Below are 72089 nucleotides of genomic sequence, written 5' to 3'. Positions count from 1 at the left end.
TTCTTTTTCCATCAGAAATGTAGAGATAAGTTTGTCATATTTCCCTTTTCAAGTACATCACTTGTCCAGACAAAGCTTGTGAGTCCATGTGCATGTATTTATTCTCCTTTATCCAATAACTCTACTACTACTAGCCACTGTCTTTTCTACCATATTCTAAAGGATTTTATGTATAATTTATTAGGATGTGTTTAGTAAACACATTGTATTATTTTACAACCAACCACTCTCACTCTACACATACGCACACACACACACACACACACACACACACACACACACCCCAACACACAGAGGCACACCCATGCATGTACCATTTGTTACCACTCTACCTGTACACACTTCTACAGTCCACTTCCATGCAGGTGTGTTTGTGGATCCATGCATACATGTTTGTTATCCACTTAGGTAAGAATGCAAATCAGACTCTGTGTTTAATGACATTTCAATTTTTCTTAAGGTTGTTGCCTGCCCTCTCCCTCCCTGTTTCAGTCACCAGTTGAGTATATCTGTAACATGGAGACTTAGATGCTGCTTAAATCTCCTGGAAACAGCCCTGCATCAGCATCATCTACGTCAGCATGTGTTAACACAGTCAACAACGGTCAACCACAGAATACTCTGTGGTGAGTAACTACCATCTACGATATATCCCCACTCCCTGCACTGTATTGTGTGTTCAGGTTGCCTCTAACACCTGACCACTACAAATAAAATTGAAATGAACATCCTTACACATGTGACTCTTTGGAGCTGTACGGTTGTTTGTCTGAGATACAAGCATAGGAGTGGAATTTCTGGGCTATAGCATATATATATGTACTTAATTTGACTAGGCATTGGCAGACTGCTCCCTGGAATGCTACATTTGCCCACAGTGCAGAGGGTTCCTGCTTCCCTAAATTCCTAACAACTCTTGGCATTATTCAATTTTCTGATTTTGTCCAGCTTTAAATATTTCTCTTTGTCTTTTCAGTTTGCCTTCATTTTGTCCTTAATTATTGTGAGTGGATATTCATAGCTTACTTTGGATTTCTCTCTCTGCAAATTGTCTGCAAAGTGTATAGTGCTTGTCATCTTTCTGTCGAGACTGCTGCCTTTTCCTTGTTAATTTTCAAACATTCATTACATGTTTAGGATTTGCCTGTAGAAATATGATGTGAGCCTTACACAGGTTAAAATGTTCTCCTAGGGTGAGGTGTTGAGTGTAGAGTGTTTCCCACAAGCTTGTGTGGTTGGATACTTTGTCCTCAGCTGGTGGCAGTTGGCAGGGAAAGTTGTGGAATCCTTTGAACATGTGCCTTGGTGGTGTACACAGGTCACTAAGGGCGAGCCTTGAAGGTTCCACCTGCCTGTGGTTCCACCTGAGCACTCTGGGTTTCTGTCTGTAATATGATCAAGCTCCTTCAGCCATCATGCCCTCCCTGACATGAAACTGAGCCCGCTCTCCATAAGTAGCTTTCTATCAATATTCTGTCATAGTGATGAGAAAAGCAACTGATATGAAAACATTAAAAGAAGGTTTTTCAGAACTAGTGGGAACTGATGAACCTTTAAACCAACAGCTGTGGAGCCTACATAGAACTGGACTAGGCCTTCTGCATAAGTGAGACAGTTGTGTAGCTTGGTCTGTTTAAGGGGCCACCTGGCAGTAGGATCAGGATCTATCTCTGGTGTATGAACAGGCTTTTTGGAGCCCACTACCTATGGTGGGACACTTTCCACAGCCTTGATGCAGTGGGGAGGGGCTTGGATCTGCCTCTACTGAATGTACCAGGCTCTGCTGACTCCCCATGGGAGGCCTTACCTTGTTGGAGGAGGGAATGGAGGATCGGTTGTGGGGTGGGGGGAAAGGCTGGAAGGGTGGGAGGAGGGAAGGGAGGGGGATCTGTGGTTGGTATGTAAAATGAATAAAAAATTCCTTAATTAAAAAATAAGTAAAATTATTTTCAGGAATATTCTTTCCCTTATTCTATTTTACTCAACCCACTGACCCCAAATATTATTACACTAACATGCAATCAATGAGCTTTTCACAAGTCCTTCTACAACTGTTGTGGATGCTATGCCTCTGGAATCCTGCAGTTTGGGTCAATTATGGCACAAATGCTCACTGGTGAAGCTCTCTTTATTATAAATTACCTTTTGGGTTCTGTGTCTTGCTAATATTTTCCCCATTCTATGGCACTGACTTCTTGATGGTCTTTGTAGATGTCCTTAATTATGATACTTAACATGCCAAGTAATTTTAATCTGTATATTCAGAAACATAATTTTTTTCATCTAAAATCTCTTTTCTGCTTTTATCTTTGTCAGAGGCTCAGATATGAAAATTTTCTGCCCCAAAGTTCTTTAGAATAATGACCGAAGTGCTTATGTCTCTTGCAGAAAAACTGTAATGGTTAGGACATCTATTTAGGTCCTTATTTACCCTTTCATCTGAAACAAGGTTTAAAATGAAAATAAAAGTGCCTATACTCATACATACACATCTGTGCACACATATATGTGAACCTATGGATATCTACACACACACTGCACACATGCACAGCTACATAAAGCCACAGCTTAACAAGTTGGTTTGATTTGTTTATCCATGTATGTGTGAGTACATGCTTACCATGGCATGCATGTGGAGGTCAGAGGCCTCTCCTTCTGCCATATGAGCCCACTGGGCACAGGTCAGCAGGCTTGGTGGTGGGTACCTTTGTCCCCTGAGCCATCTTTCTGGCCCCACAGGCTACAGTTTCTGAGAATAGACACCAGGCAACAAAGGACAATGGATTTCGAAAGTGGCAAACACGTGATTTGATCTTTATCCTGGAGAAGAGAGGAGAGGGGAGGGGAGAGGAGAGGGAGAGATGGGAGGGAGGAGGGGAGGAGAGGGAAAGAAAGGAGAGGCAGGAGGGTAGAGGAGCAGAAAAGAGGAGAGGAGAGAGCACAGGGAAAACTCTGAAGGTTCTTCGTGGGTCCCTCAAGAGCAGCTGCGTTTCCAACAACATACGTGAAGGAGGAGACAGCTGACACTGGAGAAAGACCGACCCTCACAGAGCAGAGTGAGCACAGTCAAAACCCAACAGGACCAGGCTTCATTGGTCTTGTTCGCGCCAGGAACAGTATAAAGCTCACTGAATATCGGGTGTAGAGTACTCAGGGAAGCTATGCTTCATTATCTGGGGGAAATTCCATTTATCAATAAAGTAGAAAATACATGTTTTAGAGTGTTTTTAAAAAACTTCAACTGGGTGTGGTGGCTCATATCTTTAATCCCAACACTGAGGAGGCAGAGACAGGTGGGTGGATCTCTGTGAGTTTGAGGCCAGCCTTGTATACATAGCCAGTTCTAGGACATCCAGAGCTACATAGTGAGATTCTGTCTCAAAAACGAAATGAAACAAACAAAAAACCTTACAAGTACATTTTTTACATTATCATACTGAGTTTGTTCTTTGAAAGCAACCTGTCATGGCTACATATCCTGTTAGAGGGCATAAGAAAAGTTACTGACTTGCCAAAGTTGGCCGGGGATGTTGGAAACACACATTTAAGAACTCAGGAGCACAATAAAGCAGAAGCATTTCCCAGCTCTTAGTCCTGGGGAATACCTCATGGTACCACCCTTTCTCTCCCATGGTGTTGGCAGGGAAGTTTAATACTTGGCTAACTTGTGAGGGAGAGAGAGGAGGCAACAGAGCTCCTCTATAGATATAATTTCTAGTCCCTTTGGCTTGGTTCCTCTCACCTGGATGGTAAGAACTATAGGTTCATGTGTAATACGAACCCTATGATGGGCCCTAAAGGGTAGAGTCCTTATAGAATGCACATAAGCAAAATTAGCCTAGAAAATTCCTTGGGATCATGCCATGTTGGAGGCCTCAATCATTCAAAAAGAGTTGGAAGATACTGGTTTTAGGGGTGTTACATTCAGTTTGGGCTTGATTGCTTCCTATTTCCTCAAACTACCAGAATTACATTTATTGTAGTAAGGCACTTGTGGCAGAAAATGTATAAGAATAGAGATCCTGCCACCCCTCACTCAGGAGGATGTTACTGTGAAGTATAAGAGTGGATAGATTCAATTTTAAATTGTTCTGTCTCTCTTAATTTTTGTAGAACCCGAGTGATTGCATTGGAGTGAATGAAAGGTACTTAGTATGTGATTCCATTGTGTGCAGCCTCAAGCTATCTCTCAACCATTCCATGCCTGCAGAGGATATCACACATAAACCCCAGCCCTCTTCCCCACAGGACTGGGAACTGACCACAAAATCTATCCAACTCAGTTTATCCCAGGCAGCAAACAGCCTGTGAAAGCTGGCGTGTGTTGTCGGTACTGAGGTAGTTAATTTTGATTGTCAGCTTGAGGGGATATGGAGCTGACTAGGAGATATACCTCTGCATAGGTCTGTGAAAGCATTTCCAGGAGGGATCGACGGAGGAAGAAGGCCCTCCCCTGGAGTGGGCAGCCCAGGTATAAAGAGCTGTTCGTGACATGTTAGAAAGTGTTGCCTGCCTGCTTGCCTTCACTTCTTGTCCATTTCCTCCTCCTCCTTCCTCCCCTTCCCCCTCCTCCCTCACCTCTTCCTCTCTTTTTTTCTACAATGCTTCACTCATGTCAGACTCCGGTTTTTCAGCCTCCCAACCCTGAATCTCAATCTCAGATTCAGATTAGGACAGAGGAGGTATCCAGCTTCATGAACTACAGTTAGCAGGCTCTCCGCATCTCTAGCTATTGTTGGACAATTTGGTTACCACTGTGTCAACTGTTGGAGCAAATCTTCTTGTACAATATACCACCAGTTCTATTTTCCTAGACACACACAGACACATACACAGACACAGACACACACAGACACAGACACACACACACACACACACACACACACACACAAAGAAAAAACACGAGATAAGTGGTAAAGGCAGATGAGAGTGGACTGTCACTCAAGGTTGACTCTTGGGGACAATTCTGCACCTGCTCCAAGGGCCGATAGCTGAATCTATGACTCAGCAACCAACCTTATCCTCCCCCACCCTCAGTCCTGCATCTTCAAAGGGACCTTCCTGCCTGGTGCTCCTCCACACCAATGCCTTCAAATAAATCAATAAGTGGACAGATGAGCTAACTCGAGTATTAGAATATTTGAAAAGGGTGGCCCTCAAGACAACAGACGCATGCAATAATCCATTTCGGCATGGGGTGAATTTGCTCTAACCAAAGGGCTATCATTGGTGTCAAAGGCAGTTAGCGTCACACTGTCTGTGTATCTATTTCTTGTTAGCTCTCCAACACGGAGCAGTAAACACATTTCACTGTTTTGCAAACTTCTCCTAAACAAATATTCTGACAGCAGTGTTAACCATTTTCTCCCTTCCCGCCACTCCTCCCAAAGCTTTGTCTTGGCTTTCATTCATTCTTTCTTTCCCAAACTTTTCAAGCTCAAGACCCAGGGAACCTGCTGAGCTGAGGGGCAGGAGGAGAGGAGGAAATAACATTTTCTCTTTTGATCTCTTTTCTCTTCGCCACAGCTAAAAATATACATCTCTCCACCCCATCCTGTCAATTCCCCTGTAATTAGAAAGGCCGACAGAGGCTCACCTGCCAAGTCTCTACCCTAGAGCAGAATTTAGGGAGCAGGTGAGGTAGGTGGGTGATGAGGGAAGATAAAACTGGGGATAGAAAGACTTCAGGATTTTTGACAAAAGTTGAGGCCAGTGACAGGAGGAGGCTTATGGGGGAAAGGTGGAATCCTTACGGGGGGATGAGGTTGAAAGGACCTTTCTATCCCTCAAGATGCCTATTGCACTTTTCTTAGATGATGAGCACATGAACCAAACCACAGCCTATAGGAACGTGCTGCCCTGAGTCAGAGATGGATTAATGATGGAAAGTCTGAGTTGGTGCTAAAACAGATTTCAGATACGGCATAGGATATTTTGAATAATACTTTGTAGTTTTTGTATGGTTTGCTTTTTTTTTAAATAACAAACATGTAAAAATTATAAAAAATAAGAAATTGAAATTGTTTGGGGGTTAGAGTGGGAGAGTGCTTGACAAGCACACACATGAGGCCTTAGTTTCAATCCCCAGTACTGGCATAAACAAACAAACAAACAAACAAACAAAAAACCCAAAAACTGTTACTTTAATAAAAATCAGACTATAAGAGAGTGAATTTTTTTATGAGTTCAGATTGTAACATTAGAAATGCCTTCCAGTTGGAGATAATTTCAGATTAACCAGAATAACCAGAGTATAATTAGCTGATTTAAAAATTGGGTCCTTTTCTAGAGTATGAGAACACAGAGAAAAGTATTGTTGGAATAGAGCGTGGGCTGGAGAGGGGTGTACAAATGGAATTGAGAGCCAGGTATGGGCCAGACTGTGAGAGTCTTGTATGCCAGTTGAAGGGACTGGCATTTCTTAGTCCCTTAGCCAGGGGGACGGATACCTGTGCCTACATGAGGTGGCATTTCAGAGCAAGCTCAAATCCACGAGGTATCAATATAGTATAATCTCCCTGGGGCACTTTTCAATGTTACTTGAAAATCCTGGAGGAAGAGGTTGAGCGACTCTGCAGTGGCTGAGAAACTACAGATAGGGGACTTAAAATACCATTGTTTTATTGAAACAAGCTCAGTGGATCATGGGGGGTGGGTTCCAGGTTGAAGGAGGCCTTCTGTGGTGACAGATAGTGAAGGGAGATGATTTGTTAGGAGAGTCACCTAATAATGTGCATTAGGTGAGGGAAGCGAGATTTGATGGAATTTTCCTGGAGATGCTGGGAAACAAATGATTTGAATGTTGGACTTGAATGCTTCTGGGGAGGGGTAGGACAGGTAGAAACTGATGTTCTATTTGGCACATCTGGATGGCATTGGGCATGAGGCCACTCAGGGAGCAAGGTCTCAGAACAACTGTGTATGACAGTGACTTTGGGGAGCTGGCTGCAGAAGACAAGGTCATGAGAATATACCTCACACTTTCTTCCTGCTATTCTGAACAAGCCACCGAACTCCCCAACCTCTACCTCCTCTGCCAGATCTGCACAGCTGCCGTTATCCCACTTAGAACAGCATTCTTTCCTAAGTGAGAACTACAACTCCTTCTTTGCTTCCTCTGGACCACCTAAACTTCCGGCGCCATATTTATAGCACTTTGTAGGATGTTCTAATTTCCGTGGGTACCTTCTTCCACCAGACTGTGTGCTCTGGTGTCCAACCTTTCCTGGAGAAGGTGCACAGTGAATGTGCTCTGGACGAGTGAGGGAAGTATCAAAAAGAAAAGCAAAACAGAGAAGGGGAAGGATGGGGAGAGGGAGCGGGAACCAGGGAAGCAAGGAGTGGGGCTAGAAAAAGAGAATTCTCAGTAAAGAACTCCAAACACACAAAAGAATAACATTAGATAAGGGCTGAGAAGTTTGATTTGTCAGTTGGAAGAGGTCCTTGGCAAGAACAAGCTTCCTGGCAGGCTGGGAGTAGAAATACTCCACCAAATTTACATGGAAGAATGGCTAGGAGATGAATAAGAATGAGGAGACTCGGAGTGAGGGCCTTTCTCTCTTTTCCCAAGAAGCTCAGAATAGGAGAAGAGGCTGAGTCACAAGTGATACAGATTTTAAGATGTGAGGAGAAGGATGGGGCAGAGAAGAGCTGAGAGTGCTGAATCATTGGTTGGAATGGGAGGTGATGATAGAGAACATGAGCTCAAGAGCCCCACCCCCCCCATGCCCCAAGATCGGCACATAACCTGCTCACTGCTTACTTTCCACTGTCTTTCTCGATTCGTCTCTACATCCATCCATTCTTGTCACCTCCATACACAATGATTGTTCTTCCCTGGAGAGGCGGCCTCTGTCATGTCATGTCCTGGGCACTTTGAACTCTTTTCAGTTATGAAGATCTGGTGTCAATGTAGCCCCTGTTCTTCATGAAGACTTGCGGCTCAATCAGTGCTTCTTTTCTCTGAGATAGACTCAATTCTGACATACAAAGGTGACCTGCTCTGCATGGCTATTTAACAGGTCCTTATGTGTTAGGACCTGTCACAACAGTGAAAAGCTCCTGGGCTGGGACAATTCTACTTTGTCCTGTATGGATGTTCCAGCAAATGCTAGCTCCATGAGATGCTTGGCTACCCAGGGCTCTAAAGGGAGTTGTGTTTGGACTTTTGCTGTGACGTATACATGTTCTCACTGTGTGTATGTGTGTGTGTGTGGGGGGGTTACTCTGAAACTCCTTGACCCCATATTTTTCTTTACTTTTCCCCGCCCTCCCAAACCTCCCATGTACCTTTCCTTGCTCTCATTGCCTCTTTTAAAATTTATGTGTGTGAATATCTATCTATCTATCTATCTATCTATCTATCTATCTATCTATCTATCTATCTATCCACACATATACACATATACACACACAACCTGCTCAGTATATATGATACTTATATGTATATGTTTTCAAAGCTGACCATTTGGTATTGGATAACCAGTTGGTGTGCTCTTCCCTGGGGAAGACTATTTCTCCCACTCTCAGCATTCCTTTAGTTCCCTGTAGTTCTTTGTGTAGGGAAGAGACCTCCTGATTCCCCTATAGACATTAGTATGCCTACTGGCATCATCCTTGTTTAGCTTCTGTTTAGGGAGTTATGTGGTGAGACTTTATGGGTGCAGCTTATGCCATTCCTAAGAGACACAATCTCACAGCAAACTCCCTGATTCTCTGGCTCTTTGAATCTTTCTGTCTCCTCCTCCTCAATGATCCCTGAGTATTAGGTGCAGGATCTGTATTGTAGATGTATGGGTTAGGACTGGACTCCACAGCTCTGCAGTTTGGTTACTTGTGATTTTCTACAATGAGTTTTGTCTGTTGCAAAGAGAAGTTTCCTTGATGTGAGGTAAGAACTACACTTATCTGTGGGTATGAGAACAAATGTTTAGAATATAGTTAGGGACTGTAGTGGTTTAGTAAAGCTGTGCTTATGGTTCTTGTCCAAGATCTATGACTTCTTTAGGCCTGGGTGGTTGACTTGGTTTCTAGTACCAGGCATGATTTCTCTCCTGTTGAGCGAGTCTTAAATTCATTTAGAAAGCTGTTGTTACCACCAAGGTATGAGTGCCACTACTGCGTTGTTGTGGTTCATAGATCTCATAGCTGAGTAGGACTGTTGGTTGCTTTCCTTCTTTGAAAGCTTGCATGGTACCTCTGGCACCATGAACGGTAGTTCTCAGGGAGGAGAGTCTCATCCTGGACTGTATCTTAAAAACTTAGTTCTGTGATGCTTCATCTTGATCATCAACTTGGTAAGATTTGTAATCACATAGGAGCAAATCTCAAAGAGGTTTAACCGATAGGAAAATATCCACCCTGAATGTGGGTTTACCATCCCATGGGTGGGTTTCTGGACTGAATAAAAAAAAGAAGAAAGTGAGTAGAGCCTTAACATCTTTCTCTGCTTCCTGTGAGAACACAATGTGGCTGGATGTCTCAGGCTTTTGCTGCTGTGTCTTCTCTGCCTTGATGGACTGGATTCTTAGACTGCAAGCCATAAGATAGCTTTCTTCTCTAAGTTGTTGCTGTCAGGGATCTTGTCACAGTACCAAACAACATGACTAATACAAGTTTGTTGTTGTTCAGATGACTATGTACTTGATGTCTGGATTTTGTTTGTTGAGGGTCACGTGGGGCTCCAGAACAAGATAGCCTTCCTTCATACAAGACTTTATAACAGATCGTTTTATGCCACTCTTCCTCAGAGCCAAGAGCCTTCTGATCCCATCAGAAGCAATTGCTCTTATAGGCTCGCCACAAAGATGCCATGTAGGACTCCTGTTTTACACTTCCTGCTCCTAGGATTTACCCAAGTGTTCTCCCCTCTGCAATCCTGCATCCCGAATTTTTCTGTTTTTGTAATTTTCTTCATCTTATCTTCTGCCACACAGCCAATAGCATCCCAGGAATCCAAATATGCCTTATAGGCTTAAAAATAGCTTTATTCTGTCCTCACACTGGAATTACAGTTCAGTTGGGAATTTAATTCCGAGTGGAAAATAAATTCCTTCCAGAATCTTGTCTTCTAATGTCACATGTGGTTATTGAGCATTCAATTGTTTTTCTAATTTTATGTCTTTTGATGTGACTTTTTCCCCCCTTTCTGGAAGCATTTAAGAGATTATCTTTAGCCCTGTGGTTTTAAGATTTCACAAGAAGCCTGGATGGGAGGTCTTTATTCATTTATTTTTGTTGTGCAATGTGAGCCATTTCAATCAAGGAACTCATATGTTTCAATTTCAATTCATAGAAAATGCTTTTATAGCATGTATTGGGTGACTACTATCTGCTCTGCATCCTCTCCCCGCCTGCAGTGGAGACTAGATAGTGCTTGGACCTCTTGACTTGTCCTGTAAATTCACTTCCTCCTTTTCATCTTTGTCTCCATTTGGGGAGATCGCTGTATTTGGTCTTTCAGTGATGCTGTTAAAGCCTTAATTTCAGTTCCCGTCCTTTTCTAAGAGTGTCCCACCCTTTTCTATAATTGCATCCTACTTTGCTTTCCCTGTATACCATGTTTCCTCATCGTAAAGGATTTGAAAGGGTCTTTTGTTGTTGAAGGTTTGTTCTACTCTGGACGTTTTCTTCCAGCTTATTTCTCTCATGTTCAGTTCTGTTCTACACATTGCAAGGCTGTCATCCAAATTTGAGAGTGAGAGAAGGAAGAACAGGCAGAAGAAGAGGGGGCCAGAGAGGTTAGTAAGAGAGGGAATCTAATCAAAATATGTGATAAGCATGTGTAAAAATGTCACATGAACCCCTTTATTTTGGATAATTAATATACATGAACTAAAAAAGTAGAAAAAGAGCAAGGTTTTTAAAAGGTTCAGAAGTTTTGTGTGTGTGTGTGTGTGTGTGTGTGTGTGTGTAAGTAGGTGTATTTGGGGGAGGAGAATTTATTACCTGGCTTCAATGAGTGATCAAACACCAAGAAGAATGTAAATCATTTTTTTTTCTATTGTGGGTGAGGATTCATGGGAATTCAATTTATTTCAGAAGAAAAACCTCTTTTTCTTCTTCTTATTGCTCCTTTTATATCCAACTCTTCTGATTTTTGGAGCTGGTGGGAAGTGGAAGCTAAGGTAGTTGTTCTTCTCTGTGTCTCTTGCTCAAGACACAATGTTACTGGTTTCTGTTTTTAACCTAAGACTCAACTATGCATCAGCTTTGTGGGAGACCATGCACCTACGTTTTGGTATTTCTAGTCCAGTATAGCTAGAGTCCCCGCCTCTGCTCTAGCACCTGAGTGTGGCATTGTGACCCTCCAGGGTGGGACAGGGCCTATTCTCCAGTTGTTCTGCATGTTGACTCAACTTCGGCTTTTGTCAGGGCTCCATATCTACTGCTTCTGACTCACCTGGCACCTACTTCAGATGCACTCTGGGGCTTTGTAAGTGAGTCAACTCACACCTGGGACTCCTCTGTAGGACCTTTGAGTGGTGTGGCTTTCCCACTCTGTTTACTTACTCACACTTTTTTGAAAATAAGCATTGAAATTGCCTCTCTTCAGTGACCCCTGTCTTTTCCTGTCTCCTACTGACATTTGTCATGTATATACTCACAATAAAGGGATTCACAAATATCTAATTTAGCATTTTAATCAGAAAGTCTAATATATTTTTATATGAAAAAGTTTGGCTACTGTGCAAACTGTTATAGTCCTCAGTGCCTGGCACAGCAGGTATCCCATGAAAATCTCATTCTGCCTTAGTGATTTGGCCTGTAAGTCCATATCTACCGCTCTGTGCTAGTGAGTATGTAGGCTGAGCCTGATGGGGCATCAAAGGCAGATAATACCTCATCACACGAAGAGAGGAAGCCTGAAAGTAGGCTCCTATCAATAGGTATTCTGGTTTAGATATGAAGTATGCCCCTAAAATGTTCATGTGTTGAAAGCTTGGTAACCAGCTGGTGGCATTATAGAAGAAATTGGATTCTGAATGGTCTGCCAGAAGGTGGGGTCTAGTTAGAGTAAAAGGCCATTGAGGGAAACAGTTCTGTACCATTGTACATGCTTCACCATGATGCTCTGGTTCAAAGACATTGGGTCAGTTGACCACAGACTGAACTCTGAAACTGTGAGCTCCAACCTGACCTCCTTTAAGCTGCTCTACTTGAATGCTTTGTCACAGAGCTGAAAGTGTATCTGTCCTGTTACAGTCAGTACACACTGCTCCTCTGTTAGTACTTCTTAGATCTCAGTTGTTGAGGGGTGACTAACTGGTATACCTTTTATTTTTTTTTTATCTCTTTACTCAGTTTCTGACATTAGTGGGCTACCCAGTGGGGGGAAAAGTGCAGGAAGGAACAGTTTCTAAAATTCTTAGTTACTGATCCTTGCTTTAGGCCCTAACATTTTCAACCACTGTGGATTGGCTCATTAAATCCTTTCGAAGCCTGAAGGCCTTACTGAAAAAAGCATTGTGATATTGTTAATCATCAACTTGACAGCATCTGGATCACCTAGGAGACAGGCTTGGGGTAAGCATGTTGGGGGTTTATCTTACTTTCATTGAGGTGGGAAGACTGCCCCATTCTGGGTGCCACCATTTCCTAGTTGGGATCTTGAACTGTATAAATGGAGGGAACTGAGCATCATTTCTCTCTGCTTCCCATTGTGTATAGACACAATGTGACCAGTTAACCTTCTGCTCCTGTTTAATGCTAGGCCTTCCCCACCACTATTGACTATATTCTTCCAGAATTACAAGCCAAAACAAACTCTTTCTTCCTTAAGTTACTTTTATCAGGGCATTTTATTGCAGCAATGAGAAATTGACTAAGACCAGCCTTTATACTGCAATGAGTGAAAAGCTTATAGTCAAGTACTAGGGTTGCGAAGAGCTCACAGAAAACCAACCAGACTTCCAGTTCTTCTTTCTCTTGGGACTTCACAGGGAGAAATGAGGTTCTGTGATGTGTCTTTGGCCACAGTCCCTTGTGGTCTCTGTGGAGAGCACGGGGGGTCAGATCTGCTTTCTTCACACACTGGGCATAGCACTAAGACCAGGGTTCTCAATCTGACCTCATGTTTGTCTCCTTTGGGCTCTGACAGTGCATTAGGTCCATTTTCTGCTGTAACAGAAATTGAGGTAGTGGTACAGAGCTGAGGAAGACATGAGGCCAGAGCCATTCTTGAGTTGAAAGTTCTGCCTGGAGTGGGTTTTTATTGGGCTTTTAGGCTCCCATGTAGGTCTGACCTAAATGGAAGACTCGCTGACATAGGCTTTGTCATGTTTCTTCAGACATCCCTCTCTTGGTCTCTCCTCATTTCTTCTCTGTTTCACTGCTTCCTCTTGCATTTCTGCCCTTTCCATTCATTTTTCCCTTCTCTTGCTGCCTCTACTGTTTCCTAAACCTTTCACTTGCACCTGCTTCTGTTTCTCAGTCTCTTCTCCCTTTTGTGACAGAGGTTTATTTTATTTTTTTTGTCCATCAGGCAGTGCTATCTATGTATTTTAAATCCCAGAGGCTTATCTGCTAATTGTACTTTGAGGGAAATAATTATATAAGTTAAAATGATTAGATATTGAGAGGGTTTTCTGGGGCTGGCCTCCTTACGAAATGCTGTTGGAGATGGGATGAAGGCTGGGGCTGTTCCCACCATGGCTGCAGGATGGTAGAGCCCTTACCAGGCCACTTTGCCGACATTTGGATGTAATCAGAGCCTTCCTAAGCCCTGGGAGCTCATCCTGGGAACAGGATTAGGTAGTCTATGGCCTTTCAGGAAGACAAATATTAAAAAGCTCTATAATATGTCTCAGAGCTTAGTACCCAGCCCTGTATGGTGTTCCTAGATCCACATGGAGATATTGAAGGCTTTTGGAGTTTTGGAAGTATTGCTACACACACATATACAGAGGGAGAGAGAGAAGATAGAGGAGAGAGGGAGAGGGAGAGGGAGAGGGAGAGAGAGAGGGAGAGAGAGAGAGGGAGAGAGAGATTATGGTTTTTTTCAGGCAGAGGGTCTTGTGGACACTAAACTGCTTAAATGCATCAATTCTGGGCTTGTTTCATTGCCTCAAGCTTCCTGCTCACTCGTTCTTGTCTTATGAGTGCTCACAGGACACATGATTTCCTTTTGCATGTTCTGTTCTTGATCTAGCACTGGGCAAGGACAGAGGCCCTTAAGGCATGGGGTGTGTAGTACACAGAATAGGTCAGGATGTTGTACCTTTGTTGGGGAACTGAGGAGGTAGATGTCTAACTTTGAGGGGAATGAAAAGGAAAGAGAGACAGATTCTGATGTTTAAAAGTTGTTTTGAAAAGGAAAAACTTGATGTTCAGAGGGGTCAAAGCACATGTCTAATTCATATGGTCAGCTAGCTTCCATACTAATTAGCTGTGTGGTGTTTAGCAACTTTTTAAAATTTCTTTGTGCCTCAAATTTTCAACCTGGCATATGGAGGAAATGAAACCATCTCAAATGGTTTCTTAGGATTGAGTTGCTTGAGGTGTGTTCAGGATAGAGATTCAAATCTAGAGCTCCTGGTCCTTGATCTGGTCCACCCTGCTAAGTGATGGGACTGTAGCAGGGTGTCCCCTCACTGACTTAAAGAAACAGATCTTTAAAGGCCCATTGACTAACAAGTGTCCACAGAAATACGTGCTGTCATTTGGACTTCATGATCTAGTCCAGACTAGCTCAAAGAATGCAGAAAATGCCTCCCTTGGTTTAATGAGTCTCCCGCTGAGTTTTGAGTTCTTCTCATCACCCCTTCCCTATTTCCAGCTTGGTTTCAGCTGTTGCAAGAGCATCTCTGTCTCTGTCTCAGGCCAGCATCCTGCATCCCACAAGAAGCAGGGGACATGACTTTACAGGTGGAGGATGAGCAATAACAGTGTTACTAGAAGTCACAGAAGAAGGAAGGTGCTGTGCGAACCCCCTCTCCCCACGCTTCATTGTCTTTTCTTGTCCCCACAATTCTACTTATTTATTTAATCTTTTTTAATTGATTTTTTAAAAGTTTTCCTATATATTGTATGTTGGAGTATTTCCCCTTCTATCCTGTCCCCCCTTTCTTGAACCTCCCCTGTCTTGTCTCCTTTGTCCCCTAGAAGTTTGCTTCTAGTTTCCTGTCATTATATACACACCTTATTTTATATATCTCTGTAAAATCTGGGACTCACAAACGAGAGACGACAGATGATATTTGTCTTCCCGAGACAGACTGAAGTGTCCTCGTGCATGATGATCTCCAGTTGCATGTATTTTCCTGCAAATGACATAATTTTGTTTTTCATTATGCTTGAAAAGCTCACAGTAGCTAAATTATAGAACCGACCTAGGTGTCCAACAACAAAAGAATGGATGAGGAAAGTGTGGTATCAGTAGAATTTTTTTCTACCTCATTTTCTTCCATTACTTAGTGTTAGACATTCAGACTCAAGTGCAGAGCAACCCTCTTCCAGAAATGCTCCTAACTACACAGTTTTCCTTCATGGCTGCCTCTGAGGAGGGAAAACAAGAGACTGAATTCTTCGAAGTGATTCTCCCATTCTCACTGCTCACCCTCTACCCTCTGTAACAGGCTTCCTGGGGAGCTCAGTGCCCCTTATCCTATGCGCTTGCTACTCTGGCTGATTAAAAACACACAGTTCCCAGCTGCATGTGAATTTCAGACACAAAGCAAAAACCTTTGTTAGTACAAGTATGTCCCAGGTGGGGTTTAGAATGCTTGTTTTGTGAAAGTGTTTCCCAGAGTAGGAGCAGGGGAGTCTTCCAATAGCATGAAGGCACTGCAGTCCGCCTTCTTCCTTCTGGTCAGATCAGGGTTACAGGAAGTCCGGGATCTTTATGAGTTTCCCAGCACTCATTGGTTTAGTTTCCTTTTCAGGTGGGTGTCAACATCACTGCCATTTTGAAAATGCCCGAGTGACTGCCAAGACAAGTGTGCGTGTGTTTATTTATGTTTCATTTGTAGAGGCATGTGTGTTTGAGTGTGTGAGTGTGCATGTATGTAGAAGCCAGAGGTCAACACTGGGTACAGATCCTCAGACGTCTTCTACCTTCTTTTTCAGATACACTCTTCTACTGATGCTTGGAGCTCACCAAGGAGGTGAGACTGGCTTGGCAGTGAGCCCCAGGCAACCTCTGTCTACCTCCCAGCATGGGGATTACAAGTGTCCATCGTGACTGACTGTGTGAGTTCTGAGGCTCAGTTGTGGGTCCTCAGGCTTGTAAGTCCTTGATCTGGACTGTCCTTGAAGACACAGCTAATCTTCCGCATGTAGCTCAGGGGGTATTCTTAGACTTTTTGTGGAGCCCATGGTATCTGCTCCTGTTTTCTGGAGCACTCTTCTTTGGAAGACTTTCTTATGGGACCTTCCTCCATGTTAGAAGAGCCCAAAGTACATGGAAACCAAATGGAGCTTCAGAGCCCAGCTCAGAGGGCTCTGCTGTGTGAGGTTAATATTGGTCGTCATCTTGACAGGAATTAGAACCACTCAGCAAACAAACTTCTGGGCATGTCTATAAAGAAGCTACAGACCGAGTTAACTGGAATGGGAAGCCCAGCTCTTAAAGTGACAGTATCCTGCCATGGCCTGGGTTCCTGGACTGCACAGGGAGGGGAGGAAGGGGAACTGAGCCCCAGCATTCATTGCTCTCTTCTTCTCAACTGCTGGTGCCACGTGACCAGCTGCTTCACACTGCTGCCACCATGCCTTCCTTACCAGGGTGGGTTCTACCCTTGAGCCATGAGCCAAAAACCCCCTTCCTTCCTTTATTAAGCTGCCTTTGTCAGATATTTCATCACAAGAGTGAAAGAGTAATCAAAGCAAGGTTCAATCGCCAATTCCTATGAGTGGGCATTTTGGACATCTCACCCAGCTGAGCCTTTACCTTCTGTGACCGCAGCTGCTATCAACCTGGATGGATGTGAGACCCAGTGAGAGCCATGCAGCAGAGCCCAGACAGTCTAGAGTTGTGGAAGACCTTTGGTTTAGCCTTCTGTTGCTGTGACAAAGTGACCCAGACAAAGGACTGTAAGGAGGAGAGCCTTGTTCTGTCCCACAGTTTCAGAGGAGGAAAACCTTGTTCTGTCCCACGGTTTCAGAGGTTTCCGTCCATGGTTTGCTGGTTTCATCCCTTGTGGACCTATGTGACAAGGAAAGAATGTCATGGTGGAAGGATATAGGGAGGACAGTGGCTCAGCTCATGGCGGTAGGAAGCAGAGGAAATGGGTGAGGACAGGCCTGGGGATAAGATACACCATTGGAGAACACATTCCTAACTAGCCCTCACCTCCTGCCATTTCCACAACCTCCCAATAACTCTATCATTTGAGGACCAAGTCATAAACACTTAAGCTTTTGGGGAACATTTCAGATCCAAACTATAGGACTCATAAAATATACCACATTGTGAGCTGGCTAGCGATGTACTAATGCTTTACTGACAGCGTATTTAAAAATCTCCTCAAGATCCTGAATTTTAAACATGGACCAAAGGAGTTTCCGACTGATCTCTCATAATTGCTTTCAGAAGAAAAGGGAAGTTTGAAAGCTTCCCTGACGACTCCCATATGCTCACTTCTGTTCAGACAAGTTAATGGTCAGCCAGGTTTGAGCAACAGGCCACTTAATCTTGAAGGGAACTTCAGTCAATCTGTTTGCTGTATAGATGGGATCAGAGAGGTGAGGTGAATGGCCCAGGGCCTCCCAAGTACTGAATGACAGAGTCTGAATCAGATCTCAGGTTTCTTGACCCCTAGCTCAGTGGTCTACTTAGGTCATGCTGCTTGCTTCTCATGATGTTTAGGGACAGAAAACTCCCTCAAACACACATTGCCAGATGGGAATGAGGGAAGGATACGGTGTCCACAAGACACATTGGCTCTTCCATAGTTCTATTATGATTGTTGTGAAAGTTACCTGTGCAGTTTTAAAAGCATGTGAGGGAGGACACAGTGTAAACCTGTCTTAGATCTTGTCTAGGCATGAATTTGGAGGTGGTGTATCTTATTTAGTCAACTGCCCCATAACAAATTACCATGGCATATTAGTTACTTTCCCAATTGCTGGAAAAAATACATGTCCAAAACCACTTAAGGCAGGAAGGGTTGTTTTGGCTCCAGATTCAAGGGTAGAGTCCATTATGGTAAGAAAGAGCTGGTCCACATGGCATCTGTAGTCAGGAAACTGACTGTAACACGAATCTTAAAAACTTGGAGCCAGGTATTAGGGTGAACGCTGAAAGATCAGAGAAGCAGAACAAGCCACAGCTAACCTCATCTCTCCAACTTCCCAGCTGATCCTGATTCCTCAAACTGGAAGCCTCTGAGTTCTCATCTGAATGGATCTCAGCTGAACTGCTGCTAAAATCCTAAATGCTTAAAAAGCTTCTAGTTCCTGGACCTCATGCCTTATATACCTTTCTGCTTCCTGCCATCACTTCCTGGGATTAAAGGCATGTGTCTTTCCCAAGCAAGGCATGAGATCTCAAGTGCTGTGTGTCACCATGACTGGCTGTTTCCAGTGTGGCCTTGAACTCAAAGAGATCCAGATGGATCTCTGCCTCCGGGGTGCTAGGATTAAAGGCGTGTGCTACCACTGCCTAACCTCTATGTTTAATGTAGTGGCTCTTCTGTTCTCTGACCTCCAGGTAAGTTTATTGGGGTGCACAATATGTCAACCACAACTGACAGTGATGAGTACTGTTTGCTTAGCTCCTTTCTCCTATATTCACTCTAGGAATAGGGTGAATTGTGAAATGGTGCTGCCCACTTTTAGGGTGGACTTCCTACTTCACTTGACCCAATCTAGAGACTCCCATGCGTTTCTAGAAACAAGCCCAGGGATTTATCTCCTAGGTGATTTTTAGAACCTATCAAGTCACTAATCAATATTAACTGTCACACACAGGTGGCTGGCTTAGACAACAGACATTTCTCACTGTTCTACATGCTAGAAACCCAAAGTCAAAGCACCAGACTGATAAACCAGCCTGCCTTTATCTTAGGCTTGAAAGCCATCTTATAAAAACAAACTAGGTTCGTTCCCATTTATGGTTAAATCTGTTTCTCAAGGATTGGGCTGTGCTCCACATGTAACCTTAACTACAAATGGTTCTGTACTGCTTCTTCCAGGAAATGGGAACCATGCCTTTGTTTCAAAAGGTTATTATGATCACCTTGTTACGACCACTTTATTATGACCACCTTGAGACCATGTCTTTGTTTGAAAAGGTTGTTATAACTAACTTGTTATGCTTACGTTCTGCTTCTGTAACCCTGCCTATTTATCCAAAATCCCCTATTTGGAAACCCCCTTCTCCTGAGCTAAAGAAAAAAAAAACTTCTTATCTTCCCTATGTCTGATGCTGATCTCTTGAACCCTGCTTTTAGGGAGAGACAGCCCATGAAAATGAATAAAAATGCTTGCTTTAATTTATTTGGCCATGTTGATTTGGGTTAGTGATCTTCTTGTATCTGTGAGATTAGCAAAATGATGTGGTATCTGGTGAGGACCAACTCCCTTGTTTGAAGGGATTAATGAATGGCATTTTGCTAATAATCTTTCTATGGTTGAGAAAAGACAGAGAATGGAAGAAAGGAGAAAGAGTCTTCTCATGTTTCTTCTTTTATGGGCACTAATCCTATGACAGGTGTCCATTTCAGGCCTTAACCACCTTCCAAAGGCCCCAACTCTTAACCACACATGAGATTTCAATAGATGAGCTTTTAGAACATGGAAACAGTCTGTTTACAACCAGAGAATATATTGAATATATTGAAATATTGATTGTCAAGTTACAACAAGGGTCTCTATAGGGAATAGTGCTAATAGCCAAAGTGGTGGCTGCTCTAATGGTACCCTGCTGTCCTGGGATGGAGATGGTCTGGCTAGAGCAAGGCCTGTTCTCAGGGTGGTCCTTAAATGAACTCAAAGTTCAGTGGAGATGCTCTTGGGCCTCCTGCTAATCATGCCAACCCAGCACCTCCACTTCACAGAGCAGTGGGAGACTGTGAACATAGACAGCAGCTGTACCCGTCCTAGGAAAAGGATTTAGAAATGCAAGGATCTCTAAGATGCCCCAAACCAAGATGTTTGTTTTCTCAAACTCCTGTGATGATATTCTCACCCCTATTGCTTTAAAATGTGATCTTATTTGGAAGTAATATTACTGCAGATGTAACCAGCTGAGATGAGAGCATGACCCCAGTGTCACATGTATCCTTATGGAAAGTGGAGCTTTGGATACAGACGCAAAAATGGAGGGAGAGACTGCAGTGACGAGTTAGAAGGCAGAGAATGCAAAGGCTGCTGCCAGACTGTCAGAACTGAGAAGAGATGTCTGGGGGCAGATCTTCCCAGGCAGCTCTCAGCAAGGACCAACTCTGCCCACACCTGGATCACAGATTTCCAGATTCCAGGACAGTGAGAAATGAGTACTTTTATGTGGATGAAGCCACTCAGTTTGTGGTGCTTTGTGGAAATTCTGCAAAGTGAACCTGAAATTATATTGTAATAGCATATATCTAATATTATGAATAGAGTCTGAAGATTAAAAATAAAATGAAGGGGGTTAAGGGATAACTATTGGGAGGAGGGGAAAGGGTGGGATGATTTTTACTTATACAAGCTTCAGTGGGAGACTTGCCCCAGGGATTCCTGAGGCTCTGTGCCACCTGCAGTAGGACACATGTGCCTTTTGAAGAACAGCTCTGGGCATATTATTGGGTCCTGGAAGAGACAGAATACTTGGCCATGGGCAGCAAATGACAATGCATCTGGAAGCTCTGAATCATGAACTGGGCTCTGTCAGACCTGCCAGGTTATAAAGTCAGGCAGATCCTGTAGTTATGTAGAAAGAGTACATTTGGTGGTGAATTCACCAATAGGACCAGAAAGCTCAACTTCAAGTACAGGTGACATTTCAGTGTGTGTGTGTGTGTGTGTGTGTGTGTGTGTGTGTGTGTGTGTGTGTGTATGTACCATATTATATCAAGGGAAAGCATTGAGATAGAAATGAGCATTTGTGATATGGTCTGTCCAAGAGGCCACATCTCTTCTCTGAAGTGTTCTTCTTTAATGGATAAGAGTAGCCAGCGTTCCTTATTTCTCCGCCTTCATAAATTGTAGACTATGGGGAAGCTCTGCCCCTACCTATTTATTACCTTTTTCGTATGCATCTTTTTATGTGTATCCAGGGGCACATGGTCAACAAGAGCTGAGCCAAGGGCCAAGGCTAGATGAGAGTCTGTGGAAAGTCTACTGGAAAGAGCAATAGGGTAGCCTGGAAGAGCGGGTGGCTTGTGCTTCTGGTCTGGAGCTAAGGAGCCTGAAGAAAATGAAACCAAAATGTCCCATCTTTTTCTAGGAACCAAAGATGACCCGTAGCTTTCTTCAGAAGAAAAGAGTAAATGGAGGTTGCCTTAACTAGAGGCATAAAAAGCAGACATGCAGAATGCTAGAGAAATGTAGCGCATAAACAATTCAATGATGTCTGAGACAATCTTGGTACTATGCTGGGGAAACCCAGTTCTGTTTATTCTTTTATTCCTCCTGGCTACATTTACTGGACAACTGCCATCAGCAGAAACTGCTCAAGGGATCGGGGATGTACTACTAGACAAGACAGATGAAAATCCTTGTCTCTGGGGCTGTTGCTAAGTGATAGAGTGACTGCTTACAATAATTACTTGGCATGAAAAAGGCTCCAGAACCTTAAACAAAGAAGATCCCTATCTTCATGGAGCTTATATGTTGGTGTGTGTGTGTGGTGAGGGAGAGACAAGTAACAGATAAAGCAATAAAACAAATGACCTGTCATGTCAGCAGTGGTAAACGATAAGGTATGAAGCTAAGCAGGGAGAGGACAAAACTGTGCATGGGTCAGGGTAGGGTAGACAGTGAACGCCTTGTAGACAATACAATATAGTGTAGAGATTTCAAGACTGTGAATGATACCTTGAGTAATCCATGCATAAAAAATAAAATTCTCAAAGGCCTGAAGGCTGGGACATGCCTGGTGCTCTCATGACCATCCTGGGTTTGCCAACCGGAACAGAGGGAAACTACTGTTTACAGTGTCTTCAAGTCCTAGTGGTTTACACTTCTAATTTATGTTTATGTTACCTAACAGTCTAACAGAAGTTTTTTTTTCACAATGGCTTGCAGTCTATGCAGAAACAGATAAACTCCCTCACATGTGTCTTCATCCAGAGACTTCGAACCTTAAAAAAGAAGAGGTATCCTGGCTTTCAGATAACGATAATAGCAGCACCCACAACACAGACCAGGGAGGAAGTCAAATAAGACACGATTTAATTATTTCTGCATGGTTGTCTTTTATAGAGGAGATACTGGCCCATTTGTCCATTTCTTAATATTTAAGTTATTATGCATACATAATAAATCATGTCAAGAATGCATGGCTTAAACAAAAATCTTTATTTGATCTTAATTCTAAAAAATGGGCTGGGCTTAGCTGGGTGGTTCTTTTTGCTGGGGGTCATTTTTGTAGCTGTGATGTAGCTATTTATCTCATGCACATGACCCAAGATGGCTCCATGCACATGTCAACATTTGCATTCAAACATTCTCAGCTAAGACTTTGGCTGGGTGTCTAGTTTCCTATCACACAGGTTCTTCTTTCTTATAGTAAGATAATCAGCCACTTTATAAGATAGCTCTTAGGGTTTTGGTAGCCCCTGCTCAGAAGTCATACAATGTGTCTCCTGCCCCATTTGATTGGTCAAAGCAAGTCATGAAGTCATCTAAGATGTAAGGGCTGGGATGGGCTTCATCTTTTAGTGGGAGGAGTCATAAAGTTATGCCTTCTAAGAGTGTTCAATATGGAAGGAAGTAAGAAGCTATGTTTAGAAGCAGTATACCAAGTCTACCTGTTAGCCTTAGGGAGGGAGTAAATCACTCCTTCATCCTTCCCGAGACCCTCAACAGTTTTTACGACTATAGCATCAAACTTGAAGTCTATGTGTCTACCTCAAGTTGAGATGTAGGCAAGGCCTCTCGATGTGGCTTCTTAGCCACTGCTCCTCCTGACCCACAGGCTTTGTACTTAAAAGGCAAGTGTGTTTCTTCCCACCACCTTAAAGCATAGTGGTGAAAAAGGCATTTCATATAGCTGATAGACACTTCCATTTAAAATGGAGAGGACAGAATTCACGAATTTGTACGGCCATGTGGGTCAGAAAACGTCCTTGATTTGGGCCTGGTTTTTCTACATGAAGGGGTTACTTAGTCCATTGTCTGTTTCTCATGGATCTTAGACCCTTCATTTAAGCTTTTGGTTTGACTTTCTGAGATGTATTTTCTTTCCCATAGGAAATTGCTCATGTCTGTAGCTAAGTAGCCTTATTAGCCTGATTCTTGCTTATAGAAAGTGGTGATCTAGAGGACTCTATTCACTTTTAATTGTGTCTTTGCTTTTAGTACAATATTGTATAGGTATTACAGACAAAACTCTCTAGAAACTTATGGGCTGTCTTTGAATCTCAGAGGAATTCACTCTGTGTCCCCAAATCCTCACAGACTGCTTGCTTCTTTTGAGACAGACCAGCTTCTTTGGGAGCTGCTGTTAATATGATCTGAAAGATCCCCCCAAAGACTTAGTGCCCAGATGTGCACTATTGGGAGATGATGGAGCCCTTTGGAGGTCGGGTCTGTCGGACCTCTTTTAGCACCTGGGGTGGCCTTTGAAGTTGAGAGAATGGGGTTCTGCCATTCTTTCCCCATTTTTATTCCTAATCATGAGCTAATAAGCTTCCTCTGCCACAACGGGATGCCTTGTCACAGCTTTACTGCCTGTGGACTCTGAATCTGAGCCCAAAAGAAACCTTTCTTCTTTTTAAGTTGGTTATCACAGTTACTTGTTGCAGTAATGGAAACCTCACTGACACAGGTAGACTGATCTCCCAGGGACCAGTCCCCTGAAGATTTTAAGACATCTCTGTAACTCTCTGAAAGGATCTAGTCCCTGCTGCTTAGAAGTGTGACAGTGGGCTTTCACAAACATACCCTTCTTGTTTGATCTTTATGTCGAGACTCTTTCTTATTTGAGAAACACTGACAAGAAAAACTAGATGTGAGGAACAGTTGAATTTCTCGAAACCAGCACATCTGGGGCCCTCTGTATTTCTTCTAAAATCTGATTGAAAGCTGAACAGCTTCCTGCTCAGTTCTGGCAGTTTCTTATCACACACAGCTGGAGGCATCCAATGGGTGCTTTCAACACCAGGTTGGAAGAGTCTCTCAACTTAATCGACAAGCTCATTAAGTGCCGTCTCTCTTTCAGGCTTCTGTGGGCAGCATTTATTTTCAATTATTTCACCACTCCATAACATGGGGCTGCCCTTTTTCTCGCATGCACGAAGAGATGCACTAAGAGATTATACACCACCTTCCCCAGCCTCCCTACCAGCCCATTCGCTAGTTTCCCAGCTCGCATCCTCTGCCATATCCCAAAGCCAATGCCACACGTTTTGTAGTTTTGTTACAATGTTAACTCCTCTTTCAGATCTGAATTGCTTTAGCAGCTATCTACTTCTGGCAACAAATCACTCCAAATTTTTGTGGTTTCAGACAAGAACCGTTTATTTCCTCCCTCTTCTGTGCGTCAGTCATTTGGGCCAGCTTAGCTTGGATGGCTTATCTCTGTTCCACACCATGTTGGCTGGGTTCAGTCACACACTGGCGGTCAGTCTGTCAGTTCATCTGCAAGCTGGCTGATCAAGATGGCCTCACTCCTTCCAGCTGGCTAGGGATCCTAGCCGAGGTGCCTCGCTTCTCGTCCATGTGGCCTCTTTACCAGGAAGTCTGGGCTTTCTGTGTGGTGGTGGTGACATTCCAAGAACCCCAGTGTGCAAGCACGTCTAAATCCAGCTTGGATCACATTTGCTGACGTTCCCTTGACCAAAAAAGAAAGTGACATGTGTGAACTCAAAGTTTATGTAGCAAGGAAATGGATTCGGGGTAGAGGGAGACAGGATCCATCGGGGGCCACTCATGAAACAATCTCACAGGCTTAATATCCTCTTTGATCTGATCCTGCTGCCTTCCAGACTCTGCTTTAGGAAATTTTGGTGTTGACTCCTATTTTAACTTATCCCTCCCTTTTTCCAAGTAAATGGAAATATCACAGTTATTTCCTTGTCCCCTTTTAGAATGGGGTCATAGGCCAGAGTAGTGACAGCCAGTGTGTCGTAGAGGAAGAGCTTGCATTAGTTCCAGATGAAATATAATTGCAAGTGTAAATGCTTCTAGTTTGTTGTTTCTTCTTGTGTGCAAACCTGTACGTTGATGGAGAGTGTTGTAGCATCCTTTGGCTGGCTAGTGAGCCATGTGATAGTGATGTGAAGCATCCGGGTGCCCCGCTTTCTACATTTTGCCCCTATGTAAAGAGGTAGCAATGAATCTGTACAGTTTTACAACATGGAGACTCTGGGTTTGTTGGTTACCACCACACAATCCAGCTTAGTTTTACAGACACAGGTCCTCTGTCTCTCCATGCATGGTATATTCTAGCTCCTTCCTGAGGAATTTTTGTTGTGATTTAGGAAGCAAAAAGGGGAGGGTATAAACCACTGAGTGTTGCTTGGAATTTATATAGCAATGAGAAGAGAATAATAACAAGCCAATGAGAAACCTGTTTTTCCTGGGGGTGGGAGGCATGGCCAAGCATTAAGCTTTCTGTATGCCAGGACTGTATGAATTGCCTGGGGTATGCAAAGATGCACAAGACACATTCTCTGAAGAAAGACAAGCCTCCAGGTGAAGCTGACACACTGACAATGAACCACATAGAGAGTGACAGGAGCCACTGTAGAGTGGGAATGATCTTATTTTCTTCTTGTAATTAGCTAATTGTCCCCGAGGTGATTTTCATAGGACAATTTCATCCCTAAGGGCTTTGGGAGGGTAGCTTCTTTGGAGTAAGCATGTATCCAGCAGAGCATGGTGACATCTTTGAAGGCCAGCACTCATCTGGATTCATAGGGTCTGTGGTTTGTTTAAAAGCTAGTCTCATTACTTTATAATCACATATCAAATTCAATCCTTGCAGATGACAAGTACAGGGACAAAAGAGGCTCTTCCGAGGCTAAAGTTTGCAATCTTGAGGCAGGGACAGTGGCTGACACAAAACAAAACAAAACAAAACAAAACAAAAAACTATGTTTGAACATTCAATGCCAGCCCAGAGCCTAGGGCCTTAGCTTTTGGCTGGTATTCATGACCAAACTTTGAGTCTGACAAGGTAAAGCCACATCTTAGGAAAGGATTAACCCAAGAAACACTAACACACACACACACACACACACACACACACACACACACACACACACACACACCGAGAGCTGGTTCCTGAATTGTGAAGGCAAATCTTCCTTGGACTGCCTGGGACCAGGCAGGCTGATGTTGTAAGGGATCCTTGGGAGGCCAACCTTCTTGAGGTCAGACCCAACAGAGTTATTGCTGATATGATTTAACATACAGTGTGAGCCAGGTATGGGCTGTGGGGAACAAATTTAACTGGTGTAGATTTCAACCTATAACATGAGCTAAAAGAGTTTACTTGCCTTTCGTAAATCTCATTTATTCTAAGCCCCCAGCCTGCCAGTACAATAAAAACTTTAGTGAGCCCAAATAGGGGTACTTACCCTAACAGAGTCCTAAAAATTGCACAACATTGGTGGGATATCTCTGGTGTTCAGTTCACAGAAACATGGCCCCCTTCAAAGCCCACATCTTCTTTTGAGGCTCACCCACTCTGAGCAAGTGCTGCCTGGGGCACTGGATATGAACGGAAGCACTTTTATAGACACCTAGTGTCATTCATCCCAGAACTGAGCCCCAGGCAGCTTTTACAGATCATGCAAAGGACCTTTGTGACTCCCAAGAACATCTCTGTCCCCACAGAGCCTTGTAAAGCATTCTGGTCTTCTCTAAAAGCTGGCTGCCATGTTGCTGTCCTCGTATCAAGCCCTAGTAACATTGTCTTTTCAGACAAGCCATTCTTTCTTTCCAATCCCCAAGATCACATACTTTAAAAAATAAAAACAAACACAAACACACACACAGGCGCACGCACGCGCTCATGTGTGCCAGAAGTGTTTATCCACAGGCATTGAGCATAGAGCTGTGGTAAAGGGAGGCATCAGGACAGCAAAAGCAGAAGACAATATGGTCAGAAATTACCCATAAGCTATAGAGTGCTTACAAGAGCATATGAACCCACTTGTATGACCATGAGACATCTTGGTACCTGGGGATCTTTGGCCAACCAGTGTAGACTTATAAAGGTCCAGGTGGAGCTCAGCCTGGGGGAGGGGTCAGGATCCAAGAGGGACATTTCTGGTATTGACAGGATTCATGAAGCATGCTCTTCTATTCCATGGTCTTTGGCAATGCTTACCCAGCGCCTGCCACGTGCTGGGCAGTATGAAAGGTATGCAGAAGGCCGTGAGTACAGCCAGGAGGAGCCACAATGTGGTGAAGGCTCAGGTGACAGGATGCCAAGGATATTATAATGTCTGGCCTGTAAGGTGACTCCAGAGCCAGCTTGTGCCAGTGATGATGTTTGTGTGTGTGGGGAAAATACTATCAGGAGATTCTTCAGGCAGATGACAATTTCTTGCTCCCATCAGAGTCTCAAAACATTCCTGGTTATGTTTCTCTAGAAGCACCTTTAAACATTACCATTGTTGTCTTTAACACAACTTTTATGGACCCACATCTCACTCTCTAACTTGCTGGCAAAATTGCCTTTCTCCTACTATTTGATAAGGCAAACATCATTGGTCACAGTGGCTCTGAGGAGACTGGAGCCCAAGTGGAGAGGCTGGGCAGAAACATCAGTGCTCACAGTACAGCCAGAGGACTCCTTCACAGCATGGCAGACTCACAGTTTCCCACAGATTACAGGGTAAGGACGTTGCTGGGTCCTCATTCTTGGAGCCTAGCTTCTTAGGTCAGAGGTGTGGGTTGAACCTCAGCCACAGGTCTTTTGTCTCCAGATAATTGGATCCGCTGGATGGTGAGGCTATTCTGGGTGCTATAGGTCTGGTGAACTCGGAGGAGCTGGCTCTGTCTGGTTTCCTTCTTGCCTCTTTGCTGGGGGTTGCTCTCCACTCTCATCCAGTCTGCGTTTGTATCAGTGCAGCGGACTGTAATTGGTTCTGATATGCTTTGTTCCTGGCAGTCTTCAGTGGTAGGGCCTGCACGTTAGACTGGGAAGCTCTCATAAGGATGAGACTCCTGTACTCAATTCCTATTCTTTGGGCTGAATACAGAGACGAACAGTGATAATGGCTAATGGAGAGGGAAGCAGATGTGTGGCCACTGTGACCCCTGGTTTGTCACTTACTTGTCCACAATATCCACAATACAATCCTCTGTGGCTGCTCTAAGCCCTGTAAGCCCCGCTGCCAAAAGCTGCCATGTGTGGCTTCTCTTATGCCCAGTAATTGATATCTTTTATTACCTATTGCACAGTAGATGCTGAGTAAATATTTGTGGCCCTGGAAATATCAATTTTATTACATAGCAAGAAACGACACTCTTGACCATTTTTTTGCTACCACTGGCTTTGTAGGTGGAGAAGTTTCTTCCTTGGGAATTGTGTTACTCTGGCCGTTTGTCACTATGACAAATACCTGAAGTAAATAGTTTATAGAAAAAAAAAACCATGTATTTTGGCTCATGGTTTGAAATGTTCTAGTTCATAGCGTGCTAGCTCTCTGCTTACTGAGCCATGGTGAGGCAGACTATCATGGCAGAAGAGGTGGTAGAAGAAAGCTGATAGGACAGCCAGGAAGCAAATGGGAAGAGGACAGGAAGGGGCGGGGCAAGATGCACCCTCTACTTTCAGTCCTCCAGCAACCTACTTCCTCCAGCTGGGCAGCGCCTCCTAAAATTTCCCAAACCTCCTTTAATAGCGCCACCAGCCAGGGACCAAATCTTCACATACATCTCGAGACACTTCAGAGCAGAACTCCAGCTCAAAACAGAGATTATCTTCCAGATAAACACAAACAAGTGGACAAACAACCAAGCTGCCTCAAAAGCAAGGAGGCTTTGGATTATTACCTTGGTTTATATTTTTCTGGTAGACAAAGAGGAGGTTCCTTCTTCCTCCGCCCCCCCAACAACGGCAATGTAGATTAAAAAACAAACCAACAAAGAAACAAAAACTAAAAACAAATGAAACAAAAAAGAAAAACAAAACAAAACAACCCAACAAACAAAAGAGTTCAGCCTTTGACCAGACCCATCCCATAGATCTGAGCATCTTGTGCTGAAATAAAACAAAACCATGACTTGAGATTTCTTTTTCAGATCAGTCCCCTCTCTCTGTGGGTTATTTTGCTCTCCTTTATTCTGGCTTTTGCTTTTCGAGGTCACATTAATGCAGATACCTGATTAGGGCAGTTCTCTGCAGCTCAGATCTTGGGAGCTGAGCCCCTCAGGAAATGAGGTTCTCCCTGTGGGCAGCCCTGACAGGAGCTAAGGTGGAAGAGGCAGGCAGAGACTCTTGACACAAATGAGGGGATTAATTATGAGTCTTGTCCAATGGGTCTCTCCCTGTCTAGCACTGTCACCAATAATTAAGAGCTGACAATATAGCTGTTTTCAACGAGAATTTTCACCTGGGAAATTCAAAGTTCTTTAAAAACATCACCTGAAGATCCTTCCTAACACCCTGGAAGCGGAGTGTGATGAATCCACTGGCTGTTTGAATGTAAAAGCACTTGAGGGGATAGTCAAGAGGACGGATGTGTTACAGTGGAAGGGATGTAGGGCTTAGAGGCAGATGAAGTCTAATTTTGAGACTCATCCCTCACACTGTAGACATGTCAAAGGGAGTAAGTGACTCCAACTTTTGGATCCTTCATTTTCTTAGCTGTGGAAATGAAAGTATAAAAATAACGTGTTTAGTAAGCACCCATTATTAATAAATACAATAGCTGTAACTTAATGACCCTCTCCTGTAACACGTTACATGTCATTAGCCACATCTCATTTTAATCTATCAAAGATTTTAATCAATCTCTCGTCTCTTAAACATACATACATACATGCATATATGTGCATATATTCATGTACATGATAGTCTGAAAAACTAAGATGTCAGCATTCAATTAGGGAAACACTGATGAGGGAGGCCAGATTGGCATTCGGAGATGTGGGAAGCATTTAGAAGCATTAATAGATGTTTCTTATCCCACTAGTGCTTCTGTGATTTCCTTAGTTTGTAATCAATGTCTGATCACATCTAGCATTAAAATAATGAAACTTTGAACTATATAAGCGAGACTATCACTTGAAAGAAAAAAAATGGGGGGGTGGGGCTCAAAGTCAGGGTGCTGCAGGATGCAGAACATAGTTTCCAGAAGGTGAAATGGGGAGCCCAAATGTTCAGGCTAATTAGATTGAGCTTTCATAGGCTTGTGTACAGGAAGTGGCCTTGAAGTTTACACACTTGTGATTCCCAGGAGAGGCCACCGTCATAGATGGTAGAAGTAGGTATCATGGTCTTGATGACTTACACTTGTTATGCCAGCACTTGGGATGCCGACACAGAAGGGATGTGAGTTCAAGGCCAGCCTAAGCTATATAGCCAGACACTATCTGAAACAGTATCAAATCAAATATAAAAGCCCAGTGTCCTGAAATGACCGGGAAGTGTGAATGATGCTGGGATAGCCAGGAGGATGAGGATAAAGTAAGGATACCACCTGGACACAGGTGACCCAGGCTAGATGCCTCCCATGCTTATGTTTCAGTCCATCCTGGCTGCTATAATAAAATATCCTAAATCCTGGAAAACTTACGGATAATAGAAATTTGTTGGAGACTTGAATGTAAACAATGGTGGCACGAATTTATTGGTACCCTGTGAGTTTATTTAACACTTTAGAATTGGCATGCTCCTGCTGTGTCTGAAGGAGAAAGGACAAAGATGGCCAGACAGCTCCCTTAGTGTTTTTACAAATACACTAATCCTATTCATGAGGGTGAAGTCCTCACGGGTGGATCATCCCTAGAGGATTCACCTTCTCCCTTCCTTCCTTTCTTTTTTGTAAAGTAACACATTTATGAATTGAATTCTTATTTTTCTATTTTTCACTTCAGATATTTATATTTTTGTTCTACTCTTCCATTCTAAAATTAGATTATAAAATAATTGGTTTCATTGAGACCTCACTGAGAGCCACATGGAGGCCCAAGGCAAAGCTTTATTCAGGGAAGGAACTGCCAGGCTATCTTTAAGAGAGGGAAGAGCAGCCCCACCAACCGGGGTGTTTGGGTTTTATAGGGTGGTTTAAACTGGGAAGGGGGAGCAGGCAAAAGGGAGTGCAGTAAGCAGTCGGGTGCTCTGGCCATTAGGCTAGCAGGAGGCTGAGGTCAGGTTGTTCCTCTGAGACCAGGGGTCAGCAGACTTGAGAGAAGTACAAAACATTTGGTTTCCATTTCCCCCAAAGGGCCTGGACCCTACAAGGGTCATCCATCTTGGTACCTTAAGTGACTCCATCTCGGGCCAAAGATCTGGGGCAACCCAACATTTTCCACACATGCTTATGTACACATCCACCACTCTCTCTTATTCTTCCTCTCTCTCTCTCCTCAACAACCTTGACTACCCCCTTCTATTTTTAACACACACACACACACACACACACACACACACACACACACACACACACATTTGTCTTTCTGAGTCTTTCTTAGTTTTGTTTAGTGGTGTGATGTTCAGTTCCATCATTCTGCCTGTAATTGAGATATTTTCACTCTTTACAGTTGAATAAAACTACTTCGTGTATATGTAATCACATTTTCTTTATACCTTCACCTGTTAATGGACGTATCTTGGCCACTGTGAATAGTGCGGTAAAAAACATGGTGTACAGGTGCCCCTTCAATGTGTTTAGATCCTTTAGAGTAGCATAACTGGATTATATGATAGCTCTGTTTTCACTTTTCTAAGGAGCTGCTACACTGATTTAGAGAATCCATTTCTTTTTTTTAAGGACAACATTTTATTGCTACCAGAGGCTTTAAAAATGTGGAATGCTTCACGAATTTGCATGTCATCCTTGTGCAGGGGCCGTGCTAATCTCTGTATTGTTCCAATTTTAGTATATGTGCTGCCGAAGTGAGCACGAGAATCCACTTCTTAATAATTACAATACTACTGATCAAGTTTCAATGTGAAATTCTGAGAGACACATACAAACCACATACAAATCATAGTAGATAGAACACACCTAACTAGGGCTGAAAAATGTCTCATCTGGACATAAATTTGTAGTATAGGCAGAACAGAACATGGATGGAAAATGAGTTGAGTTGTAGAAACTTAGGGGTATTCTCCTTTCTCACAACTACTTTGGTGGTCTAAAAAAGGAATCCTTGTTCTTCAGATGTTTCCACTTGGTTTCTGACATCAACCTGTGAGGGCACTGACTATTGCACCCCTTTGTCGGCTCTGCCTTGTCTGCCTGGGTCTCTACAGTTGAGGGTAGGTGACGATGACATCTGAGACCGTCTTCATCAGTGTGGATTCAGGGATCTTGGAGGACTTAACACAGACAGCTTCCCACTTAGCTGCACCCAAATCTCTGCTTTTTTTTTTTTTTTTGAACCTACAAGCCCTTTGGCTTAGGCTGGTGTTAGGACAGGCAGAATAGGAGTCAGGACTCTGAGTTCTAGAAAGCTACCAGCATGCTTTTCTCTCTGCCCCTCCCAAGACATTCCTATCTGCCTGTGGTCAGAATAGAGTAGTTTAAAGTTATTGTCTATAGAACAAAATTTACTCCATGATCTCTTTATGGTTGTGCATTTGACAGTGTCAGACCAGGATTTGGTTTGAGAGCTAAAATGTATTTTTTCACCTATCCACTTTTCTATGAGTCTCAGCAGGCTAAACTGAAGCTTAGGCCTCTTTCTGTTCTCTCTTTCTCTCTCTCTCAGCATGTGCGTGCGTGCGTGCGTGCGTGCGTGCGTGTGTATGTGTGTGTGTGTGTGTGTGTGTGTGTGTGTGTGTGTGCGCGCGCGTTTTATGTTAAACAAACCTAAGTTTGGCTTGAGAAAGCCTCCATACACATCCTTGTTTAGGCAACTGTAACCTAACTCAGTATGAAAACAACCAGGGCATCTAGCTTAGGATCTTGGCTTTGATGTGGTCACCCCACAGGCTTGATCAGATCAGAGTCAAATAAGCTGTTGGGCTGCTTGTGTGCCTCCTGCCATTTTCTATCTATGGGTGTTATCCCACCACATGGCAGCCCTGGATCTCCTGTGAGACGTGATCTGTTCCAGCATATGCACACAGAGGTGATGGATGTCCAAATTCTGGTCATGGGGCATCACCACAGCAATTTTGGCTAGGAAAGATGTCAAGGCAGGTGTTAACAGCTGTGCATTGAGGCCATAAAAACCCAATGAGAGACAGCAGTATTTTTCCAAATCATATTCTATAATACATATGTTTGAGAAGATGTTCAGTATAAAAATGTTTTTGTAGTATAACAAGTTTATCTATCATCTATCTATCTACCTATTTATTTATTGTGTGTGTGTGTGTTTGTGTGTTTGTGTATGTGGTGTGTGTACATGTTCCTACCATAGAGCATCCATGGAGGTTAGAGACCAACTTGTGAGAGTTGGTTCTCTCATTCCATCATGTTTAATCCTGGAGACTGAACTCAGGTCATTGGGCTTGATGGCAGGTACCTTTACCTGCTGAGTATGTCAAGTACGTTTTGAGGAGTTCTACATCCTAAACATTTCATCTTGGTTGTTCATGGCAGCTTGAAGTGCAGAGAAATGAATGTGTAAGAAAACCATGCTCAATTTTGTTCAACTTAGTTGTTTACTATTCGCTCTGGGCATCTTACTCTTGTAGCAAACCCTTAAGGAACATTTAACATGAAATCTAAGAGACAGTTGGGTAGATAAGGGCACTGTGAAAGACTGTTGACCTGAGTTTGATCCTTGAAACCCACTGGTGCTGAATAGTTTTATGCAAACTTGATGCAAACTGGAGTCATTTAGGAAGATGTAACCTCACCTGAGAAAATGTCCCTGCCCTACCATATTATTCTATGGGCATACCTATGGTGCATTAAAAAAAAACAAAAACAAAAACAAAAACAACTTTTTACTTATCCTTTGTGGCTTTCACATCATGCATCTAAATCCCATGCATCTTCCTGTCCCTTCCTATCTGCCCTCTGCCTTTGCAATATCCCCCCCAATAAAATAAAATAAAATAAAATAAAATTTAAGAGAGAAGAAAAAAAGGAGAAAAAAAGAAAGACAAATCTTGTCGTGGGAGCTGTAGTGTGACACAGTGAGTTGCATGGTGTACCCTTTAGTCCATATATCTTCACTTACAAGTGTTCATTGCAAAGAGTCATTGGTCTGATTCGAGGCCTCTGGTTTCTGCTATACTATCGATACTGAGTTGTCACTGGGACTCCTCTTGGATATCCTGTTGTTACCCTGTGTCGTGGAAATCCTGCAACTTTGGGTCTGCAGGACTGGCCCCTTCACATGCTCGAGCAGATCATAGATGGGGTGGCTGTGGGGGTGAGCCAACTCATAACCCTTCTTCTGGGCCTGGCTGGTTGTAGGTAGTCAGCTCTTCCCATTCCTCATTACCAGGGTGAGCTCTTCAGTATTGCCCCACCTAGCTCACCCTGTGCAGCAAGGAGCAAGGGGCGGGGCCTGTTCTCCTGCTTTCACACCCTCCAGGCCCTCCAACCTACATCTACACCATCAGGGCCAGCTCTACTGTGTTGCCCAGGCAAGGTGCAAGGGCCACTCTCCCAAGTGCTCCAGCTGGTAAGGAGGAGGGTCAGCTCCCTCCCCTGCTGCAGGTGGTGAGGGACAAGGAGAGGGCATCTTTCCCTTGCCCTCACCACAACATGGCAGATGAGGGGCCAGGGTCAGCTCTCCCTTTCTCACACCCTCAGGGCTGGCTTAACCTGCCTTCCTGCCAACAGGGTCAGCTTTCCTGGTGCTGCTCAGGTGAGGTGCAGAGCCTAGTCTCCCAATCTCCAGGTGAGGAGCAGGGACAGCTCTTCTGCTCTCCTGACCTCAGGGCCAGCTTTTCCACCTGCCGCAGGTGCTGAGGGGCAGCGGAAAGTAGGGAGGCATCTCTCCCTTGCACACCCCACCATATGGTAAATGAGGGCTCGGACAAGGTCTCCCATGCTCACGTTCTCAGGGCCAGCTCACCCGTGGCCCTGTTGACAGGGTCAGCTCTACTGTGCTGCCCAGGTGAGGTGCAGGAACCATTCTCCTGAGTGCTGAAGCTGGTGAGGGGCCGGGTCAGTTCCCCACCCCATAGCTCCCCTACCCCCCACTTCCCACAGATGGCTAAGGGTGGGAGGAAGCGGTCATCTTTCCCTTACCCACACTACCACATGGTAGATGAGGGAGGCAGGACCAGCTCTCCCGCTCTCATACCCCCAGGGCCAGCTCGCCCATGCCTCTGCGAGCAGGGTCAGCTCTATTGTGCTGCCCAGGCAAGCTGTAGGCCCTGCTCTCCCCAGTGCCACAGCTGGTGGAGGGCAGGGCCATTCTCCTTTAGTGGTGTAGCCAGTGAGGGGGCAGGGCCTACTCTGTACAGTCCTAGCCTTAGCCTTTGGTGGTAACAGGAGCCATGGCATCAACACAGACCTCAGCTGCAGCAAGGCCATAGGCACAAACATGGGCCTTGGCAGCACCCCAGGTCTAGACATTACCATGACCCTAGGTGGAGAGGAAGCCATCCACCTCAGCCTGCTGCTCATCACCTTCACCTCTTCAGATCTGCCTCTCTCCACAGGGCATGAACCATTCTGTCTTTCTTTCTCTCCCATACCACACCATATATTTGCTTACCATAATAGTGCCCGACTGCCCAGCACCACAAAGGCAGTGTTTTCTCCTCACTGCCCGGGGCAGGCCACCCCAGGCAGCCATGTGGGTCTCCTTCTTCCACTCCCTTGTCCCTGTGGTGCATTTTTAGAACTGATGATTGATGTGGGAGAGCTAACCCTATGGGTAGTGCCATCCCTGGGCTGGTGATCCTGGGTGCTATAAGAAAGCCACGAGGAATAAGCCAGGAATAAGCATTCCTCCATGGCTTGTCTTGTCGTTCCTGCTTCCAGCTTCCTGCCCTGGACTCCCCAGTGATGGATGAAGGTGTGTGTTACAAATAAACTCTTCCTCCCTCATTGCTCTTGGTGCTGGGGTTTTGTCACAGCAAAGGAAACCTGAAGGAAGTCACCACATAGAGGTGGAAGGAGAGGACCGACTCCACAAAGTTGTCCTCTGTCCACCATAGGCATACGCACGCACACATCTACACACAGTAATAATAAATGAAAAATTTGAAACAGTAAATCACTTAACAGTTGTCTACCGCTGTGACCTCCATGGCTTTGGGATTGGCCTGACTGGAGTGACTGGGAATAAAAAAACTACAGACACATACACAGAAAAATTGAGATTGATGTACTGGAGAGCTCAGCCCTCAAGGGCTAGGCTCGCAACCAAAACGTCAAGAAGGGTTGAGATGGGTGTGTCGTGTGCACTGATGGAGATGCACCAGCAGCAACTTGGGAAATCAACACATTTACTATACACAACATGTACTAAAAAGCAGGTTAGTTGATCTCAGTAGGGGATTTCCTTGAGGGGCTGCAGCTATCCCAAGGAGTAAGTTGTGGTTGGTATTTTCTACCCACACTGCCAAGTTCTGTACTGGGACCGGGGGGAAAACCTTGCCCCTCCCATGGGTCTGAGGCATTGGGGTCATTGATGTGGCCGTGCACATGCTAATGATATACATATTCACTCAAAAGTCATCTGCTCTCCATAGGCTGCTTGCTGAGATCCTGCTTTAACTGTCTCTAATGAGCCACCTCATTTGTCTCCTTGGTCCTCAGGTTGAAGGACACTGGGGGACCAGTGTCCTTTTAAAGGATGACTTTCTCTTTGAGCTTGTGTTAGGTTTCTAGGGCTGCCATAACCAAATGACATAAACTGTGCGACTTCAAGCAGTAGAAGTCTATTCTCTCACAGGATGGAGGCCAGAGCCCCAGCATCAATAGGTGTCAGCAGGGCCAGTCTTTCTCAAAACATTACCCCAGACTCAGCCTTGGTTGCCACATGCATAGCTAATAGGTGCTAGAATTTCAATAAAACTTTCTTGGGGACATAAATTAACCCCTCAGAGACTTTGTTTTTCTTTATGCATGCTCTTTTTCTCTCTTTTGTGTATATACATGTATGTATGTGTGTGTGGTGTATGCCTGCATATGCATATAGATGTTTTTGCATGTGTGTATGTACACACGTATGTGGATTCTTAGACACTTTTGCACTCATGCATGTGAATGTCAGCATATGGAAGCTTTAGGTTGATGTCAAGAATCATCCTCTCTTTTTCACCCTATTTACATGAAGCAGCTTCTTTCAATCAAACCCAGGGCTCACTGATATGGCTAGTTTTGCTATCCAGCTTGCTCTGGGGATCCCCTGTCTCCACATTCTGAGGCTGAAATTACAGGTGAGCACCATGCCCACTTGGCATTGATTGGGTTCTGGAGATCCAAATTCTCCCCATTTGGCAGAGGAACTGTATAACCATGGAGCTATCTCCCCAGTCCCTAAGAGACATTCTTACTTTTTAATAGAATCCTTGGAACACATTTTGAGAATGTGCTGGCCACTAGAATTTGAAGTTTTGAGTTATATAGCTTCCTGGTAAAACCACCAAGATGAATTATTTAAACACTCTCTCCCTTGATAACAAGTCAAGCTGCGGTGTAGGATTGTTGGGGTAACAACATGAAGGATGTTTCCCTGAGCAGATGATTTTGGTTTGAGAGTGGCTGTTCTGAAGCTGTTCCTCCTGACTTGAATGGACTGCCAGACAGATTGTCTGTTGCAGCTCCACCTCCTTAGATAATGAACAGCTATTATCAGCAGAGAAGGACATGAGTCTGTCAACACTCCTCCTTACTCACCTGCCTGCTGCCAGTGCATCCAAGAACATCAGTGGTACATTCAAAAGGACAGGCCCAAGATGCATCTCTCTCTCTCTCATTATTAAAAATGTTTTTGAGAATTTCATATTTGAGCACTGTATTTACATAGTTTCACTCCTCCCCTCCAACTTTCCCCATCCTTCTCAAATTCATGACAATATATGTATATGTAACATATATTGACAATATATATGCATATACATACATATATATAGTGTGTGTATGTATATACACACATGTATATATATAAATACAGTCTGTTACATCTGTTTGGTGTTGCTTCTATGCATATGTGTTTAGAGATGAATGTTTGCTTGGATAAACTATCAGGGGGCTACTCTCTGGAGAAGACTGATTCCCATCTCAGTAGCCAATAATTGCCTGTAGCTCCTCACAGAGGGTGTAGCTAGAGTTTGCCTGCCCAGCCCACAGTCAGGACAAATCTCTCTCACTCGCCAGTCCCACAGCCGCTCAGACCCAACCAAGTAAACACAGAGGCTTATATTGGTTACAAACTGTATGGCTGTGGCAGGCTTCTTGCTAACTGTTCTTACAGCTTAAATTAACCCGTTTCTATTAATCTATACCTTGCCACGTGGCTCGTGGCTTACCGGCATCTTCACATGCTATTTGTCATGGCGGCTGGCAGTGTCTCTCTGCCTCAGCCTTCCACTTCCCCGCTTTATTCTCCTCCTTGTCCCGCCTACACTTCCTCCTGCCTGACTACTAGCCAATTAGTGTTTTATTTACCAACCAATCAGAGCAACACATTTGCCATACAGAAAATCCCACAGCAGTAGGGCCTTGTGAGATTTCCCTTATCTGCACTGCCGTGTCAACTGGTGCCATCAATGGGCACATTTTTTTAGGTTATCATATTGTTGAGATTTCATGGATGCAGTTTCTAGGTCATGGATAGAAAGTGCTAGATTACAGAAGACAACCTGTCCCTCAGATTCCTACAATATGTCCCCCTGATCATAGGTTTAGGGGGTGTCTTGTAGATGTAGCCATTGGATCTGAACACCTTATGGTCAGTTGCTTTCCGCATTTTGACCAATTGCAGATTTCTGTAATTGTCTCTTCCAAGCTGGATCTCTTTATTTCAGTCCATGAAACTGTCAGCTAAGTTTCTGCAGATAATATTAAATGTAGGTTTTCATAATCATTGTGACCTCCTAGGGAGTACTAGCATTAAAACCAAGGCTATTACTCTAAATACCTGTATATTCTTTCCATATTTCTACCATATTTCTCTGAAAACAAGGATGATGTCTGTATTTCAAGATTAAGTGAGATGGGGTGGGTCACAGTGTTCATAAATTATAAATCCAGGAAAGAATAGAATCCTTATAAGGGGTGGAAAGGACCAGCTTTAATGTTAGTACAGCTATTATTGTTAAGGAGCTTTATGCTGATAATAAGTGTTGGCTTTGGACAACATTACCAAGTCAAGTTTGTGGCTGTCTGCCTGCCCACTTCCCATTCTGCAACGTTTCTCTCCTTAGATCTTACCTGCCCTTGCTAAATGTGGCTCTGCGGTTGACCTGCTGATGTGAGTTGGTGTGGTTCTGGCTATAGAAAATGGAACTGCTGATTTTAACAGCCCTGTTATTAGGGGCAGAGTAGGCTCTGCTTAGAAAACAGAAGGAAGCAAGCCCTTCCTGTAATCAGAAGACAGGCCTTTGGCAGAGGCTGTGGAGAAGGAGGCGGGGGGTACAAGGCAGTGCCCGTTTTGCCCTTGAAGGGAATGTTTCCTTGGAGGGAGCTCCTTTGGAGCCTGGTCCCCAAGAATCCTTCTGGATTTTAGAGGTTGAGACTTACTGGAACTGGAGCCCCAAGATCCCATCAGGAACAATGAATGTTAGGGGAACCACAGCAGGAAAAACCTGGAGTTTACATGCTAGAGACCCACTGGATAGTGATAGAGAAATAGGAGTGGGTGAAAGGATTATCCAAAAATTTAAAAAAAATTGAAAACATCTAAAAGACAACTCATACCCCAACCACCTCCACTGGAATAACTCTCCATGCCTACTAGCCCTTTCTTTTTCATAGAGACTTGGTGTCAAGACTTCCCTACTGAAATGAAAACATCTCTGTTACTGTGTTACTATGGATAATATTTGGGGATAGAGTCACTGATTAGCTCGAAAAAAATGGAGGTATTGATGACTAACTTGTAAGTCTTGTGGTGGTTGGCCAGTGCAAATTCCTTATCAGGTTCTTGTAGATGGCTGTCGAATCCCAGGTGGATTGTCCTATGAGGGAGAGGATGGAGGAAGGAGTGCACCCGGATATGAGTGTTACTTGGAGGCTTTATAATTTGGGGGAAAGAGAGATTCAAGGAGCTACAAAGAGAAGACAATGTGGTATGAAGACAGAATGATCTGAATTCAGGTCTAATTCTGCCACCAAGCATCTGATGATATGCACAGAAATCCATAGGCTTCCTGACTTGGTCAGAGGTTTTTATATGATCCACACATGTTCCTTGTTTCATCTTTTTATCTCCAACACCTGGAGCTCATCTTGCCATGCATTTCCTGGTCTGCTTGGAAAAGAGGCCAACATTTTCTGGAGTTGCCACAGGAAGCTCTTTATATGAAAGTCCTAAGCACAAGATCACTCCTCACCCAAAATACTTACAATAAGAAATGCTTCATAGTTCATAGTTTTTCTTGTTTTGAAATATTTGCATGCACATAATGAGATATCTTGGGAATGAAACACAAGTTTCAACATGAAATTCATTCACATTTCACATATACCTTCTAAATGTGACCTAAAGGTCACTATACAGTATTTCTAATGATTTCATGCAGGAGGCAAAGTGTGTGTGCTTTGACCCATCATTCTTTCAGTTTGTGTCATCATATTGACACTCACCATGCTTCCGGATTTGGTATATTTTGCATTTCTGATTTTCAGAGGAGGCCTGGTCAGCCTGTGTTTTTCTTTCCCCTAAGCAGATGGAGGAAATCTTAGAGTCTTGAGCAAGGGTGACTTGGGGAGCCATGACTAATTCTGCTGATTTCACTCACTGCTTGTGCCCCTATTATACCTCTCTGGGTCCTCATCTGGCAAGAGAGAAGACTGGTTCTGGCAAGTGAGAGGCATCCCAGTTCTGGAAGTTACAGTACCTGCCTCCTGCTTACCTGGTGGTGAAGTAACCTGCCCACAGTAACTGGATAAATCACACTTCCTGAAAACCCAAATAGAGCCTTTAAAAACTGAACTTTATTTGTTTATTTAGTATGTGTGAGCATGCATGTGCACATTTCATGGTATGCACGTGAAGGTCAGAGGACAGCTTGAGGAGTCAGTTCTCTCCTTCCATTGTGAGAGTTTAAGGGAGCAGGACTCAAGTCTTTAGGCTTTTACCCCCAGGCTGACTCACCAGCCCCCAGATGGGGTTTTGTGGATAGAATGGGACATGCAATGGTTAATCTGATTTAAAATCAAGGAAAACAAACCATTGACCATGTCTGTGAGGAAGCTGTAAATCAGCTTAGTTGAAGTGGGGAAATCAATCCTGACTGTGGTTGCAGCATCCCATAGGCTGGGATCCTGAACATCTAAAAAGAAGGAGGCGAGGATCAGCGTTCATCTTTTTCTCTGCTTCCTGACTGTGCAGTCAAGTTGACATGTGACCAGCTGCTTCAAGTTCCTGCCACCATGACTTCCTCTGTTGCATGGACTATCACCTTAAACTGTGAGTTAAAGTAAAACCTCCCTCCCCTCGGTTGCTTTTGTCCATTATTTTGCTGCAGAGACAAGATAATTAACTAATACGAGGCTATAAAAACCAACCAACCAACCAACTGTGGAGTGGTTTGCTTGCAACCACCTGGATTCCCCGATGTTGCTTGGTCCTTCATCTGCAGTTGAAGGTTTTAGGAAGAGACCTCTCCAAAAAACCCTAGGCAGAGAGATAAAGGAGCTGGTACAAAGATGGGCAAATGCCAAGACTATGAACCTTTGGACCCAAGGATCAGAACACATCTAGTCATGTCAGTCTGACCCCTGGATGTGTACATTCTGGGGCTGGTGGCATCTTAAAAGAGAGTGAGTCATCCTCTCTGCTTTTTATTTTCCCAATGAAAAATTTCCTTAAAGAAACTCTAGTGGCGGAAATGATGGCATAATTGCAACCCTGCTCTGTTGTTGCAATGTTTTCCAGCTGTGCTGACTATTTATTTCCCCCTCAGGACCTGCTTGCTTCCCAAAAGGAGAGGGTGTTTAATAACAAGGTTGCTGGGAAAGGTCATTGCCAGGGAACAGAGTCATACAGTCCACATTGACATAGGCAATTGGGTGTTCCCATCCCTAAAGGAGGGATGGATAGGGGGCAACTCTACTCACCGGCTCACCCCCCAGTTCCAGGGTTTGGCTCCTGTCCTCTGTTCATCTCTTCTCCACAGCCTCCATTGTTAACTGTCACGGCCAAGTCAACGTCTCTGGGGAAAAAAGTCTGCTTCCTGGCATTCTTGGTTGGCTGTGTGACAAGTCAAGGTTACCTTGAAAAGAATGCAGAGGGGAGGGGCGAGCTATCCATCTAGCAAGATGTGAGTCACCAATAATGTGATGTCATCTGAATCACAACCTGATTCCATTAGTTTTGAGTGTGGAAGAACATTAAGCACTAGGAGAGAACAAAATGCATCCAGTTACGAGGCACGCATACTCTGCCAACAGTATGCACCAGATGTATACACTCAGACACCCAGACACACAGCCCCATATGCACATCCATTGTTCTCCTGTGCCTGGGAAGCAGGTAAAGTTCCCATTGGCCTTGGAAGGAGAGCTGCTTTTGGCAATGTTAATGAGGGTGACCTTCAGGTGGGGATATGCAGGCGGCATAGATCTTGGGAATGAGAAACCCTGGCCTTCCTCTCACTAGAAGGCATGGCAGGGCTTACACAATGAGGCCTAATTATGCCTTGATCTGTTTTCACTGGATGTATTTCAAGCAGGTGGAGTCTGGTTTCCTTGTACATGTAGTCCCCAGACTCTTTTCTTCAAATCACAACCCAGCTTACCTCTAGCCAGGCATGGAGGCCACTGTGATGGCTGAAGGTCTGACTCCTTTGTATCTGGTTTTTTCCTATGTGTAGAAGGCAAGTATTTACCTACTGCATAGCATGCCTTCAGGGACCCTTGGGTTTTGTTTCCTTGCTCTAAGGATGGGTTTGTCTGCAGAGACTATTGGAGCAGCTGGCTTTATAGAATCAGAATCTTAGGGCTTCTGTGGGCCTCAGTTTTTTCCTCTAAAAATAGATGTAAGAAAATCTACTCAACCTAGCAAGTTGTCACGTATGATTGCACAGACAGGGCGCTGAACTATGTGAGGACCCGAGGAAATGGAGCCCCTGGGACAGAGGGGATCATGAGACAGTGAACATGGCCACTGTTGCTTCTGCTGATTTTCCTGGGATGTATCCTCTGTTCAGCCAGGCTTAGGGTGTAAACCTATCGTCTCCATTTCTGGTCAAGTCCTTCATCTTTCTCGGTTGATAAATGTTGTCTCCCAGACCCCTGAAACCTGGAGTTCTAAAAAGAAAAGTAGACGCAGAGGGATCTTCAGAGCTTGCCTGTGGCTTTGCTGAGACTGTAGCTCCTGTCAAAGAAAAGCTCACATGTGGAAGGGTTGGGGGTCAGGCAGCTCACTGAGCAGGAAAGGTAACTTTACTCTGGGATGGAGAATATATTGGTCACTTCCCTGTTGCTGTGATTAAACACCAAAAGTGACTTGGAGACAGAAACATTTATTTTGGCTTATGGTCCTAGAAGGTTAAGAGTCCATCATGGAGGGTGGGGAGGCACAGCAGCCATCAGCAGGCATGGTGGTAGGAGCAGGACGCTGAGGTCACACTTCAACTACATGCAAGAAACAGACACAGCAAACTGGAAATGATGTGACGCTATAAACTCTCAAAGCCCACCTCTAATGACGCACTTCCTCCAGCAAGACTGCACCCGCTAAAAGGTCCATAACTCCCCAAACAGTTCTACCAGTTGGGGACCTAGTGTTCAAATCATGAGCCTAAGAGGGGGTGGTGGTGTCACTTTTTATTCAAGTTACCACAGAGACACCAGGAAGAATGAGCACATCTGTATGTCTGTCTACTCCATGGGTCAGGTGAAGGATGTACTCTTGTCACATAGCATTGTTTGTAGTTAACCGAGATGCAGAAAGTGAGGACAAATGACTTTTTTTTTTTTTTTTTTTTTTTTTTTGGTTTTTCAAGACAAGGTTTCTCTGTGTAGTTTTAGTTCACGTCCTGGATCTCGCTCTGTAGACCAGGCTGGCCTTGAACTCACAGAGATCCTCCTGGCTCTGCCTCCCCAGTGCTGGGATTAAAGGCATGCACCACCACAATCTTGATACTCATTTCAGCCAGGACTTTTCTTTTCTTTTCTTTTTTTTTCCATTTTTCTTTATTAAGAAATTTTCTACTCTACATACCACCCACAGATCCCCCCTCCTCCTTCCTCCCACTCCCCAGCCCTCCCTCCCAAGCCACCCTACATCCCCACATCCCCCAAATCAAGGTCTCCCATGGGGAGTCAGCAGAGTCCAGCACACTGAGCCTAGGGAGGTCCAAGCCCCTCTCTATTGCACCAAGGCTGCACAAGGCGTCACACCACAGGAACCGGGCTCCCAAAAGCCTGTCCATGCATCAGGGATGGATCCCGATCCCCCTGCCTGGATGCCCCCCAAACAGTTCGAGCCAAACAATAGTCTTCCATATCCAGACGGCCTAGTCCAATCCCATGGGGGCTCTACAGCCACTAGTCTACAGTTCATGGGCTTCCACTAGTATGGCCGGTTATCTCTGCACATCTTCCCATCATGATCTCGACGTCCCCTGCCTTCAGAATCCCTCCTCTCTCTCATCAATTGGGTTCCTGGAGCTCAGCCTGGTGCCTGGCCATGGATCTCTGCATCTGCCTCCATCAGTCACTGGACAAAGGCTCTATGATGATGGTTAGGGTATTCACTAGACTGGTCACTAGAGTAGACCAGTCCAGGCACCCTCTAGACCATTGCCAGCACTCCAAGGTGGGGTCATCTTTGTGGATTCCTGAGAGCCTCCCCAGCACCCTACTTCTTCCTGTTCCCATGATGTCCTCATCTATCATGGTATCTCCCTCCCTGCCCTCCTACTCTGTCCCTGTTCCAGCTCGACACTCCCATTTCCCTATGTTCTCATGCCCCACTTTTTACCCTCCGCCACCCCCTCCCTATTACCTGTCTGCTCATGTAGATCTCATCCACTTCTCCTTCACTGGACCATCTATGTGTCTCTCCTAGAGTCTTTCCCTGCTAGCTAGCCTCTTTGGAGCTGTGGGTTGCAGTCTGTCAGCCAGAACTTTTCAACTCATTCCTCAGTAACTTGTAGGGCTTTTCCTTCTCTACCCTTCTCTAGCTATCATGAGCAGTTAAACTCTGGGCTTGCTGTGACTTGTGCAGAGGATGACGACCAGGACCAGAAAGAGCAACTGGACTGGACTCAGAAACAGCAGCGCTAAGTGAGCCCTTATCTACTGGAACGAGTCCAGAGGGAACACATGTGGTAATTAGGATAGGAAGTTGGAGTTTTCTAGGCATGGGAGAATATTCTGTGATGGTTAGCCTTGGTGAAGAATTTCCCCATGGCCTTCCCACAAAGATAAACAATCATATTACCTCTGAGCATTAGAAAAAAAATGGATCCCTGGGATCCAGTTGCAGAAACTCTGCTTCAACAAACCTGGCACTTACTCTTTTGTTTAAAAAAAAAAAGTAAACATTTAGTTTTAGTAGCTTCAGATTTGCAGAAAAACCACAAAACAACTTGTAGTTCAAAGCCATTTTAAACTGTGAAGGATAAAGCGCACATAGCTATGTGGCTCAGACAGAAAGGACAGTTCAGCAATTTATCATACAATCCAGTGGTTCCACTCTGCCCTCCTACCCACAGTTGCACCACGCACGTAATCAGTAGCCCCAACTTGCCCTTCAAATTTTTCATCTCCAAACGTTTCGTTCCATTTTATCATTTTTTGGGCCTGATAGAAATTGTGTCATCTTTTCATTGCTGTGACGGAGCGCCTGAGAGAAATCAACTTAAAATTGGAAATATTTGTTTTGGCTCATGAGTCCAGAGCTTTCAGGCTGACATCGCCTGACCCAGCTGTGTCAAGATGGTGTACCACAGAGGAAGCATGTGTCAAGGAAAAGCTGCTCAGCACCAGGTGGTCAGGAGCGTACATAGAAGAGGATAGACTGGTGAGGCCATGATCTCATTAATCCCCTGAAGGGCATGGTCCTATTGACCTAGCTTACTTCTCCACCTTTAAGAGGCAGGGCCTAATGGTAGGTTACTAGGTCATAGGGGCATCATGACCTTTCAAAAGGATTAATGTAGTTGTCATAGAACAGGGTGGATCTCTTGAGATCTATTTTTTTTTTTTTTTTTGGTTTTTCAAGACAGGGTTTTGGTGCCTGTCCTGGATCTTGTTCTGTAGACCAGGCTGGCCTTGAACTCACAGAGATCTGCCTGGCTCTGCCTCTAGAATGCTGGGATTAAAGGCGTGTGCCACCACCACCTGGCGAGATTTATTTGTTATATAGTGAGGTTACTCATGTGTTCTGTTCCTTATGCACATGACCATCTCCCTTTCTACTTCTCCATCTCATTATAATTCAGCCATACACAGGAACCATGATGTTTAGACTTCCCAGCCACCAGAATCATGAACCAAATAAACCTCTCTTTAATATACATCATCCAGACTCAGGTATTCTGTTACAGTTGATGGACATTTGGGTGGTTTGCAATTTTGGATTGCTGAGAAGGTTGTCTCTGAGAATTTTTTAAACTGATCCCCTGGCCCACCTAAGAGTATATTCCTACCTCCATATATGCTCAGTTTTGTAAATTATCTAAACTGTGTATTTCCCGGTGGTATAATAATTTATACTTTAGCCACAATCTCTTTTCCAGAGGATCTCAGGTACTTTTGGAGTTGAATCAAGCTTGAGATCACTGCTTGATTTCTCCGAGGATGGATTTTTGTCATCATATGACAAAGAAGTTTATAATGACTCAAATTACTTAAGGAATACTCCATCAGGTGGTACATGCCCGGTCTCATGAGTGTCCAAGCTAATGCCATACAACTCTACCCTAGCAACTCTGTAAAGAGTTCTTGGACTTGGCAGAAAGTCATCCTGGGTGACAGATAAACTCTTGTTCAGCCGCTGATTCCATCCCTTTCATGGCTATGTTTGGGTGGCTACAAGTTGGACAGTAAAAATTATTCCTAGTTAGGCAGCAGAGGAGGGAGAGAGAGAAGTGATGCCAGAGGCCCGGATTAAACACAAATTGGATCGTTAGTCCCTGAATAATTGAGTTAGTTGTCCCCATGATCAATGAATCTCCCCACACTCTCTCTAAACCCACTGTTCTCACTTGGGTTCTTGGGATAATGGGAATCATGACTTCTTCAATGTCACCCTCTGCCGACACTTACACTCCTTGTTGCTGTTTTAATGGCTTTATTGGATATGTGCCTATTACGATAACAGTCTTAAATCATTTTTGGGAGCAGGTGTGGTGTGAGTCTTCACACTGTAAAAATGCCCTCCCTCCAGTGTTGGCCAGCAGCCCATTTTCATCTGTCTCTGAATTACCTCTCTTCGCCTGTGTCTCCTGCCTGTGCCCCGCCTGGAATTCCCTTCTATCCTTAAGGGGTTTGGCAATGATGAGATTACTCCAGGTCATGAGAGAAATAAGCCTACTGCCCAGACACTTGAAAGGCTACCCTTCGGGATAAAGTAGCTTCCTTTTAACTCACTTGCAGGCTGATTGTTTCTGCTAAGAATGTTGTTAGGGGATTTGGGGAGAAAGGTCTTAAATCTCACTGAGTATATTGGAGCTACGGGATTTGAAAGGAGCGAATGAGACATGGGCAGATATGATAACCTGGGATTATGCTAGGCCCATTTGTGGTAACCATTTCTGCTCTACCAATGAGCTCTGAACAACATTATGCTCTGGCTTGCCATGTGACTCATGGATAAACATATGAGCAATGCCCAGGGAGCCAAAAACTAGCACCCAAACAGCATGTGGATGTAGATACCTAAATTAGGCTGGGTTCTTTAGAAGAACAGAACCAACAGAATGTATGTATATGTATTATAAGAGTTTTTTCTCCTCAGAGCCTTGGTTTACATGACAGAAGCTAGTTAATAATCCAACACTGGCTACCTACATGTTAAAGAGGCAGAGGTTCAGGTTCCGCATCTAGGAAGTTAGATGCTTCAGCACTCTAATTCAGCACTGGAAACCTGAAAAACTTCCTGGACAGTTGCTGGCATTGAGCCCATATTGAAGGGCTTAGAGGCCAGAGTCTGATGTCAGCAACAACAGATGTGCTTGTGCAGGACAAAATGGCGTCTTGAAGTCTCACATGATGCCATTCTTTGATTTCCCTTCTTCCTGTGAGGGAATCTGCCTGGTGAATAATGTTTCTATCCAGGGCATATTTCCCCTCCAGTCAGTGTCCTAAACACCAATTCTCTCTGGAAACACCCTAACAGACACACAGGTATGTCTCACCAGTCCTAAGCATCTCTGAATCCAGTTAAGTGGACAATTACGACCAACCATTACACCACCACTGGACCAACAGGGAGGTGGAGTCATGGTACTTCTGGGTGATGGCATCCATCACTTCTTCTCTTTGATGTGTGAACTAAAGAGTCCTTTGCCCACATTGCTTTGCCTGTAAGTATCCATTGTCTCATCAGTGAAAAATCAAGCTGATTCATTCCTTGGATCTTCTGGGGAAGCCCAGAGCACCACTCCCTATGTGTATTGAGACACTATCTCATTCTGTTTTCCAGTTGTACCTGGAACTCATTGGGTAGGCCAGGCTGCCCTTCAATTCTCAACAATCCCTTTGTCTTGGCCTCCTGGGTGTTGAGATTACAGGTGTGAGCAACTTGCCTAGATGGTGCTCATCTTCAATGCCATTTATTTAAAAACTCCCTACAGTGAAGCAGAGAGAAACAGCCAGAAGGAACTTGAGAAGGTGACAAGGTCAGCCCTAGGATTCATGCACTTCCATGTGTCTTCAGCCTGCCACCTACTTTCTTTAAAAAAGGGATTTATTTATTTTATTAGTAGGAGTGTTTTGCCTTCACGTATGTATGTGTACCACATGTATGCCTGGTACCCATGAAGCCAGAAAAAGGCATTGAATCCCTTGGATCTGGGGCTACAGATAGTTTTGAGCCACTATGTAGGTGCTGGGAATTGAACCCAGGTCCTCTGAGAGAGCAAAAATGTTCTTAACCACTGAGCCATCTCACCATCCCAGCCACTTACTTTCTTGGTCCTTGGCTTCCTTTGAACTCCAGGAACAAAGACAATCAAAGGAGTATGTCTGAAGTACACCCTCCATCCCCAGAGACATGCTAGGATTAATTAGCTGGTACCCACAGGATGTTCTGAAAATGAGAAATGCCCTGGATTATTATCTATCAAATGTCACATACAAATATGCTCATGTTCCCATTATGGATGTATGTGTTGCAAAGTTGCTCAACCGAGCGTGACCCGTTGGGTGGTTTTAATTACAAATATCAATAAAATTGGTTGATATTTATGGGCACAGACCCTTCAGATCAGGGGAAAGGAAGCTAATTGTAGAAGACAGTGCTGTGATTGAATCCAAGGGAGGCACAGGCTTCTGCAAGCTGGGTGCCATGCTGAGATACTTCTAGTCTCTCTGTGTTAATTAAATGTGATGACATGAATATTTACTTGTATAAAGAGTCAGAACCCTCAACTGAGTTGTGCTGAGGCTAGGGGACAAGGAATGGTCCCATTCCAAGGTGGATTATAGCCAGTCTGTCAAGGGCTGGTTCTTTGGGGGAAAGCAAAGACCAGCAGAGAGAGTCCCAAATCTTCAGAAAACAGCAGCACTCAAGAGCAAGGTGAGTAGGTTTACTGCCAATGCTCTGTCTGTTTTGGTGTCTCATTGTGTTAGTCTCCTGACCAGCCAGGACTGAGCACCACTGAGGCACTAAAGGACCTACATGACTTTGGAGTCAGGTCATTGAAACCAAACTAACCATGTGTCTTTGAGTTACTCCTGGTTATTTTTTTTCCTGTTAAAATGAGTTTTATTAGAGGAATGATGTGCCTGCATGATAAAATGAGATCCTGTGTCGAGAAGAACTTGGTGTTCAGTGGGTGTGTAAAGAAAATTCATTTCTTTTCCTTCTTGAGATGCCAGGCAGTCAGATGAGCTGGGAAGACTGTGAGGAATGGCCATGGAGGCCACAGTCAATTCTTCCCTGAGCACTGACTGAGCTGTTACCCAGAAGTGGAGTCCTTCTCTACTGTATACTAGCAAACTAAGGTGTACAGCAAGTTGGCAGTTTCCTGCCATGCCCTTCACTAAATGTTAGCACCAAGATTAGAACCTTGGCTTTCTGGGGAAAAAAAATCATATCTACTTCCTGGAGTTGGTGATGGATGCCTCATGGTAGACACCCAGTGAACTTATTTCCACTGTACTGCATGAAGGGAAATTTTATTTCTCTGGGCCCCCAGTTTTGCTTCTGTCCATAGAAATGAAAGCAAAGCCCAGGCGAGTGTCTCCTCACAGGATGGACAGATAGTCATGAGAAAGTGTTGTCCCTTCAGCCTGTCCACCCTCCACAGAAACAAATGCACCTGTGAATCAGGAAGTGGCATGGGGCTGGGTCTCAGAGTGAGCAGCTAGAAGGCCACAGCTAGACTGGCTTGTTCTGCCTGCAGCTCACTGCTACACCTGCTTTGGAAGCACTTACCTTCTTCGTACACTGGGCGAGACTTGACATATTTGTGTGTTTACAAGGGCACTTGTTCTGTGGTTTGTTGGCAGCGTCAACATTCCAAGTAGAAGGGAGCAATATGGAGCTTTGTGATGTTATGTGAAATGGGACTTTGAACTTGGACCCTTGCTACTTCTTATTTGATAATCCACATTCTCCTGGTTTCATCCTGTCTTCCTGTGTGTGTGTGTGTGTGTGAACATGCATGTGCTATGTGTATAGATGCACATATATAGAAGCTAGACATCAATATTGGATACTGTTCCCCAGGACACTGTTTACTCTGTTTTTCTGAGAAAAAGTCTTTCATTCAGCTAGGCTGGCTGGCCATAAAGACTCCAGGATCCTCCTGTCTTCACCTTTCTGGTAATAGAATTGCAAGAGTGTGCCACCATATTCAGCTTTTTAAAATGTGGGTGGGCTCTGGGGCTCGAACTCAGGTCTTCCTGCTTGCAGGGCAACTTTACTAACTGAACCATCTCCCCAGTCCCTCACCTGGCCCTTCTCATGCATCAGATTTTCCTGCTTGAAACACACACAGTGCAATTAAACTAGAGTTCACTGGCTCTCTTGTTTCTTTATACAATTTCTCATGCCATCCATTTACTGTCTGTGAGGGCCCAGAGCACCAAGGTTGTCTTGGCACTCATCTTTCCTTGGCATGCCTTTTTTCACAGAAATGGTGATGGCAGTGTGTCCTAGATGGCACAGGGCCTGCAATCTTAATTTTCCATGTGATCTTGGTTCCATCTAATCACCTTTTGGCCTGGATGCTAATGTGGGTGGGGTAATGTCTGAAAGAGCACAGACCTTGACCTGGAGGCACACTTAAGTCTGGAATTCATCCCTGTCAGTTACCAGCATTGTGAATCTTGGAGAATCATTTGGATTCTGTAAGCTTCTGTTTATGCATTAATTAAAATGAGGAAATAATTCCTATTTCTTAAGGCTGATATGAGGATTAGTTTGATACATATTTATGAAAGAGTCTGGCAAAGAATGCGTTCGTGGAGATCTAAAATGTGATTAAGTGAATTGATATAAATGATCAGGCCCCTTCTATTTCAAGATTGCATTTGGGGGTGGTAGTGATGGTAGACAATGCACAGGTCTGTTTTGGATACTTAAAATGCAGGATGTGGATTTAAGGAAGGGAAGAAAATGAACTTCTTGGGTAGCTACTGTACGGCCTACATCACCTTTGTTTCTCATTAAATCCTTAATACAACTCCAGGAAGCAGAGGCTATTCTCAAAGAAAGACAAGTTTCATTCACATCAGCTCTGCTACTTAATGAAGGGCTGTGGGGAAATTGTTAGCTTGTTCTGAACTTCGGTTTGCTAACATATACAAGGGAGTAGCAGCCCTTTCCTCATGGGCTGTATCTATAAGAAAAAGAAAGCCCAGCACAAAGGGGAGGCCCTGGAAGGCTGACTAGGGCTCCATGAACAACAAGGAAAAATAGAGCTGTCCTTTTGACAATGCCCAGGGCACACTGGCATCACCTGAACAGCTTCCTAGCTAGCAAGATTAGTGCTGATGTTTCACCCCTTGGGCATCTGTACCCCCTCCCTCTGCACTGCCTTGCTCTGGGTAGGCAGCCCATCTTAAGTCATAGCACTGTTGAGCAGAGCTTTGTCCCGGGCATCCGAGTTTTAGTATTTCAGAAGTTTGAATTTGCTACCATGACAAAGGTCCCCATCAGCCCATGCTGTCCAGTATCAGAGCTTGGTTCTCCCTGGCAAATCCCTACCCGACTCCATTTCCTTTATCAACCTAAAGATCAACTCTCATTTGTCATATTTATTGGCTTTTAATCTCCCGTCCATTTAGTGCTGGGGTTTAAGAGTGGGATTAGAAGGGGGAGTTTAATTGGATGATCCTCCATGGCCCCTTGAACATCAGATTCAATAAAAGTTTATGAAAAGATAAAATCGCATAGGGTTTTATAGCCCCAGATGGAGCAAGAGGCTGGTGCAAGAACAAGGGAACTGTTTTTCAACTTCATATAATCTGTGTTTCAACTTGATTAAACGAGGAAGTTAGTTCACCTCCTCTCTCTTCCGTTCTCTTTCTTTGGGGAGCGTTATCCCTTTATGCCCAGTGAAAGCAGTAAGCCTCTTGGTGCCACACACTGGTTTCTCTCACTTTGCTTTCCTTTGACCAGAAGATAATTGAAATCTAGATGTGCCAGAAAATAACATTTACTTCCACAGAAATATTCAGAATCACCACTGAAGGCAGCTGAGGATGGGAGAGGAACATGGTCCATGAAATCAGAGGAAGAACTTGTCAGCTCCATCACCTCTGCCTGTACCACTTTCTTACCAAATTCTTTCCCCCTCATTATGCAGAACCCTTCCTCCTTCTGAGCACAGCAGTCAAACACTGCTGTAGGGTCACAACAGCAAGACAACATCCACTAAGCTCCTCCATCCCTTCTCTAGACCACAGTGATGGCTGTAAAAAGAAAACCTGACTTCTTCCTAAAACATCTGTGCCTCCATAGACTGCATGCTGAGAGCAGAACAGGGTCACATTCTCCTTTCTGTCTCTCATGCTTAGTGCAGGATCCATGGAAGACATGCACGTAGTGTTGTTTGTGTTAATAAATGCATATTACTCTGTAGCTCAGCTTCCCCTTTACCCTCTGGTTCCTTGGGTCATGAGAAGACAGTTCAAGCAAAGGGTGGAAGTCTGGAGGTGGTGGGTCAAGGTGTGTGGGTTTTGACTTGTTACTGTGACCTTATAGAAGACTATTACTGTCATGCCCACAAGGAGGAAGGGTTCTGTGCAATGAAGGGAAAAGAATTTGATGGGAAAGGGGTACAGGCAGAGGGTATAGAAGAAGAGAGGGGAGGCAGAAGGAAGGGTATGAAGAGGAACCAATGAGAGGTGTTGATCTGTTGCTTCCTTGAGGTGAAGATGATGTCATAGAAATTTCCTGGTGTGGATGGCATAAGGACCTAAGGATTCTGTAACGAATAATCTACAACAGCTGGCTGTGTAACTTAGTGGCACTTGCCTAACAGGTCCTGGGTCCTATCTCCAGAACACCTCCCGTACCATCTAATATATAAAAAAAGAATAGCCTGTAACACTCACCGATTGTTTTGTTAATTAATATTTATGTTCAAAATTAAATAAGGACAATCAAGACAGTAATACAGAGTAACTTGTGGCCCAGGAGAGCTCATGTTTCTAGGAGGTCACAGAACTCTGAAAGTGAGGTTTACATTTCTAGTGACTTTGCACTGGGGTCCAAGCTAGTCTTAAAGTGATGCAGGCATCTCTTAGTGACATCTTCAAAAAACAATGCACTAATGGCAGGTGATGTCAGAGTGTAAAGGAAGCTACTTAGAACTATTCATCTACATTGGAGGTGTGGATGGGCATCATTAGAGGCCTCACTTGAGTCAGGTCTTGAAGGATGGGTATGCGTTTTCTAGCTGACTGGTGAGTAGGGAAGGGTAGTAGGGTACCTTAAGAAGAAGAGATACTGAGGTGACAGTGATCCCTGAGGCCAGGTACCCCAGAACATATGAGAATATTGGGGTGGAGTAGAGTGGAGGTGATAACCATGGCCATGTAGGTCATGCTGTGGTCCACAGGAGGCCTCTGGCACTAAATGTAAGTGTTAGTACTCTGTGACTGGGGGAGATCGACTGTAGAGGTTTGCTCACAGGAGCAAACCTCTTCATGAAATGTTTTCATTTCATAACAATCACTGTGGCTCAGTGTGGAGGATATATTAGAGGGTAAGTAAGGATGGAATTAGAGGAACCAATTGAGGGAGACATGATACAGGCTGAGTATATGTGGTCACAGAATACACAGGGATTGGCACATGCTGGAGGCATGTTTGGGAGGAAAATGGAAAAAAAAATGTGATTGGCAGAATGAGATAGGGTCAGAGGAAGAAATGTATTACTTCAAGACCTCTGGATTGGTTGGAGATATGTCCCAGGCATGGTTGTTCTGGGAGTTGTGTATCTGTGATATAGCAGACGTGCTTGAAGCCTCATGAGTAAAGTGGTGTATTGTACTGAATGTTAAAAAGATGAAGAAGAGAGAGGATGGGAGGGCAGGCAAAGAGGAAGGAGCTGTCACTTGGGGTGTTTGGTTTCTCCACTGACGGTGTGCTAGGACTCCATCTGTTTCTGCTTACCTGTGGATGTGGATTTTTAAAATGTCTTAATTGTGAGCAGTAAAGGAGGGCGACTCTAGGTGTTGGCAGATATGTGAGGCATAAGGCAACATTGTAGGCACCTTGCTCTGGATGGCTGGACTGGGTGGGGTGCTCCTGAGCACAGACCCATATAGTTAAAGTGAGAGCTATTGGCTTGAGAGCCAGACATTTGATTGGCACTGTTAGAGTAGGGGTGGATCCAAACTTTGTGGGCCTTGACATGTGTATGATCTTTAAAGGAAAACAACACAGAAATGTGTGTATAAAATTGAATAGTGAACTTTGGAGGGTAGTGTGGACCTTTAAAGTTTAAGTTTCGTTAGCTTCATGACTGAAAAATTGCCACATGCACACACACATTCACATAAGTACTGCTGGCTTCCAGAACACGTTTGTGAGGACAAACTCAGCAAAGTGGGAACTTAGGTCAAGTCTGGTACCTTTGGAGTCTTGCTCCATGTTACAGGAGCCCCAGGCATATACACTGAACATGTTCAACGGAATGATTTATTAGCTTCGTACTGCTATCATGAAGTATCCGAAGCCCTATACATTTACAGAGAAAAGCAGTTTCTTTAGCTCACATTCCAGAGGTTCATGTCCCTGTATCTGGTGGTAGCTTTCTTTTTGGCACAGTCCCATCATAGCACAAGACATCAAATGACAAGAACTGAAGACTACTCATCCATGCTTTCTTATGGTCCTCTCTTTTCTCTTAAAGCAACCACTGTTCAGTCATGAGAGGAAACATCCTGATTACCTCATCAAACCTTAATATCCTCTACTTCTAAGCACCATGGTCGGGTTAGGTTTCCAATGTCTCAAAATTCACAAGGCAAACTTCAACATATGTGTTTGTGGGGGACAATCTTAAACCACATCTAAACCATTGCAGATATCTTTCTGGTTATGTATGAACTCAGCTGATTTTGACTGACAGTTGGTGGGTCATATTGAGGGTACTTGGTCTACTATGACTGTGGCAGATGTGACTTGCCTTTCTTCCAGGTATCTCTTGTACCCATTCGCTGTAATACTGATAGCCCAGGCTCGAGTATGCTGGGATGCTCTACAAAGGACATGGTACAGCTAAGCAGGACAAGCCACGCTGATAGAGCAATACATCCATCACACTGTGTCTCTTATGAGGCATTATCCTCAGCAAACACTGTTCTCCCCCTAAGAGGCATCCAGGTTCCAGCTGTTAAGACAATAATTTGCTTCACTCTATTACATCTGGCTCCTGCTTTGCATCTTATTGAACAACAAAATTGCCTAGGGTATGACATTTTATAAGGGCTTAAGCATTTCCACGCGAAAGGGAAATCTTCGTAGATCATTTATTTACTTTCGGAAATCTTACGGGTAGGGCTAACCTCTATTTTAAAAGGGTTCTGCTTCTTTTCCAAACACTGCTTAAGAAGGGCAAGAGGGACAGCTAGAGTTGCTTTGCCAGCACTTCAGCTCTCTTGGCTCAGATGAGAAACTGAGGTAATAGGAATTTTTTTTAATGATTCTGCATCATTTTAATAAACATAGAACATACACGTTACTGGATTGTCTTGAAGGAACACTGGCCTTCTATTATCAGTACAGGGTCTTTGGACGGCTCCCCCCAAGAAGGATTTTGGGAGCAAGAGAAGCAAAGCATTTTTGTTACTGCTGTTCTATGAGAAGGGGTAGATTGGACAGTTTGCCCTGCTCCTCACTGAAGGAGTGTATATGTGCATATGAATATGAGAGTGTGAGGGTATGTGTATACTCATATGTCTAGACACACATTTCAACACGCTTCAGAGTTTTCGGCAGAGAGAAGAGCAGCTTTGACACGGCCATGCTCTTCTTTTTGAGGGACCAGACAATAGGGGACATAATTAGGGCCTTTCCAAGCCACCTCCTGACAATGGTACCAGGTGAATGTGGCTGATTGAGGTTATGTTCCCCATTCTGATGAGCAAGAGAGCAGGGCAGCCCACGGGTGGCCCCGTGTTCTGTGGGCCTAATCCCAGGATGAAATCCCTCTTTTCTTTGTCCCTCCCTCCTGACTTCCTCAGGGCCCTCTGGGTTGGTTAAATTTAGTGTTCTAACAGATCCATGTGATTTCTTCCGGGACTCTGCCTCTAAATGTCCTCCTTGCTGCACAATTCGTAAGAGAGCATGGGTAAGGGTTGTAGGGACTGGGGAGATGATGGCAGCAACAAAGAGGAGGGAGGAGGCAAGACTTGTGAAAAGAAAAGAAGAAAAGAGTGAAAAAGGTCGGTTTGGGGACAAGTTAATCAGGCTTCCTTTTCTGTCACTCCCCCAACACCAGTGCCAAGGAAGCCAGGGTGTGACATCATCAAACCAACTCAGGGAGGAATCTAGGAAATAAAAGCAAAACTGGTAGTGGTTCTTGGTTAGGAACCCTTCTTTTGACCCTTCCAAATCTAACAGTGAGCCTTCTGTTTGTCTTAGTAGGGCTGGAGACAGACAGAGGGCCTTTCTTCTAGGAGCATTTTCCATGTTCAGTGGGGATAAAGGGCATGCAGGGCTGCGAGGCTTCCATGCTGAAAACAGGAGCAGGTACCTCGCTTTGCCCCTTCTCAGCTTTGGGGTATAGAAGCACTCACTTTCTAAGTGTTGGGCTCTGATTTTGTTAAGTGGGCTAGTGAGCTTGGACTTGGGCATTCTGTAGAAATGTTTGGAGGTCTAACTAGGTGGTGTATGGAAAATCCGTGCAAAGTATTTAGCTGGTAGCATCTCTGAAGAAGCTTTATGGCTTTACCTGGGTTCAGGTAAGTGGACATTTTAGAGGAGAACAAGCCATGTGCTGTGCCTTAGTTCTGGAAGGAGACTTAGGGGTGAGATCCAGTCCCACTGTCATTCAAGCTGCACAAGTTCAGAGGTCATTGCTGTATCTATCAGGTTCTTCAGTTTCTTGTCCTTCATTAGGGAGAATGACAAAGCCAGCTACGTAGGATTCTCATGAGGCTTCGATGTGTTAATGCAGCATTGTGTCACCCACTTTTCCCACTTCTGTGATAAAAGGCACCTTAGGGAGGGAGGGGGCTATTTTGGCTGCCAGTCCATTTTGGCAGAGAAGTCATTGCTATGGGAAGAGGAGGCAGCTGGCCACATTACACCTGCAGTTAGGAAGCAGGGAGAGATGAATGCTGGTGCTCAGCTTGATTTCTCATTTTTGCTCAGTCCAAGACCCAAGCCCAGGCAACAGTACCACACACAGTTACATTGGATCTCTCTATTTTAGTTAATCTAGAGACCCTCTCAAGACATATGCAGACATTTGCCTCCTAGGTGACTCTAGATTCTGTTGATAACCTCACACACATTCAGGTGCTTAGGTTGTGCCTAGCATATAATAAGCCAGGAGTCAATATGGTCTGTGAGCACATCTCTTCTCTGTAGTAGTATGCTTTGGGACCCCAGAGTCCTTATTAGAAAGACGTTCATGAGATTCTGGAAACTCAAGTTGACTTATGCCAAGTCTCCAGTTTCATGCTGTATAGGCAGTTGGTACCCATGTTCTGCTGTTTCTTGTGCATCCTTTTAGGTCCTTCCTCTAATCCTTCTGGACACTGTGGGTGCCAAGAGAGGGAACTCAAAGGCCTTGATGAAGACACTGTTTCTCAGAGCTGCTACTGTGACTGCCTTGTACCCAATCTCTTACTCATAGGCTCCACTCAGAATTCTCCATTCTTCTGTATCTTGATGAGGAAGAAATCCCATGGAGAACATCCACAAGAGAGCCTAATACATGTATAGACATTGAGAAAATTGGCTTCTCTGGGACTCAGTTTCCTTATTTATAAAATGATGTCACCACCAAGGGCCTCTCTAACATGCCACAGCACCTTTGACTACACTATTGTCAAAAGGTGACAGGATCAACTCTTCTCTCCATGGCAGTATCAGTGGATATTTTATCTTTTCCCTCTTTGTGTCTTCCGCTCGGATATGCCAAGTGTTTATGTCATTTCTGAGACTCCAATAAACTGCATTATTGGGAGGAGACAGAGAATAACACACATAGGCAAAAATCTGCTATTTTCACATGAATGCTTTAGGCAGTCAGCCATGATGGGAAATGAAATGTGTGGAAAAATACAGGGTGAATAAAGATGGCTTGAGTGAGATGATGAGCCTTTTACTGTCTGTGCCTGCGCCCTATTTGTGATTTGCCGTCGATCTGTCAGCCCAGCGGCTGTGTCCCAGAATGGCTTCTGCTGTGGAAATCCTTCTCCCTCCTCCCCCTCCTCCACAGGTTTCTTTCTGATGTGGGACAACCTGGGGCTATTTACCAAAGTTTCACCAGGAGAGCAGGGGCCAGTCTCCCTGGGGAAGGATGCAGCTGGGGGTTTAAGAATTATTTCTGGAAAATAGAAGCCACTGAGAAATTCTGTAGGGTGATGACAAGATGTCCTCTGCCAACTGATGGAGCAAAGGACACAGTGCTCTCTTTTACTCATTGGTTTGTTTCGAGTGTGTATTTGTGTGTGTGAGGGATCTGTGTGTTTGTGTGTGTGTGTGTGTGAGAGAGAGAGAGAGAGGGGAGAGAGAGAGAGAGAGAGAGAGAGAGAGAGAGAGAGAGAGAGAGAGAGAGATATTCGCATGTATGCAGAAACCAGAGGTTGACACTGGGTGTCTTCTTTGATTGCTTTCAGCCTTCTATATTGAAGCAGAATGAGCCCCTTGATGGAACACAGAACTTGCCAACTCAGATAGTAGAGCTAGCAAGCTTCCTTTAGGGATCCCTGGTTTCTCTGCCTCCCAAGTTCTGCCATTTTGCACAGGCCCCTACACATGCTGGAACACTTCCATGGGTGCTGGGGATCCTAACTCCAGTCTTCTTGCTTATGCAGCAAGTGCTTTACCTACAGAGTCCCAGAAAGGACACCTCCAGCATACACTGGAGGCAGCAGCCAGCCTGGGATGAGTTCAGATTGCAACTTCTATTCAGTGGCCAGGTGGGTGAGTACTAGTTTCACAGATGTGAGAGTCATGAGTGTGGGCTCAAGCTGTAACACACATTCCCAACTAGCTATGGGGTGCTGGGACAAGATGAACAGCTGTGTCAGTCAGTCTCCTTCTTCCTCAGTGACTCAAGTATTAAAGTTCATGCATGTTACAAATACAGCACTGCCAATGTCTTTCCACACTAGACACAGTTATCTATTTACTTTTAGTCTTTTAAGGAGATTTTATTTTTTAAGAGCAGGTTCAAATTTAAAGAAACACTCAGCAGAAAATATAGTGCATTTTTATATAATCACTCCTCTGGCATAGTTCCCCCTATTCCCATCTTGCATTGGCGTGGTAAGTCTGTGGTAACTGATAAGCCAATATTGATACATTACCTACCAACCACTAAACACTGCTGTTTGCATGGATTAGCACTTCATGTTGTGCCATTTTACATATTTTCAGAATACAAAATCTCGTGTACCTACCGCTCAAGTATCACATAGGATGCTCTCACCCCTGGAAAGCTTCTGGTACCCCAAGAAGCCTTCCCCCAGATCTTGGTAACCACTGATCAGCTCACTGCCTCTGTAGTGAACCCATCTTTCTAGACTGTCACATGCTTGGATTTGTGCTGTATGTAGCAGTTTTTGATTGGCTTCTTTCACTTGGTAATATGTATTTAAGGTTTCTTACCATCTTTTGTCTGACTTGATAGCTTGTTTCTGTTTTATTACAATTCATTGTATCTGAGTCCCAGCGTCTGTTTATTGGTAGAGGTACATATTGATTGCTTCCAAGTCTGGGTAATTATGAATAAAGATGTTATAAACATTCTCATTCTGGTGTGGACCTAAGTTTGTAACTCAACTTTGTGGAAATCCTGGGGTATGACTGTTGGATTCCATGGCAAGATTCTGCTTAACATTGCAAGAAACTGCCAATTTGTCTTCATAAAGAGGCGGCTGTCCCATTCGTCCCGATAGTAAACGAGAGCCAGTTGCCCCGTGCTAGTGTTTGGTGGGTGGCAGTGTTCGGGCTTTAGCTGTTCTGGAAGCTGTGTCATTAAATCCTGTTTTTAATTTGTATTTCCTTAATGACATAGAATGTGGAACAAATAGGAATAGTGCCCATCTCTTTACATTTTACAAATAGTCTTAGCAAGCACTTGCTTTTGTTTTATTTCACTTCTCCAGCCAGTAGGAAATCAGAAGTGCATACATGACAGGGATTAAGGACATGGGGACACAGATGGGGGCCCATGGCAGAACTCAGAAGACTCAAGTGCTGGCCTTGTCTCTGTTGTCCTGAGTTCAATGACCTTCGGAAGTCACCTTGCCTTTGGAGCTCATTTTCCTCACCTGTATGTTGTGACATTTGTACCAGAACAAGGCTGTGACATCTTTCTCAGGCCAACATCCTCCAGCCGAGATGATGACCTGGAACAGGGAGAGGGTGGTGGGCACGGGTGGCGGCATGTTGAAACTGAGGAGGGCTGTCTCACCCCCCCACCCCACCCCCACCCCGTGACAGATTGTAGGGGGAAGCTCCTGCACCTCATGCCTGCTGTTCTGCGGAGCACTTCCTGACTTCCTCTCTTGCTGACAGTTCCATGCTACTTTAGGTGACAAGTGACAGCTTAGCATGGAGAAAAGGAAGACTAATTTTCCAATACCAATGCTGGGTGGGGACAGCCTGTGTCACAAAGGTAGTATCGTTCATACTCAGCAGGTGGTGGAACCTGCCCAACTTTTGAAATGTTCCCTGACTAACTCATGAGTTCTATCTGGGAGTTAAAAATTACTGTCACTTTGCCACTATCCCCGCAGAGCACTCAGCCATGCTTGGCTGAGGAGAGATCCTCAGTTTCATCTGCGAGGTGCTTTACCTAGGTCTACTGAGCATCTCGCAGGCCAGGAATTGTTCTCAGCACTGTGGGCATGGCAGTGGGGCGGGGTGGAGGGGGAGAAGAGGAAAAGGCATCGTGCTTCTCTCATCTGGATTTTGTTCTAATGGTGTGCACACACAGCCCAAACCAATGAATACTGTACATTCCATTTCAGACAACAGAGGAGTGCCATCCTATTCTAGAAAGAGGCCAAGCTAAATGAATCGGGGGTTACCAAGATGAGCCTCAGTTGTCTGAAGAATCTCTCATATGCTATTACTGACCTATTGCTGGACATGAAGCTTTATCATCCTTGTTGTGCTAGCCTCACATCAGGCCAGGAACCCAGCAGAGAAAAGCCACTGAAGTTCCAGGAACCTTGAGCTCCCAGCCTTCTGAAGGCAGAGATCCTAAAGGACATCACCCTTTTCTGGACCGCATCTCCAGACTACGATGCACAGATCCATTTAAAGAAGGATGCTCATTGGATAGCAAGTAAGCTACAGCTGTGGGGAGCAGCTCTGCCCACTGCCTGCTTCCCCCCAGCACTTGCCCATGCAGCCGGGGGACATGATTAAACTCACACGACAGCTCAGTCATTTCTCCAGATGAAGAGTTGTGTAAAAAGCGGCACAGCCCTGGGAAGCAAGAGATGCTTATCCGGGTCTGTGAGCTGCTGAACTCTTCCTTCCTCCTTGGGCAGTCTGGTAATGGCTTTCTTCATGGTAGAATGACATAATTTCCTTTTCTCATTCTGAAAACTTCCTGAGAGCAGTGACCTCAGCCATCAGGAGAGCAGGGGAAATGTTTCTGATAACAGGCAGGGACCACCTTGTAAGGCAGGGGAAGCCCAGGGAACTCCTGATTCCCTTCAGGGTCTTCGGGTGACAGTACTTGAGGGTGGAACAAGAAGAGGACATAAGTGGAAAACTCAGAGTCATTGGGCTGTGATGTAGCTGCAAGTTACTTGGGTACTTTGTACAGAGCCTGATTCAGCCAGTCTGGGGTCGAGTCCATAGTTGTCATTTTCAGTAGGTTCTCAAAAGATGTTGTTGGTCCACAAACCCAAATGAAAGAAATTGTGGTTGGGCTACCATTGACATTTTACACCAGAGAGGGGAAGGATGCAGAGCTCAGATGTGAAAAACCCTCAGGTCTATGTTTGGTCAGGGCATCCTGAGCTCTACAAGTTCATCCTGTCGCACACAGCTCAGTCTGGTCTTTTGGCTTCCAGAGAAGTTTCTGGTCTCACTACTTCTGGCCCTACATGGTATATTCATATGGATCTTGGTGCAAATTTAGACGTGATTAGAAAAATAACAAAAAGCACAATGTCTATGCCTTTCATTCAACTTTCTTCAGACCAAACACAGTCTTCTCATGTTGACAATCTAATTCTAGTCCCAACTCTGCTGCTAATAACATGTTGGATAACAGATAAATTGTTCCTTCTTCATGGTGCTCTAAGTCCTTATCTCATAGCATCAAATTAGATGCTCCTCAGGAGCCAGCCTGCCCCCCATGTATGTCTGATTTCTCTGCCTCTGCAGAAATAGTGTAGTGCTTACTATTTAATGAATTAGACAATGAACTTCTTTGGTGTGGCAGTTGATGATGTGCTGTGAGCCAGAAATGGTGGTGATGGGATCAAAGAGTTCTGTAAGAGCAAGAAGGTTAAGAGTTGAGTAGGCTCTTCTTGGAAGAGCTAACAGCAATGGAAGAGCTAGAGGACACTACAGCTCATCACAGAGTAGTTGGGACACTTAGTATAGGGACAAATGGCTTTGTAGCCCGAATAACTTGCAAGGTTCTCTGTGATAACACTACACATTCATGTGGCCCTCTACAGTTTCTTCAGTACTGTCATAGGTATTGTGCCCTTGAATCCTGAGAACAACTATAGTGGGTAGAGATAGGCACCATCTGGTTTTGCATGAGTGATGTCCAAAGAGATTTATGGACATGAAAATGGTAAGAGGCTTTGGCTTCCTTTCCATGACACCATATCCCACACCAGCAGAGCTCATAGTAAGGATGGGGTTGCCATCTATGGAAAATATCTTTCATCAACAATGGCTAAAGTAAGAGAAGTTCATGTTTGGAAGGCTAAAGCTCAGCTATCTGGAAACTTTCCTCAGCCTGAACATTTCCTTGATTTCAGACAAAAAGACACAAATGAGGCATTCTGTACCTTGTGTTTGCAATCAGTTACAGGCTGTCTCCAGGAAAGAGCTATAAAACACATGCAGCCATACTCAATAAATCACACATTCAAGTATACACAATAGGAGGCGATTTAATACGTAGTAAAGATGTATGCCTGTCCCTTAGCTGGAGGGAGATTCTACCCAGAACAAGAAGAGTGCGTCTTGCAACCAGGTGTAGACTTGGATGGCCCAAAGGACCCATTCCGGCTATAATGAGAATGGTAAAGACAATGGCTAATATGATTGATTGCTTATTCTCTGACAGGTAGTATGAGAAGATTTCTGCATGTAGTAATTTATTTAAGCTTTATAAGTATCCTGGGGTAGGTACTGCTCCAATCCCTGTTTCTAAAGATGAGAAAACTAAGACAGACGTAGGTGAGTCAAGTGAGAGTCTGACACTTGTGTGCAGGTGGGCAAATTCAGCCCTGTGCTTGCAGCGGAACTGAATTCTACTTGGAGCTTGAGCAAAAGGTGACTCCTGAGGCCTCTGGTTCCCTTCACTCATCCTTTCTCCCTCTTATATACTTCCTTCCTCTTCTTTTTTCCTTTTCCTTGTACATTCCATGAGTTTTGGCTACTTCCAATAAGCACACATGGTTCTGGAGATACAGAATTGAGAAAACCAGATCCTCTGCCATGGAGAGATACAAAGTCTTGAAATGGGAGAAAAAGGCTGTGAACATTGGTAGAAATGTGATTACTCTCAGAAAGAGTAAGCATTATAGTAGAGCTGAGTGTGGTACCCCTGTATCCAGTAGGTGACAACCAAGAATGACTATAAGAGACAGTGGTGGGACAATGTCAAAGGTTCAGTAGCATTGTTCCTGGGCCCACGCTGTACCTTGGTAGTCTCCCTCAGGATCCCTCTTTGGATCTCTGTACGAAGTCCTCAAGTATTTACCATCTTGGAGGAGTTGAGCCTTAGACCTCCATTGGTGGTAGTGTTGCTCATGTGCATGAGGTTGGGACCTCGTAAAGAACTGTGCTTGAAGTGGAACTGGACTGAAACTGTCAACTTTTCATGAGAGGGAAAAGTAGGAAAGAAACAGAATTCCATCTGGAGTTCCCAGGGCTATGATTAAAAGACAGTGTTGCTTGCATTTCAGTGCCTTTTATCAGTCAATTAATTCACAGATGTTTCTTAAGCTCTCAGCAGAACTAAGCCATGGTTTCAAATCCCAGGGGAAAGGACAGAGAGGTAGAATGCCAGCCCCTCCCACAGAGCCCTGAAGTGTGTCTGGGGACAAGGAACAACAGATGCATTACCAGGTAGACAGCTTTAGTACTGCTGAGTGTACCAAATGCATAGCAAGAAGTGTATAGTTGTATCCAGGGTAGGAAATCTGCATAGGCTGAGCTGGTCTCTGGTCTGGCAGACAAGATTGGCAGGCTTCTTGGAGGTGGTGTACCTTGAAAGAGCAATAGGATTTAGCTCAAAAATGGAGAGGATAATTTTGGTTGAGCGACTGAGAAAATCATTGCTGTGCCTTCTCAGTGATGTGCAAAGACGGAGAGAGGATGGTGTATCATGGACTGTCTCTTCTCCTGGATCTATTAGGAAGTTCCAGTGCAAGCCCACCTCCAGTGTGGTGCAACAGAGCTGGGAATAAGGGATTAGGATGCAGGCTCAGAAAGGACAAGGAGTCGAGTGGAGAAAGTATTTCCTAGTTTGCAGGACTGAGGACAGATTCCCCCGGGCTGTTCTCAGACCAGAACAAAGGAAATTTCTTGCCTAATTTCACTTTCTTGAGTGGTAGGTTCACAAGTCTGAGGGAAGGCCATTTGCTGGCCCTGGTGTGGGAACAGGTCCATATGCCCTACCCCTCATCTGTTCCTCCTTTTGCCTCTCACTTCCCATCACTTCCACATGTTAGCTTGGGTACGTCTTAGTGACTCTCCCACCGCATCCCCTAATTCCAGAAACTCTCCTGACTTCTGTCTACTAGCTATTACGTGTCTCTCCCCTTGGTGGTATCTCTGAAACACACAGACTATCCTTGGCCAGTCACTAGTCATCTGATGATGTCTTCCCAACCATCTTCAGTCCCAGAGTAGGCTGAGCCAACATCTTGAATTGCACCTTGTGTGTGTGTACTTGTATGTGTGGGTGTTATTAGGGTTGGTTTTAATATTAACTTCACACAGATTAGAGCCACCTGAACAGGAAACCTCTGCTGAAGAACTATTATGATTACTTTAATTGATTTGGGAAGACTCCCCCCAATTTGGGGTGGGGGGCCCCTTCTGGTAGCTGCTCAGATAAAAAGGGTGTAGCAGAAGGAAGATATCTTACTTTTTGCCTGCCTGGCTGTCCCTCTTGCTGCCAAGTTGATCTACCCTGCTGCTGCTGCTGCTGATGATGATGATGATGATTCCTTTGCTGATAGCAGAACTAACATTTCCCAGCTTCCACTCTAAGAACCAGCAACTCTTCAGGACCTTTCCAGGTTTTCAGGAACCAGATTGGGACTGCTGAGACACCCAGCCTTGTGGATTGAACAGCTGCCAGGTTGTAGCCTCCCCAGTGAGAGACAGCCACTGTAGGACTAGCATAATTGCCGAGGCTCCCAGCCTTCAGGACTGAGCAATTGCTGGGCTCTCAGTGCTCAGTGTAATTCAGCTGCTGTTGCTGTCTTAATGTAAGCTGACTATATGTGTGTGTGTGTATGTATTCATCCCATTGGTTCTCTTCTTTCAGAGAACCCCGACTAGTACAGATGTACATGTGCATGTATGTAAGCATGTGTGTAAGTGTACACATGCATGTACGTAAATACATATAGAGGCCAGATTCAATGCCTGGTCTTCTTCAGTAACTTTCTATTTTGGTTTTTGAGATAGACTCTCTTCCTGAACTCTGCGCTCCTTGATTCAGTGGAGCTTGCTGGCCAGCTGATCCCAGGGATCCTCCTGTCTCTGTCTCCCCAGTACTAGGATTATGGGCACGTGCAGCACACCTGGCTTTTTACATGGGCTCCATGGATCCAAACTCAGGTCCTCATGCATGACAAACATTTTACTGACTGAGACATCTTCTCAGTGCCTTCCTTGTTTTTTTTTTTTTGTTGTTGTTGTTGTTTTGTTTTGTTTTTCTTTTCTTTTTTTTCCCCTTATGGTGCTAAGGTATATCTGTGGAATCAATCCCAAGAGTTGAAGAACCATAAAGCGATTTGAAGTGAGTATAGTTTGTTTAGGGGAGTGAGAGGTCATTCTAGACTTTCAAGGTAAAAAACGGTATAGCTGGATTTTTGCAAATATGGTTCCTAGGGCTTTCTTTTTTTAAATAGAATTTCCACATTTCTTTTTAGCCCCTATGACCCTCTTTCTAGCTCATGGCTCCCTTTCTCTCACCTTTGTGCTCCTGATTCATAGGGTTCAGAGCCCAAATTTTAGCTTCACCTCTGCCATATGGAGGGTGGGCTGTGGCATGGAGCAGTATCTCTAGACTTCCGATGCCTCTGGCAGCAGCATGATCCTGTTATTCTGGTCAGAGCACAGAGCTCAACTGTGTGCCCTGTCCTCTCTCCATGCCTGCATGGGAACCCCACACATTTAGGGCACATTTCCAGACCTCCAGGTGTCTGGTTCTTCATGTTTTCATGACACCGTTTGGCCTGAATGAAAGTACTATGGTTGCCCCTTCTTCTGGCCTGGAAGGAAATGCAGGAGTTTGCAGGGTGGTTGTGAGCTGCTCAGGTCTACTTCTAGAAGTCAGGAAAGGACAGGAGAATGGGTGGGGGTGGGGTCAAGAGGGAGGTTCCTTCTGTAGGGGCACAGAGCCTGGGTGGGTACAGAGATGGGCTTGCAGGAAGGGAGGGGGTGGGTGGGAGTGTCTCCCTCCTCTGTGTAATAGCCCGTTTCTGGCAAGGAGCGTATGTTCTCTTCCACTGGAAAGCTTTTAAGAACGCTGAAAAGGACAGGCAATTACAGGAAGGTTAGGTGCGCCTGATTGGATGTTGTTACAAATCACTCATTGTCATACAAGGCATTTGGAAAGGAGGCCATCGGGGACTGATTGCCGCTTAGGGTAAGTGATTTCTGTTTAGAGTGACTGAGCAGATGAAGGCTTGGCTCGCGCTCATTGCCCTTTCTCCCTGTTTGCTGTTGCGTTGATTTTTTTTTTCCTTTTGGCAAAGAGGGGTCATTACGGATGCTCAGAGGATGGGTGAGTGTGGAGGGGCTAGATGTTCCACTCCTGTCTCACTGAAATCTCCATCCCCCCCCCTCACATTATCCCTGGGAGTAGACAAAGGGAAAGAGCCTACTTTCACCCAGCAGGTTAGTGTGAGGATGCTGGGCCAGAGGTCATGTCTTGGCTACAGACTAGCATCCTCGCTCATGGCCAGGCACCAAGCTGATGCTTGGCTGTGACTGGAGGTTTCTATTAACCAAATGGCTGTGCAGGCTGAGCACACGCCATGGAGAAGTCCCTCTGCTTCAATCGACAGCCTACAGTCTCTTCCCCTGGATCCTGTCATATCCCATTCCTGGAGCTTCTATTTGATCGTGAGATGATTCCAATAGGCAAGCTAAACGGCCTCAGTGTTTCCAGTACTCTCCACCAGCCCTCCTCCATTGTTGTGTCTGAAACACTATTATAATGGAGAAATGTCCTTGGACCGTGAAGCCTGCTTCACCTTCACTGACACATAGGGATGGATTCACTGGGAGCTACCAGGAGTAGCAAAATGGGAAGGAAGATGATGGACAGAGAGGTTATCAGCAATCAATTCCGGCGAATCCATGCTTTGATCTGACCACTCTTCCCTACAATTTTACTGCAAGAAAATAAGGCAGAGAGTGATCAAACAGCATCTGATGGGGGTCTGCCAGCTCTGAGGATGCACTACAATGTGTTGAGGTGCGTCTCCCCAAAAGCTACGCTGAAGTCCTAATGGCATTAGCCAGTTTTCACCACTGTGACAAATACCCAGGAAAAACAATTTAAAAAGAAGAAAGATTTACTTTGGCTCACACTTTCAGGGTCTCAACCCATGATTGACAGACACCACTGCACTATGTCTGAGGAAGGGTAGAACATTACAGCAGTGTGAGGGGCTGTCTACAGCATGGCGTCAGGAAGTACTGCCTGTGAGTTAGAACAGTGCTGTTCATGGAGGACCTATCAAGCACTTGGCACTGGGCCATATGCTACAGACACCAAGACACACAGAAACAGTCTTTCCTCATGGTGACATGAGGTGAGCACAGGAAGTGACAAAGCACTCAAGGGTGTGGGCCATTGTGGTATAAGGTGGCAGATACAGTGAGGGGAAGGAACACGGGAATCTTGTGAGTGTAGACCCTGCAAATCCAGTTTGACTCACTCAACAATGATTCATTGACACAGCACTGCATCAGATTCTGATAATTCAAAATTAGTGAGGTGAAGTGTATTCTTACCTTTAAAGAAATTTACAGTTCATGGGCCTACTGCAGCAGGGGTCTGTGTTGATGTCCATGGCCCTCGTTACCACCAAAGACCAAGAGGATGTCAGTGGTCTGTGCTGCAGCCTGAAGCTATGCTGATGTGTGAGAGCCATGCTGCCACCAGGGGCCATGTTGATTCGAGTGATCTGTGCTGCCATCTGAGGCCATGTTGATGTCCATGGATGGGCTGCCTCCAAGGGCCTTGCCAGGGTCAGTGATCTTACTGCGGCTGGGGGACGTGTGTGGTCTGTGCTCTTACCAGAAACCATGTGGAAGCCCATGACCTGTGGTTCTACTGACTGTAAAGAACAAGGAAGCTACTTTGGCAATGCTATCAATGACTGTAGACACACAGTTGAGAAAGAGAGACATGGAAGACTTTGATGACAACCCATTCCATCCCCCATCCTCCCTCTTCTGCCCCCCCCCAAACACTTAAATAGGAAGACATTGAAGAGAATTCTTAAAAAGTGTGACAAGGATGCTGAAGTATAGCTTTTCACAACTGATTGGCTTTTGGCAGGGGTACAGGAGATGAAGGACTCAGTTCTATTTAAGGGACAGGCTACTGAGAGTTTGACCATGCTCCAGTGAGTATATAGATAATGCAAATTGGATTTGTATTTTCTTTCTTTTTTTGTTGGGGGGAGGTCACAAGGATGGGAGAGGGCAGACATGGAAAGACTGGGAAGTGACAGTGATCAGGGTGTGAAATTCCCAAAGAATCAATAAAAATATTGTGTTAAAAAAGAAATCTATATTTCAATGAGAGAGACAGATAGTGAAGAGAAATAAGATCTCTCACATACAAAACCATAACTAGGTACTATTTAAAAAAAGACTGCTAAAATAGAGGATGATGGTTAGAGGCTCCTTATTTAGATGAAGTTGACAGAGGTGATTGGGAAGGAGAAAAAGGTCATGCTGAGGTGAGAGGCAAGTAGCCGGGCTGCAGAGGATGGTCCAGGAGTAGGAATAGTGCATGCACATAGGGTGGGAAAGACCAGAAGACATCATGTATATGTAAATGCCTTGTCAATGGTGTGAACCTGTAGGGACACAGAGAACCTATGTGATGCCATGTCTGTGGAAATATCTAAGTCCTACTCTGTATTTCTCTCTCTGTCCCTTGCAAAAAATGCCCCCTCTCCAGTTGACTCTCTAGCTACTGTCATTTTCTAGTATGTGGGTAGCTGTGTGGAGGTATGTGTATATGGGGGTGTCTGAAGGAGTGTGAGCATTCTCCCACATGATCCCATGTGGGATCATGGATCTCAGCTCACACTGAGAACATGGCTTGCATTATTTGTCCACCAAATGAAATTAACTGCACTTGACAAATAGGCTCTGCCTGAACTCGGAGCCAAGCAACAAGTGAATCTGGTGGATTTTCTGGCTCTGATTTTCTCAAAGATGAAAAGGTTTGCAAAGTGTGACATCCACATCCAATGTTGATGGCATGGTGGAACCTCTCCAAGAGAACTGATAAACTTTTCAGATTGAGGGCAGACGATCAGGAGAGACCAGCTCCAGATGTCCAATTTGGAACCCATGTCTAAGAAACACTCACATTTGGAATGTTCAGAAGTAGAGCCCCAGGAAATGAAAGTCTGGGAGGAATTTCACTGTTGAATCTGACCCAATAGAAACAAACAGATGCCAGTCATTCTCAACTTTCCCCAAAGACCTGAGGGGGCCAGGAGTCCAGTGTATCAATTCTAGAAAATAAGAGAATATCTGAAACAATGCTCTGGGAAAACGAAATCAAGGATTCCCAACCTGGCAAAGCTCCAAGTTCAGTCTGCCCTCCTGGAGCTTAGATGGGAAACTGAGTCTTGGCGGTAGTTAGGTAGTATGAAATTGCACACAACCATTTGGTCAGAGGAGGAACCAGGACTTTGTAACTTGTTCTTTTCTATCCTTTGTGTTGCTAATAGGCATCCAAAGGAGTGGGCATGGAGTGAGCAGGAGACTAGGGACTGGAGGAAACAGTATCAAGATTACCATGAAGCACCAGATGTAGCTTAGCTGGGAAAGGCACTTGCCTCTAAACCCGAAAATCTGAGTTCAATCCCTGGGACCCACAAGGTGGAAGAAGAGGACCACTCTCACAAGCTGTCTACTAATCTCCACATGTCTGTCACGGCACACTAGCCCACACCAACACACACAAACCAGAACATGTACATGTAAAATAAACACAATTTGAAACATTTTTAAAAAAAGATTAACAAATGCAAGAAACCAGTTGACCCCCCCCCCCAAAAAAAAAAAAAAGACTTGCATAGACAGGAAACCTATCTCCATTCGAGTTTGTTTGGGTTGTATACACCAAACAGAGCATGCTTGAGAAAAGCATGAAGTGTGTAATGTGGGTCGATGACTTCATAGGTACATGACCTATGAAGGGTCACAAGTCTAGTAGTCCTGTACATTTGAGCCCATGCCTTTCCTCCCATCACCAGCCATTCCAATTCTCA

The 72089-nt window shown here is 44.5% G+C and overlaps 1 non-coding gene across 1 annotated transcript; it reads right to left on the bottom strand.

Moving 5' to 3' along the window:
• Positions 1 to 32065: 32065 nt before the first annotated feature.
• LOC131920237 (U6 spliceosomal RNA) lies at positions 32066 to 32169 on the bottom strand. The gene has a single exon (XR_009381582.1). It is a non-coding gene; the product is annotated as a U6 spliceosomal RNA (small nuclear RNA).
• Between the last annotated feature and the right edge of the window lie 39920 nt (positions 32170 to 72089).

The sequence above is a fragment of the Peromyscus eremicus genome, chromosome 9 (assembly GCF_949786415.1).
Source record: "Peromyscus eremicus chromosome 9, PerEre_H2_v1, whole genome shotgun sequence".
In the NCBI taxonomy this organism is placed as follows: Eukaryota; Metazoa; Chordata; class Mammalia; order Rodentia; family Cricetidae; genus Peromyscus; species Peromyscus eremicus.
Note: the sequence above shows the minus strand (reverse complement) of the source record. Positions and strands in the feature narration are given on the sequence as shown.